Below are 72,089 nucleotides of genomic sequence, written 5' to 3' on the forward strand. Positions count from 1 at the left end.
GTCTAGTGTTGTGAGTGCACTGCCTTTGATTCTTCCAAGCTCTTGCTCTCTCAATATAGATGGTGTATTTCTTTTCTGATGAGAGAAAGCTTTGGGGACCAAAGACTATTTATAGGCTTGATTCTACCATCAAGAATTTAAAGCCATTAAAACTCATTACCACCTAATTAAATGGTCATATCAATTTACATTAAAACCAAAATAAATCATACCCTTTTCAGAACCAAAATCTCAAAACTATGGACCACATTAAAGTTGGTTTTTTATTATTAATAATTATTATAATAAAAAGTAAGAAACCGTTACAGATTTAGACTAAACAAAGACAAGTGGACAAATGAAGACTAGAAATTTATATTTGTTTTTTTTATGTAGAAAATGGATCGAAATTGGATGTATGATAGAGTAAATTCCAATAGATATGGTTTGAAAGATGAATTTGTTAGTGGAGTTGAAGATTTTTTCAATAAAACCATGAATCGACCGCAATTTTTAAACGAGGGAGTGATAAGGTGTCCTTGTGTAAAGTGTGTGGCTTGAATATGTCTAGTGTTGTGAGTGCACTGCCTCTGATTCTTCCAAGCTCTTGCTCTCAATATAGATGGTGTATTTCTTTTCTGATGAGAGAAAGCTTTAGGGACCAAAGACTATTTATAGGCTTGATTCTACCATCAAGAATTTAAAGCCATTAAAACTCATTACCACCCAATTAAATGGTCATATCAATTTACATTAAAACCAAAATTAATCATACCCTTTTCAGAACCAAAATCCCAAAACTATGGACCATATTAAAGTTGGTTTTTTATTATTAATAATTATTATAATAAAAAGTAAGAAACCGTTACAGCTTTCGACTAAACAAAGACAAGTGAACAAATGAAGACTAGAAATTAATATTTGTTTTTTTATGTAGAAAATGGATCGAAATTGGAGGTATGATAGAGTAAATTCCAATAGATATGGTTTGAAAGATGAATTTGTTAGTGGAGTTGAAGATTTTTTCAATAAAACCATGAATCGACCGCAAGTTTTAAACGAGGGAGTGATAAGGTGTCCTTGTGTAAAGTGTGTGGCTTGAATATGTCTAGTGTTATGAGTGCACTGCATTTGATTCTTGCAAGCTCTTGCTCTCTTAATATAGATGGTGTATTTCTTTTCTGATGAGAGAAAGCTTTGGGGACCAAAGACTATTTATAGGCTTGATTCTACCTATAAGAATTTAAAGTCATTAAAACTCATTACCACCCAATTAAATCGCCATATCAATTTACATTAAAACCAAAATAAATCATACCCTTTTCAAAACCAAAATCCCAAAACTATGGACCACATTAAAGTTGGTTTTTTATTATTAATAATTACTAGTAAAGGACCCGTGCGTTCGTACGGGTTGCGCAAGTGCAATAATTTATTTAAAAAAATTAAAATATAATATATTTTTTTGTTTATATATATATATATATATATATATATATATATATATATATATATATATATATATATATATATATATATATATATATATATATATATATATATATATATATATATATATATATATATATATATATGATGAACCCCCAACTATATTTTGGCAATAATTTATTCATTTCAACCCCAACTATATTTTGGCAAATAAATAATTTAAATATGTTGAGTTATAATACTATATATGATGACGTGAGATTGGTAAAAAGTATAGTTGCATGCTTAACTTAATCATTTCAAACAAGCAATATAGATTTTCCATTACCAATCAAAAGACAATTCACTGTATATGATAATTATACCTTGTTTTTTTTATAAATCCTTAATTCAGTTGAATGCAAGATTCAAACATTGCTCCAACATTTCTGAACTTCCTGCAATCTTAACATATGTATTAGACTTTGAAAAAAATTGTAAAAAAATGTGTTTCTATGTGTTTTCTATAATTAATTTTGAAGGATTTCATAATAAATTTTTATGTAATTGTTTTTTTTATTTCTAACACCATTAGGCATGCTGAAACCAAACATGACATGCAATAATCTATTTATAATTTAGTCGTATACACATATTTCATAAGATGACAACGTATTTTATTATCAATCTAAAATACTTATTAACATTTGAAGATATGATACTCATATAAATTTTGTAGTTGAAAGAACACACAAAACACAATGTTCAACATAACAACATAGGATTTTGAATAATTTCACACACATGAATTAAATACTCATTATCATCCTTTAAACCACACATGAAATATAAATGTCAATTGTAATCCCACAAAATAAACACTTCAAAAAAGTAAGAACACATCCTACAACCAAAACATATCATGTTCTTAACAACTTCATACTTAAACTCATTCTGGTGCTAAAAAGTTCATAAAATATATTTCAATATCAAATTTCCGAAAATTCTAATTAAGAAGATGGTTCTATCTTTAATTTCTTGGATGGTTTGGTGCCTGATAATTGCGTAGCGCCAGACGCTTCAAAATCAACTTCTTCACCCTTGTCAGCAATTACAATATCCTTAGCCAGAGTCATTAGAATGATTGATTCTGGATCATTTTCACCAGATGCAGATAATGTTTGCTTGCAATATAAAAAATTAATTGTCAGATATAAAATTAATTATAATAATACAATATTTATCATAGAAAATTATTATGTTAACAAATGAAGATACTTACTGCGGAAGTTTCCAAATTTTCTTGGTTAGGGACCAACTTTGCATATTCAGTTTTAGACTAATTTTGCACATTGAAACATCGAATATTTATTATACTTGTTAAATATTTAAATAATACATGAATTAAGTGAATATTATACGTCTTCTACTTTGTAGTCATTTTCAATCTCTTTAACATAGGCTTCATCATCACAAAGCTTCCAAACAGATGCTTGGGAAAACGTTGGCTGCACCTTAACTCTAAAAGCCATTTTCTTATTCAACAGCATTTCAAGCTCATCAGGATAAACCATTGGATCATCTTCTCCATTCTAATCGAAAAATAAAATATCAACCATGAGTGATAATCTGAACTTTACAACTCGATAAACTATTAACATTTTAACTTATGTATAACAATGTACCTCCACCATAGAGTTATGCATAAATTCAGCAGTCATTCCAAGTATAGCAGCACATTCGGAATCCCAGAATACAAATCGATATTTTGATTCACCATTGCTAACATATATCTCAATTTTGTACCTATAGTATTTTAAACGAAGAAAATAATATGATTAATAACAAATCCATTACCAAATTTATTTGCAATTCATCTAGATTATATGTACCTTGGTATAAGCTATTCGACTTTTTGCCCACATGAACATTCATAAGCTTTTTCAGGATTAGGTGCCTTCGAAGAACACCTTGTGCAGCCATAATAAAACCATCCATACTTTGAGACAGCAAATTTCAATGTGGTTGCTACAGTAACACATAAAGTTTCCTAAAAGCAAACAATATAATTGTAATAGTAAAGATAAATTCGGCTCTATAGTATTCAACGTACATGTTTGATTTTGCAGCACTGACTTAAGGACATACATTTCGCATTATGAACAAACCTTTCTACTGGCGAATACTGAGAACCACCAGACCAATTAGAAAGAGATTTTGCAGATTGAGAAGGCTTCTCCTTCTGTTCATTAGTAGGCAACCTATAGAAATAAGATTGTTTTTGAAATTAAAAATTATGTATAATAATCTGAATATAAATAAATAAATAAAATCCATACTTAGACATAAAATCTTGAATTTCAGGGATGTCTTCATTTATCAACAATTTGGAACCACTCCATGCATTTGACACTGTAAATTGTATAATTAATATAAAAATTATTGAACGTATAATGAAAAATACAAATCAGCTATGTATTTATAAAGTTTGATAGTGTAATACCTTGGCCATCTTTTACCATTGCATGAGTGAGCAGAATTACAATAGCTCCATTGTTTTTAGGATCATTGTAGTAAGTCAAAAATTTTGATCCATAGATTTCCCATAAATTGCAATTTATGCAATTACCCCTATTTTGCAATATAAATAAACAATATTATATGATGGGATTCAGTGATGCAAAATATATAAATTTATCAAACACATAAGTTATGAAAACAATGCGCATTACTTCAAATCTTTCAGCACAACAGAAACAACAACTTTCTTCCCCGGAGTGTTGGACTGGATATGGTTTATCTCACTAACAGCACCAATAATATCTACATTAAAGTAAGGTTCATTATTGAATGTGTTTGCAAATATATAAGTTATATAAGTTATAATAGAATTTAAATTACCTTCCAGTCTATCGGTTTTGCATTTGCCTTGAAGTATCTCACCCAAATCTTTAAAGAAATATCCTTTAGGTGGAATATTTTGAAGTTCGATTGCCTTCATTGTGGTACCACCAAGAAACACAATTTTTTTTGAATGATCACATACCTTCCACTGAAAATCATTGTTATAGACACTGCCATTGTTTATAATGCAGGTCATATTTTCCTTAATGACCTCTTTCCATTTCAGTAAATGGTCATGACGAATAAGGACCTGAATTTGATCACCCTAACAAAATGAAAATAATCTTCTTTTTATATGTTATACAAAAAAGCATTTTGTTGTAATTACTAACTATCATACAAAAATCTATACTTAAAAAAAGAAAAGCAATTTACCAAGGAATCCATAACAATCATCTCCAAATGTTCAATACCCTTATTATTCACAACACTCCAAACATCCATTATTCGAACAGCAAGACGCCAAGTTTCTTTTGAGTCATTAATGTCTTTCACAGAATCAACCTTTCTACTCATTTTCACTGAAAAAAAATTCAAAAATTAATGTAACTGCAACTTTAGATGACTATAAAATTACAAACCTAATAACCTGGAAAAAAAAGTGTATATAAATTTGATAGAGGTGTGTGGCAAAATGCTGAAAAGGATCCAACCTTTGATGTTACACATATATAACATCGTTTTGATTGTATAATTATATGTTATTAAATTATAACTTTAAATTAAAAATAACTATTTAATATAGTTGATTAATATTAATTGAGTAATTTAATATTATTATTAATTTACCTACCAATTAATTATTATTATTGTTATTATTATTATTGATATTTACCCGCCATATATGATAAGAATATTTTTAAAATTTAAATAGTATATTTATTATTTGATTTAATTTGATTTAATTGAGATCCAAACTCTATAAATTAAAATCGGTTACTTATTATGAACAATAATATAGGGTCATTCCAATGTCAATCTATTATTAATTGAATTTTACATAGATGTAATTTTGCAATAACACGCTGACATATTGAATCTTATACCGCTGTTATCTTTGCAGTAACATATTTTATCCTTTCAACAGAATAATTATAGTAAATACGTACATTCTGTATACCGAATTATAATAAAAATGTATTAAAATCAAAAGCAATAAAACTGTTTACAGTAAATAAAAATATAGTCGCGCAATATTATTATAAATAGTAAATAAATATCGTATAGTGATGGTTAAGAAATGTATATAAAAGATATATAAATTAAGTAGTCTTTCCCCGTCAGAAATGTATATTTTAATTTAAAAAATTAATGAAATGATTAAATAGTCATCTACACGTGGATTCCCATGGATCGTAAAAATATCTTTATAAATAGTAAATAAATATAATATAGTAATGGATAAGAAAATTCATAAAAGATATACAAATTAAGTAATCTCGGTCCGTAGGGCATGTCTATTTTAATAGAAAAAATAAATAAAATAATAGAAAATCAAGTAGTCTCGGTCCGTACAATCAATAAAAATGTAAGTACAATCAATAATAATGAGTTAATATTTTGTATTAAATTTTTTTTTTCTAATTTTAAGTATAATAATTATAATTTAGATTTGTTTGCGTTTACCACAATTGTGTTGGAATGTTGAATAATAGAAAAGCATATAAAAATAATAAAATAAAATCAATAATTAAATACAATTAGTATAATTATTTTAGTATGAATTAATTAGAATTGATCCCCTAATATTAAGAAGTTAAATAAATAATTTTAAATGATAATTATAATTTCCAAATAAATTATTTAAAATATTAATTATGGGCCATTTTTCTTTAAAATGTGTATATTATGATATTGGTCATTAATTATAATGATGTTATTAAACTTTCAACCTAAAACTAATAGGATAATAATTAAATAAAATGAAAATTAATTAAAGATAGAATTAGGTTGAATTGACCATCGAGGACATGAAATATTGTATTAGATTAGTTTTTCATTTGGGAAATTCATAATTTTGATGGGTATTGATTTTCTTATATTTAATTGCATAATTTTGATACGTATTTACTATAATTATTCTCTTGAAAGGATAAAATATGTTAGTGCAAAGATAACAGCGGTATAATTAATTTTGATGGGTATTCATTTTGTCATTTAAAGAAAATCAAGTAACGATAATATTTGGCAAAAAAACTACAATAATAATTAATTTGATTTCAAAATATTGATTTCATTTTGGAATGATAAGATTGCAACAACAATAAAATAACGGTAATATTTTTTAGTAGTATAAATAGAGTTTAGTACGAAATTACTTATAGGAACATGAAAGTAGCTGTATTATGGATTGTAATTAGGGTAATTAAGTAATTATGGTGGTAATTAACTTTTATATATTAAAAGTAGATTATAATAAAAAGTAAGAAACCGTTACAGCTTTCGACTAAACAAAGACAAGTGAACAAATGAAGACTAGAAATTAATATTTGTTTTTTTATGTAGAAAATGGATCGAAATTGGATGTATGATAGAGTAAATTCCAATAGATATGGTTTGAAAGATGAATTTGTTAGTGGAGTTGAAGATTTTTTCAATAAAACCATGAATCGACCGCAATTTTTAAACGAGGGAGTGATAAGGTGTCCTTGTGTAAAGTGTGTGGCTTGAATATGTCTAGTGTTATGAGTGCACTGCATTTGATTCTTGCAAGCTCTTGCTCTCTCAATATAGATGGTGTATTTCTTTTCTGATGAGAGAAAGCTTTGGGGACCAAAGACTATTTATAGTCTTGATTCTACCATTAAGAATTTAAAGTCATTAAAACTCATTACCACCCAATTAAATCGCCATATCAATTTACATTAAAACCAAAATAAATCATACCCTTTTCAAAACCAAAATCCCAAAACTATGGACCACATTAAAGTTGGTTTTTTATTATTAATAATTATTATAATAAAAAGTAAGAAACCGTTACAGCTTTCGACAAAACAAAGACCAGTGAACAAATGAAGACTAGAAATTTATATTTGTTTTTTATGTAGAAATGGATCGAAATTGGATGTATGATAGAGTAAATTCCAATAGATATGGTTTGAAAGATGAATTTGTTAGTGGAGTTGAAGATTTTTTCAATAAAACCATGAATCGACCGCAATTTTTAAACGAGGGAGTGATAAGGTGTCCTTGTGTAAAGTGTGTGGCTTGAATATGTCTAGTGAGGTAACACATCACTTGTGTAGACATGGTTTTTTTCCAAACTATTATACATGGACCGATCATGGAGAAGAGAATCAAAATATGGACCTTGATGATGATTCTAGTATTGGCGGGAATACTGATGGGGATAATTCGGGTGATGAAGAACAATTTGATGCAATGAATTTAATGGTCTATGATGTTATTAGATCATTTGTCAATGTCCTAAATGTGAATGCTAATATGGAAAACAAAACAATTAGTGAGGGCGAGGTACCAAATGAAAAAACTCAGCAGTGTTATGATGGATCGATCTCTGCAAACCAACCCATTTATGAGGGAGCTTTTGAATCTAGACTATCTATTTCAGTTAAGATTTTGGCTGCCATGTTTAATCGGCACGTTCCTCAAAAGGTCGTTATTTTTCTCAAATGATTATCGATGTTTGTACAACAAAACAATGCTTACCTAAAAGTCATTATCAAGTGAAGAAGTTAGTGTCTAAGTTAAGATTGGAGGTTGAGAAAATTGATTATTGTGTGAATGAATTCTTATTATATTTTAAATAAGATAACACTTTAACTTAGTATAGAGTTTGTGGAGCTGGTAGGTATGTTCCTCGAAAGAGTGGAGTGGGAAAATACAAAGATGCGACAGTGAAAATAATTTTTTTATTTTCTAATCATTTCTAGGCTACAACGACTTTATGCTTCAACGTAGTTTTCAGCTCAAATGAGATGGCATCATGAGAACACAAACAACCCAAATGCTTTATGTCACTTATCTGATGGAAAATCATGGAATTAGTTTGATGAAATTTATCCCGATTATGCTAGTTACCCAAGAAATATAAGATTGTGTTAATGTACTAATAGGTTTGCACCTTACATTTAAGTCTCTAGTTCTCCATTTTCATGTTGGCCAATAATAGTCACACTCTAGAATTTCCCTCCTAAAATGTGCATGACCAAACGATACATGTTTTTGACTTGTTTTGTACCTGGACCGTCCAACCAGAAATTTAAAATAGATGTTACTTGCAACATTTGATTGATGATTTGCAACGCTTACGGAGAGATGTGTTAGTTGTAAATTTACGTGTCGGGTTTTTGTTATCGTATCCACAGAGACTGTAAGATATCACCGCCGTTTGATGGTTGTATTAATTCTAGCTCAAGTAACAATAGGGTTTTGATTGGTTGTCACGTTATCTTGCATACAAAGGTATTAAATTGCGGTAAAAGTTATGGTTTGATTAAATGAGAAATATTGTCAAAGTTAGGGTTCAATGATTACTTTGCATGTATTTGTTCGGTCAACAATCTTATAAACTCCTTTAGATGATAAATCATTTCACAAAGTCCTCCCAATATGTTTCTCTCGAACACACATTGTGAGTTTTCCCATTTTGATCCATTGTTTCTCTCGAACACAATCTATCAAAATGACAACTTTTTGGTTCAACCTTATGGTGAACAAAATCATTCATTACTATCTCTAGCTAACAAACAAGTTTGGATGAAAACCTAGGTCAAGAGTTGGTAAACATCTCTCGATCATAAACCAACACAAAAAGTTTTAAATAGAAACAAAGTTTTCATCATATATTCACCATTAAAGAGTTTACATATGAAGATCCTTACATTTACACCCAAAGCTAGTAATCACCTACATCTAACCTTGACAAATGGATGACTTAGCTACTCATTTTCATGGTAGCTTGTTCGGCAAGTTTCGGAAGAAGGTTGATCAACATCCAAGTCGGATAATCGAGATTGGATGGGAATCCACCTTCTTTTTGTAGAAGATGGTTACAAGATGAAGAGAAATGAAATCTAGGTCAAAAATATCTCTAGAGCAAAAGCTGGAAAAATAAAGTAAAACTAAGGTATGGTGCTCAAAAGTGGCACTTGCTACTTATAGAGTAGTACTGGGCTGTCATGCTCGCTAGGCGAGCAGAAAGGCTCGCCTAGAGAGGGTCTAATTGTGGCACCAAAGGCACCTGCGCCCAGAGAAAACAGGGTCTGTTGAACTGTCATGTTCGCCTAGCGAACAAACCTTCGCCTAGCGAAGGACACACTCCAACCTTCGCCCCAGCGAGGTTGAGAGGTTTTGCTACTGGAATGCTCGCTGGGGACTCGCTAGAGCTTCGCCTAGCGAGTGAGTGCTGGCTGCGCTTTTCACCAAAACTGAATGAACTCGCTACCACCTTCGCTAGGAGCTCGCCTAGCGAATTTATTGACATTTTACTGGAGCTTTTCGCTAGCAGCTCGCCTAGCGAGCAGGTTGATGAATGCTTGTATTCATTGGTTCCTTTGCCAATTTTCTTGTGTCTTCATTTTCAATTAGTTCATGCCTTTTTCCTGCACAATAACACACAAATCAAAGGCACCAAGCTTGTTTATCAATGTAATGCATTTCATGTAAAACAAATGTGGTTTTGACAATTTTAGCAAGGAAATAGAGTGAAAGATACCCTTAATTGATGGCTCAAATAAGCACTTTTGGGTATCTAACAACTCTCCCCAACTAGATTATTGCTTGTCCTCAAGCAAAGTATGCCTCTTGAAGGACAAGAGGATTTGCTTTAAGAAAATGGTTTCTCCGAAGTTGGATAAACGGCTCAAACACAAGCGAAATCAGCATATACAAGTTTCCAACGGTTCGAATAAAATAATACACAAGAACTAAAACTTAAATAGCAATGAAAAATATTTATCTATCTACAACAATACTATTCTGAATGAATCATCCTATCTCTCCTCTTCGAATAAGGAATGAAGATTTTACGCGTTTGCAACCGCGGGAATAATCTCACTCTCTAACAAATAATGAAGAAATCAAATAGATTCATACAATGTCTAACAATTATAAATGGTACTGTGGAAGCATAAAGATCACTAAGGGCTTTTCGGTTGAAGCTTGGTTAGGTTAACAAACAAGGGTCATTTCTAAGGCCATTGAAACGAAAGTGCCGATGTAAAAGAGACATTCACAGTATTATTCACACATCTCGACTTTCTTTCATTTGTTTCTTATTTGAAACCTTCACAACACATATTCCACAACTCAATTTTTATTTTTCACTATTTTTCTTCCAAGAAAGCATTCATTTTCATTCTTTCTATTTTTGTTCTTTTCTTTCACATCAAATATACAAAACAGATGTTCCTTTTCTATATTTTCTATACATATATATTTTTATTTTTTATTTTTATGCTTGCTCGGTTTTTCTTTTCTTTTTCAAGAGTTGTGGTACTTACCGATTCTTTTTCGTTCTCCCCAACTTATTTCTTCCTCACCCTAAGTGAATGCTCTTAACTTTTTACGGCAAAAGAACAATAATCAAGATTTTCCGGGTTGTAAAAAAAAAGATTTTTGAGATCTCGCTTTATTTCAAGCCGAGATTCAACTGTTTAAGCTCAAAGGGGTTAACAAATACTCTCTCTGCTCACAGGTAAGTTGTTTTTGGATGTAGTTGTGCTCAAAAGAAAACAAGTGCCTTGATCATTTCTAATTGCTTCCACAATTTCACAATAATAAAAGACAAAGCATGAATCACATGAATCAACAAAACTTATTAGAATCCAGCATTTAAGTGTACAATGGAGGTTTCCTCACAATTTGTGGTTTTAAGTTCTAGATGAAACATTCATTCAATTATGTTGCAAAAAGACAATATTCAATTTACCAAAAAGAGTAAAGTTCCTAATGCATTCTAAAATTCTAGCCGGAGGTAACCATGTACCTTAGCTTCATTCACTTGTTTATTCTTATCATTGCCATCCAAGCTCGGATGCACCTTCATTGGGTACTTCTTGAGGAGCAACCAATCTAGAAGGTTTGCCACTTAATCACCCAAAAATTTATTAAACAAACAAAATTAAAAACATAAATAAATAACATTAACTGAAAATATAAATTTGTTCATGGGGGACAAAACACCCCAATAGTACAACACCAAAGTCAAGATACAAAATCCGAAAATACAAATAGAAATAAACATAAAAAACTGAAAAGTACAAAAACTTAACCCTCTAAGGGCTCAGGACTCCTCCTCGCTACCGGCATCAGAACCGGTAGCCTCATCATCAACATCATCATCATCATCATCATCGTCATCATCGTCATCAACGCCCACCCCCTCACTATACACTGGCGTGTCCACAGGCCAGTTGGCGTTAAGCAGAAACTGCTCACGCGTCATCAAAGCATGAGCACCACTTCCTTGCAGCTGCAACCGCTGCATAGAGTCGTGCATCTCTAACATAGCCCTCTGGGATGCCGCCATCCATTCCAAACTATAATTGCACACAACTTGGACGTATGGATCTAGTCTAGGAGTAGAAGTACCAGGACCATCAGAAGCCCGGGTACTTCCTGAGGCTGCACTGCCACCGGTAGTCTTTGCTCTACAATATTTGGCCACATACTGATCATCGATAGGTGACGAGATCCTTACCTGACCCTGAGACGGAAGTCTCACCCTTGCCTGAATGCACAAACTCATGATCAAACACGGGAAAGCTAGGGGACAATTAACACGAGCCCCCGACTTAAGCCCGCTCTCGACCACAGACTTCAGCTCATTTGCGATGATCCTCGCCACATCGATCTCGACATTGGTGAGGATAGAATGGACCAAATGTGCCACTGGGATCGGCACTGTAGATGTGTGGGATTTAGGCTGGATGTTGGTCAAAACCAAGAGCAGTATCAGTTGAGCCATGGGAGTCATGTCCTCCCGGTGATACCTCATTGGAACCCCAGATGGGTTCAGCTCAACAGATTTCCCTGGTAAAAGCAGGGCGGCAGTAATGGCAGGAACATCACGGTGAAGCCGTAGGTCTGTATGGTATGCGTCCTTCTCTTCAGCTCCCAGCTGGAGCGGTTCCCCAAGGATTCGGTTGATGGCATCCCGATCAAATGGAATTGGACGCCCGGCCACTTTAGATACCCAAGTAAAGGGCTCGTCATCGTCGGGCAGTGCGTTAGCATAAAATTCACGCACTGTAGCTATGTCGTAATGCTCCAACGGATTAATCAACCGATCCCATTTCTTCGCGTCAATCAACCCGGCAAAATTTCTGTAAGTGCCCTATGGGTTGATTAGAAATCGCTTCTCTGGAAGTATTTTCCGCTTCTCCAGAGCGATGTACCGTGCAGCCTGTTTTGGACCGACAAACTTGTTGTTATCGAATTGGATAGGCACAGTCCGGGACGTAGTTGCTCCCTTTCTTTTCTTAGCTGCTCCAGACCTTGACTCCATCTGCAAAATATGAGAGGAAACAACACACACCAAACAAACAGATTAGACATCAAAGCAATATTCAAAAGACTGACATGCTCGCTGCTGCTTCGCCTAGCGAAGTGGCAGCGAACGCTCGCCCCAGGTTCGCCTAGCGAGTGCTAGCGAACCTTACGGGTTTTGGGGTTTTTCAGCATGTTCAGAGATTCTCCCCCAAAACCCATACTCAAATGGTTCCAACATCAGAACCTAATGATATATCAAAGAAATAACTGTTCTATACTATTGGGGATTACATATTTTCATTCAAAACCTAAAATCCCCAATTCTAAAACCTAAAATCCCAATTTGCAAAACCTAAATTACCACATGCAAACCTAATGTTTCCCATACTCCACTCATCCTAATTGCAATTCAATTTCGAAATTTAGAGTTCAAACAAAAAGAGAAATGTAGTAGGGCAAACCTTAGTTACACGGATTTGGAAATGTGAAGTGAGTAGAGTTTGCAAATGACCGAATAGAGCAAGTGTTGGTGATAGAGATGCAAATGAGAGAGTGTGAAGAGCTTAGCAAAAATTCCTCAGCAGAGCCGCCTTCCAGAAAATTTTAGAGTTTGGGGCAAAATGGTTGCCCTGCTGAGTTTTAAATAAGAACTGTCATGCAGCGCTCGCTGCTGCCTCGCCTAGCGAGCAGCTAGCGAGTCTGCTCGCTGTCGCATTACGCGAAAAACCGGCGGGAAAACAAGAACAACAGAGCCGCCACCGTGCGTTATTTATCCCAAAAGAGGGAAAGGAAACGCTCAGAGTAAACCTGGAAAAGACGTGGTCTCGCGACCAAAGAGAATGGGATCGGGAGTCGGTTATGCGAAGGGAAGGTATTAGCACCCCTACGCATCCGTCGTACTCGACGGGATCCACGCACAATAGGAAGGAAAATGGTTGCTAAAACACTGCTCAAAATCATCTACACAGGCTGAAAGAGACACAATAAGACAGACAAGACTGACTCGGCAGGATATCACATCCTGGGCCTACTTAGTCTATCAAGCATAGACATCAGAGTCAAAGTAGTTCGGACCGGGGAAAACAACACATGCTCGCTAGGATGTCGCATCCTATGCATACGTATCTCCTTTGGACGAAGGAGAATCAGAGCATTCGTAGCTCGGCTAACACGCACACAAACAAACACAGGCAAAGGCAAACGTGGAGCCTGAATGCCAATCACTGGGCTTACATCAGCATCCGAACCAAAACGCACTCAAGAAGGCAAACGTGGAGCCTGAATGCCAATCACTGGACTTACATCAGCATCCGAACCAAAAACACGCACTAACATTGGAACCCGAATGCCACTCGATGGACTTACATCAGCTTCCAAGCACACAACAAGAAGAAGGGTCTCGATTGCAACCAGGGCAAGAGAAAGGGAAGGTCTCAATCGCAACGAGGGCGAGAGAAAAGAATTAGTGTTAGTTGTTAGTCAAACTCGACAAGACATCGCATCTCGTGCCTACGTATCTCATCTGAACATGAGAATCAGAGTTGCCGTAGTTCGGCTAAACTATTCCTGTTGGTTTGTGTTTTTTAAGTGGACGACGTCACTACGCAATCTACCTGATGCTCGACCTTTGGAGACTTACTCACCTGTAGTAGAAGGAGTTGACGTATCCTTAAGAGGGGATAATGTTTGTTTGTGTTTTAGGAAAGCTCAAGCAAGAAAGGAAGTCCTATACGAAGGAACCGTGCTACCTTAATTGTCATGCAAACGAGACTACGCGGAGTCTAGCAAACCTAGGGGATACAATCACACCACACAAACATATACAGCATGAAATAAACACACCAACAAGGGGCTCAAACATCAAGGCTAGGCTTTAGTCGAGGGGTCATATCAACCTCAACAAACAAGCCTCTGTATCGGGGTCAAGTTAGCTCTTAACCTTGCCATTGAGGGGCTAAGGTGAAGCTAGATGAAAGGTGATGAGGGGTGTGCCTCATTGCTTCTATCTCAAGTCAGAGAGAGCATCAGACAAGGGAGCGTGGGTCCAGAATGGGGGGACCCTTCTACGCTCAGGACATAGACTCGACTGTACAATGTACAAGATCTTGGGCTTGGATCTCAATGCTACAACCATGTAATGGGAGCAAGGAGAAGACTCACAGAATAGTGGGGGATAGATTGCTTATCCCTACCTTCCACCAATTGCCTCAAATGAGGACTTTTCCTGCTTGGGACAAATATAAACATACACAAGCATTGCCTCTTAAGGAGGACTTCAGACAGTTTTGCCCGGCCAAATAACAGCTGGGTCTCCAGACTACATGAAGAAGAAAGTTCTATACCTCAATGCCAATTGCTTATAAGCAAAGCAATGCAAGTTCTTAAGAGAACTGAGCAACTAAAGGGTACCTGTACAAAAGTCAAACAGAATCAGCATCCCATTCATAATCAGACAACAATACAAGAATCAACAATGTACAATCATAATCAAACAATAATGTGCATAGCACAAAGCTCAATGCGAACCAACATCCTACAACACAGCCACATTAGTTTACAAGTCAAGTAAGATAATCCCAAATGTGAAACAATTCCTTTAATCATTAACTTCTTAACCTGAAAAGCCAAAAACAAGTTCAAATGTAAGTGACAAGACCACTAGGACTAGCCTAGGGTCCAAAAGAAGGAAAAATCCTAAAACAGCAACCAATTAATGATCAAAGTCAAGCTATTTCAATAACAAAGGGATCCCAATTGGTCCCATATCCAAACTATACACCTATTTCAATTTATACAACATGTAAGGCAAAGTGAGCAATGTTAAACCACATATGAGCAATCAGCAAGATCACATCACAAAAAATACCAAAACAGCATGGAAAATTCCACAAAAATTATATCCTAAACAGAGGACATTCAACAAGCTACATGTCAATTTTCATACAATTTGGCCTAGTGGAACTATGGGAATTAATTCAACATGACAAGGCATGCAAAAACACAATCAAATGAGGCCCAATAATATGCATCAACTTCAATCTAATGGTAAACAGTGATGGTATATGGGAAATACATGGGACCAAAGCTAAATGATAGCTATACATGTTAAGGACTACCCTATCAAATTTCGTGGTCACTGGATTAAGTATGTGGATATGGCAACATATATACAAAAGGTTACGCAATTGAATCTCTAAAATGCTAGGCAGCAAGGAAAAAATCTTAATCAAATTGAAAATGGATTATTAAAATCCACAAAAATTCACAGTGAATGTTAACATGTTAATGGTGCTACATGCAAAAAATTAAGGCCATAGGCCAAGGGGAAGCATGGCAAAAAATTTGGGGAATTCAGCATATCACAAGGTGTCACCTTTTATTACTCACAAGTTCAATAAATCACATATCAAAAACCAGAAGGCTAAAAATTACAAAACCTATGTCAAAAATTCCAGAAATGTGTCAAGATTCTACACCTAAAATTTCAAGTCATTTGGATTATGCATGGAGGTTTTATAATTAAAATGGTAAATCATGTGAATTTGGCATACATCATGGATATCTCTATGGCAATTTATTTTTCTACCAAGCACAATCTTATTTTTGATTTTTATAAAATAATAGAGAAAAAAAGATGATTAACAAAAAAATCCTGAGATTATTTGGATCATTATTGGTCATGTTGTGAATTTTTGAAGTTTGTAAATAATTATTGCAATATTTATTTAAGAGTTATTTGAATTATTAATTATATTATGAACTAAATGGCAGTAATGTAATAAGTGAAGCTGGACCAAAAACGATGCCGTGCCATTAAATGACGTGTCAGCTTGTAATTCGCTCTGGCAATCTAAAAACATGAAACTGGAAGGCAAACGCGTGAAGCAAGATCAAACTGCAGATTTTCCAGAAAAATATGAACATTCATAGTGTTCTTCAACTTCTTCATCTGCGAATTTAGGTCACGAACAAATTGCAATGGAAACGCACAATCCACACACCGTTGGAATCGGCGCGAGCTCAGGAGCAAGAATATACAATCGAATTTGCCTATCAATTAACATACAGCGTGAATCGATGGAAAGAAAGAACGGGGACGAAACTCAAATCGCGGATTTCTCAATCATCTCTCAACGAATTTACAATCCAAAAGCTTCTACATGATCTATGAGCTACAATCTACAATATCCACAATACAATTTATCAAATGGCGATAATCGAAACTTGACCTTCTTGATAGCAGTAGCGATGCCGTTGCGCGAATCGACTCGAAATGCAGAAACAGATGTTGGAGATTGATTCAGGAGGTGCGTGGAGTGATTCGCTTGGCTCAACAATGCTTGAAGGAGTGAAATCGTGCAGCTGCCATGGATGAACGAGGATTGGGACAGTTGCGTTTGTGAGCTTTTTGATCCAAGAACCTGCAAACAGAAACTCAATAACAAGTATAATTGACGAATCCACCAAGAATTCGCACCAAGCTTCAAGGATCGTCGATGAATTGGTGAAAAAAGGTTCTTGATGAAAAAATGGAAAAAATGTGAGAGAACTTGAGAGCTTTTTGCTTTTTGATTTTTTCTGTTAGATCGAAATTGTGACTGCAGAAAAATGTGATTGTGAAGTTGTGATTAGCCTCCAAATTCTGTTATGGATTATCATTATATACTGAGCACTAATCCAAGTATAATTAGGATTAAGCAAAAAAATAGTGATTAACCAATATGAGTTTATGGTGTATTTTGCTCCTTTTTGCCTTTGGAGCTTAGAAGCATGACAGCAGAATTTTCCCAATTGGAACCAGTCACAAATAGCATTTGGAAGCTGGTTGCATAGGCATTATTTCCCAATTCCTCATATTTCTCATTTCGGACCATTTTGCCCCTCCCTCTAATTGATTCACTTCAAAAATGAGCTTTTGCATTGAGCCTTTTCAAAGAAATCCAATTATGCACCCTTGAAGTACACATTAAATGGAGTTTGTGCATATAAAGAACTTGCAATTTGGACCAAGCATGTGGTAGTTATAGCCTCCTGATTACGGGTCTTTTCTGAAATTCACTGAGCCATATCTTGTCAACCATAAATTGGATTTTTGAGTTCTTGGACTTTTTGGAAAGGTGAGATCAAGATCTTCAACTTTCATGTTGGACAAAATTCCATTTGAAGCTTGTATGATGAAGTTATTTTGAGGAGAAAAAGTTTCCATTTTGGGCAGCTGAGATTACAGGTCATCTGCTATTTTTGGAAATTTTCTGTCTGACCTCCAAATCTTCAACCTTGGTCTTTGGTATGTCAAATGAGACACATATGGACATGAATGAAGCCTTTCAAACCATTTCCCACCTTCCAATCCATAAAATCAGGCACCGTTGACCACAGTTGACCACAGTTGACTTTCTAGGGTTTCTGGTTGACTGAACAATGACTGGTGACTTCTGAGCATCCAATCTTTGGCCAAACCACTTCAAAATGATCCTTGGACCATATGAGCTTGAAAAATCAACCCTAGGGCTTTGTCTCAATGAAAATGGCACTTGCTTGCTTGACTGACTGATTCTCCTGATCAGTTCGACCTGATTCATCAACTGAGCTTGCACTTGGGCACATGGACAATGCAATGTTATGCAGTGGACATTGTTAATGCTATGACCTAATATGAAATGAATGTACACAATGGTAGGGTGCAAATTTGAGGTGCTACAGCTGCCCCTATTCAATCAACTGGGAACCCGAATGGATGAGAGCAACGGCTGTCAGACTTTCAGGGTAAACAGGGATTGAATACCAAGAACCGTAGAAATTTGCACACTGCTGGGATTTTATTTGTTTTTGCTTTCTTCTGCTTCAGAGGTACAACCACATCCAGACATCGACACACGATGCATGGGGTCAGAAATCATCTCAACTAGATGCCAACGGACAACTAGGAAAAACTCAACGTTTACCAAGACCAACGGAGAGGTAAATCAACCCTACTGGGGATAACCAGGAAAGGATACAACCATACCTCAGCGGACGCAATGGGAAAAACTCAACGTTTACCGAAACCAACGGAGAGGTAGCCAGACATCATAGGATGAATGGGAAGAGAGATACAACCATACGTCAGCGGACGAAATGGGGAAAAACTCAACGTTTACCAAGACCAACGGAGAGGTAAATCAACCCTACTGGGGATAACTAGGAAAGGATACAACCATACGTCAGCGGACGCAATGGGAAAAACTCAACGTTTACCGAAACCAACGGAGAGGTAGCCAGACATCATAGGATGAATGGGAAGAGAGATACAACCATACGTCAGCGGACGAAATGGGGAAAAACTCAACGTTTACCAAGACCAACGGAGAGGTAGCCAATCATCATCGAATGAATGGAAAGAGATACAACCATACGTCAGCGGACGAAATGGGGAAAAACTCCACGTTTACCAAGACCAACGGAGAGGTAGCCAATCATCATCGAATGAATGGAAAGAGATACAACCATACGTCAGCGGACGAAATGGGGAAAAACTCCACGTTTACCAAGACCAACGGAGAGGAGGAAACTCAGCCAGACGTCATAGGACGAAAGGGAGACTCAACGTTTATCGACACCAACGGAGAAGGAGAAAACTCAGCCAGACGTCATAGGACGAAAGGGAGACTCAACGTTTATCGACACCAACGGAGAAGGAGAAAACTCAGCCAGACGTCATAGGACGAAAGGGAGACTCAACCAGACGTCATCGGACGAAAGGGAGAAGGAGAAAACTCAGCCAGACGTCATAGGACGAAAGGGAGACTCAACCAGACGTCATCGGACGAAAGGGAGAAGGAGAAAGCTCAGCCAGACGTCATAGGACGAAAGGGAGAAGGAGAAAACTCAGCCAGACGTCATAGGACGAAAGGGAGACTCAACCAGACGTCATCGGACGAAAGGGAGAAGGAGAAAGCTCAGCCAGACGTCATAGGACGAAAGGGAGAAGGAGAAAACTCAGCCAGACGTCATAGGACGAAAGGGAGACTCAACCAGACGTCATCGGACGAAAGGGAGAAGGAGAAAACTCAGCCAGACGTCATAGGACGAAAGGGAGAAGGAGAAAACTCAGCCAGACGTCATAGGACGAAAGGGAGACTCAACCAGACGTCATCGGACGAAAGGGAGAAGGAGAAAACTCAGCCAGACGTCATAGGACGAAAGGGAGACTCAACCAGACGTCATCGGACGAAAGGGAGAAGGAGAAAGCCACTTCACGAGGGAAAGGCACCACAACCGGAAACCGAATAGGACGTCTACTGGGAATTCTGGTTGGGAATCAACCAGACATTAATGAATGAATGGGAATAGGGTACACAATCAAACGTTCGCGGACGAATGAGAAAAACACAACGTTTATCAAAACCAACGGGGAGGTAAATCCACTTGGGGAAGGGTACAACTATACGCCATAGGACGAATAGGAAAAACTCGACGTTTATCGACACCAACAGAGAGGAGAAGACTCTGAGGGGAATCATCTGGCATTACCAAATGACCTGCGGGGAATAAGCAACCATACGTCATAGGACGAATAGGAAAAACTCGACGTTTATCGACACCAACGGAGAGGAGGTTTCTTCTGGGGACGACCCTGTGGGGAAAGATATCAACTATACGCCAACGGACGCATAGGAAAAACTCGACGTTTATCGACACCAACGGAGAGGAGGAATCTTCACTAGGGAAGGGCGAACACAACCAAATCATCAATGGATGATGGGGAAAAACTCGACGTTTATCGACACCAACGGAAAGGAGGATCTTCACTAGGGAAGGGCGAACACAACCAAATCATCAATGGATGATGGGGAAAAACTCGACGTTTATCGACACCAACGGAGAGGAGGATTCTCCTGGGGAGAGTGAACACAACCAAATCATCAATGGATGATGGGGAAAAACTCGACGTTTATCGACACCAACGGAGAGGAGGATTCTCCTGGGGAGAGTGAACACAACCAAATCATCAACGGATGATCGGGAAAAACTCGACGTTTATCGACACCAACGGAGAGGAGGAAACATCACTAGGGAAGAGGAGGACGCAACCAAATCATCAACGGATGATAGGGAAAAACTCGACGTTTATCGACACCAACGGAGAGGAGGAAACTTCACTAGGGAAGAGGAGGACGCAACCAAATCATCAACGGATGATAGGGAAAAACTCGACGTTTATCGACACCAACGGAGAGGAGGAACCTTCTAGGGAAGGGACGACGTTACGAACATCGAAAGATGATGTTTACTGACATCAAAGAAGACCAGACACTACGCATGACTGGGAAAGCACCGAAAGATGGTGTTTACCGACACCAAAGAAACAACACACGCGGGTGCTGACAGGACGACATCTACACATGTCAAGGCAAGGCTACACACTTGCAGGGGATCTCACTGGGGATCAAGGTCACGACAGCGAGCCAACAGGAAGGAACACCAAGGATACCGGGTTGTAGGTATGAAACAGGTGACCGACCAAACGTGAATTGGTTTGTGTTCCAAAACACTCAACATCCTGAAGAGGGCTAGAAAAGCAGTCTTGTTAGAGGATGGACATTCGATTCCATAGGGAATACGAATCTTACTCGACTGGGGAGGACGACTTCGACCCAAGAGCGCATGAGACGTATTATCTATAGCCGTCAAAACGTAGATAATAGACTCGCAGGGAAGATTATCCATAACCGGGTTGGTTGTTAAATGGATAAATCAACCGACATCATCCTGAAGAGAGCAAAGGCAAACTTGTTAAAGGATGGACATTCGATTCCGAACAAAGGAATACGAACCTTACTCTGCTGGAGAAAACAATCAAAAGACTGACCAGAGAGTGCATGAGATATATTATCTAGCCGTCAAAACGTAGATAATAACCTCGCATGGAAGATTATCCATAACCGGGTTGTAGGTTGTTAAATGGATAAACGACCGAAAAGAAAGGCATCAGGGTACCAGGAATAGGTATGCAAAAGATGACCAATCAAAAGAGGATAAAGTTGCTAACTCGGAGCAAATATCCTAAAGGAAGGAGAGACCAACTGGGGACAATACTGCTTGATCAAGGCGAGTATCCAGAGGGGAAAAGAATATCAATACCGCAAACTGGGTACTGATAACTGCAAAGAGGGGATTACATCTACCGGTTAGTAGGCAGAAAACCAAGGAAAAGTAACCAGTCATCGATAAGATGAGCACACAGGGTTAACTCCACCAATGGGAGAACGTGGGATTTTACAACTACCAGCCAGTAGGTAGAAAACCACAAAGATAGGACTTACAACTACCGGTTTGCAGGTAGAGGCCAACAAACAGAATGAACCACAAAGGTTACCTCTGCTAGGGGGTGAAAGTGGGATTTTACAACTACCGGCTTGTAGGTAGAAAACCACGACGATAGGACTTACAGCTACCGGTTTGTAGGTAGAAGCCATCCGACAGAATGAACCACAAAGGTTACCTCTGCTAGGGGATGAAAGTGGGATTTTATAACTACCGGTTGGGTAGAAAACCACAAAGATAGGACTTACAACTACCGGTTTGTAGGTAGAAGCCCACAAATTCCGCTGAGGATAAGATGAATGAGTACCGGTTAGTGAGCCACTATTCATTCATGCCCCAGGGCAACACAAGAGACAGTCAACAAGAAGCCAATTTAGGATCGATCCAAAAAGGCAAACTGAATCAAGACTCATCCTAATGAGGAAAGAACTCAATAGGGAAAACCCATCCCATTAGGGAGGGAACGGAAGCAACCGTCATCCACGAGGATGTATCTCAGTGGGGAAATGGCAGGAAAGGATGGACACTTTCTGCTTAAGGGGTAGACTCTACATGGAGAGATCAGACACACCCACATCTACTAAGAGGCTACTGGGTAGAGCCAGGTTTGCAAGATGCTGCTAGCTTCGGGGAGTGGCACTGCTGGGTATACCCACTCGACTAAGGAGTCGCTTGCTGAGAAAACACCAACCTCTCAACCATGCTGGGGAACCCAGCTCTGAAGCCGATCCAATGGCGCGATGCTAAACTTTTTCCAACAACCCTGTCATACCCCAAAATTTGCCCATTGGTGTTACAAAGCATTTTCCAAGACCCTCTGACTTGTTCCGCAAGGCACTGATGCCAAACGGACAAAAGCCCAGCTCACTACAGGCCCAATCCACAGGCGGTCCAAAGTAGCTTGCTCGCTAGGCGAGCAGCTCCTTCGCCTAGCGAGTATCTCAGCATGCCACTCGCCCAGCGAAGCGTCAGGTCCAGAAAAAGCCCAAACCTAATTTGCTCGCTAGGCGAGTAATTCCTTCGCCTAGCGAAGCTTGCGAAAATTGGAAATTTTGGACCTCATTTCAAGCCCATTAGGTCACCATTGCCACTACTATAAATACATGCTCTTCTGCCACGAAAAAGACAACCGGGAGGCGGACGAAAAACGGAGAACCAACACGGAAAAGCAGAGAAAGACGGACGGAAACCCTAGCACGGGAACTTTGACGGCCACGTATCCGCACCGGAGTTACCACTGCCCAACGCAACCCGACACCAGCAAGGATCCGTCAATTCAGCATCATCCCTAGGTTGCTAACAGGTTTGTGTATCATTACCGTTTTATGTCTTCATTCCATAAGCTCTAAATGCATAACACCGCATGATATATTGAATTTTTGGATACGAGTTCATACTTTGCATGCAAGCTTAAATGTGTCTGAACATCATGAATATTGGACCCTGTTATTGCTGTAATTGAATGTGATAAGATATGTAATATGCTGGAGTCATGCTGTTCTGAAATTCCAAACCCGTGGTCGCTCGCTAGCTCATCGCTAGGCGAGTCTGCAGCGAGCCTTCGCTGAGCCTTCGCTAGGCGAGGCAGCAGCGAACGGGACAGTGGCTGCTTTGTCCCTTTGCTGTTCCATTTTATGTGTATTTCATTATTGTTGCATCATTTGGCCTGAACTCTAACTGTTATTTTATGGCATTTTATGGTATTAATTAAATCATATTTTATCCTTATGCTCTAACCCGTGCGTTGAATGATGTAAAAGCTTCCATATCCCCAATGAAGTGGCCGGCTAGGTACCCTTACGTGCGAGAGACTTTCGTGGAGATGGAGTCCAAATTACTTCACTTTAATGTGAAGATTCATATTGATTACCAATTAATTTTAATGTGTCGATTTTTAATGTATTGATTGATTTTAATGTGTTGGTTTTAATTGGTTTTAATGTGGAAATTCACCATAATTACCTAATGAACTTAAAACATGGACTTTAAATTAATGATATCGGACCTCTCTCTATTACCCCACGATTACAATATTACGGTCATGTCCCGCGAATAGGGGGATATCCTTAGCAAAGACCCTTCGGTAAAATCATCATAGTCCCTCGGATGTTGCCTTCAAAAATACGATGTTGTCCCTCGATGACCCTTCGGTGTAGCCTACGGTTAAATGATGATAGTCCCTTCGAATGCTAAGGTATCCTCACAACTGTTGCCTTCAATGACCTATCGATGACCCTTCTACATCCCAAGGGAAAACTACTTACTTCTCAATAGTAAGGACAGTTTTACCCTCATAAGGATAGGAAACGCCCGGAAAGACCTCGGACAGGTATAACCTTAATTGCTCATTCATAACAAAAATGCTTTTCACACCTCACACCTTTCAAACATCTTTTAGAAAATCACCACTTAGCATACATCCGTACTAGGATCATTGCCAAGTTATATTTTTCTAAACTATTTTCGAAAAACTAAACGAGATAACCACTTTGTATACATTCATGCAAGAATCATTACAAAGTTAAATTCTCATTTTCAAAACATTTTTCACACATTTCTCAACCACCTTTTTCAAACTAGAAAACATAAATGATTGAGCAATTAAGAGCCCATGGATAACCATGGATACAAAGGGTGCTAATACCTTCCCTTTGTATAAAGTACCTCCCGAACCTAAGAATTCAAAATTTAGGTCTTTCCTGTTCTTTTCCGCCTTTCCTTATGGGATAAAAGAAAAGTCGGTGGCGACTCTTGCTAACCGCGACATTGCGATTACAAATCCAATAAAGTCCAGTTCACCGTATGACAGAACTGGCGACTCTGCTGGGGACTCACTAAAGAGAGGTCCACCTTAAAAAAATCAAAATCATTTATGTTTGAATTTGTGCTTTCGTTTTAAGGGATTGTCTGAGTGAAAGATCCTACACCCGGATCTAGTGTACCTTAGGTAAGTAGCAATAGATCATCGCGACTATCCGGCGTATACTGGAATGGTCAAAATGATGGCTACGGTTAATGTGACACTTTGGTTGTCCTGATGTTCCTCATGTTACTTGAGGAAAAATTTGGCTTCCGCGTGGTGTCATCAGAGCATTAACCAGACCTTTAGAACCCTAATTGACTCATCCTAGCCATTAGAAAGTAGTGAGATAACTGGCTTCGGTTCCGACTGAGGTTGGTTGATACTCGATACTACACTCTTTGAGATTGGACTTTAGGGAAGCTCCGGTCAACCACTTGGTGTTGCACTGAAGTGGACTTAAAGAAAGGTTGATGATTTGAGATCCTTCTAGAACCCGGTTACTATTCTAGGACAGGTTGAACCAACCAAACTTCAGTGGGGAGGGTACTTACCTATGGAACTCATGCAAGCCTTAAAACCTAGGAATGATTGTTGTGTGACATGTCTGTGCTTGCATAACAGCATAACATCATAACATCATAACATCATAGCATCATGGCATTATCATACTAACCATTTCAAGGACTTAGGAATTTAGCTTTGCTCTTTGAACAGGTTATGGCTTCCAGGAAGACTATCCGGATCAATCTTGTAGCAATCTCTCCTCAACTCAAGGATTTGGTGCTAGAACTTCCCGATCATGCTCAGTTCAACAAGAAACATGGTCATCTTCTCAACTTAGTTACCACTGGTTTCAAAGAAGATATGATGAGAGTTCTATTCCAGTTCTTCGATCCTAAACATCATTGCTTCACTTTCCCAGATTATCAGCTGGTACCCACATTAGAAGAATTCTCCCAGCTACTTGGGATACCTATCCTGGATCAAATACCCTTCAGTGGTTTAGAAAAGATGCCAAAGTCTGAAGAAGTTGCCGCAGCTTTACACATGACAAAGTCTGACATTGAGACCAATTGGGTAACAAGGAGTGGAACAAAAGGTTTACTTGCCAAATTTCTGACAAGTAAGGCCCGAGAATTCTTAAAAGTTATGAATGTCCGTGCTTTTGAAGATGTTCTAGCATTGCTAATCTATGGTTTGGTGCTATTCCCTAATCCAGACCAATTCATAGATGTGAATGCTATTAAGATATTCCTCACTCATAACCCTGTGCCTACCTTGCTTGGAGATGTCTTGCATTCCCTTCACACTCGTACTATGAAGAAGCAAGGGACTCTCATGTGTTGCGTACCTTTATTGTCTAGGTGGTTTATTTCGCACCTTCCTCAATCAGTTTTAAGGAATGATCAAAATCTGAAGTGGTCTCAAAGGATAATGGCACTCTCCCATTCGGACATCCGTTGGTGTTCTAACCCCAGAGAAAATGTTATCATCATCGACCGTTGTGGAGAATTCCCTAATGTACCACTCCTGGGGATAAGGGGAGGTATTACTTATAATCCTGCCTTAGCCCTACGTCAGTTTGGGCATGCCCGAAGAGATGGTCCACATGAAATGATTATCCAAGGCATAGTGTTTGACTATGACAATGACTCTCAAGATCTCCGCCAAAAGTTTGTACGAGCTTGGGGCGTGGTGAAAAGAAGCAATTTAGGCAAGAAAAATTCTATTCCTATGGAGCCTTATCTCAGATGGGTACGCGCCAGAGCTCGTGAACTTGTCATGCCATATCTTGCAGTCGGACCATTCATTGTTGAATCAGAGGTCGAAGGAGTTATTTCCCAGATCATTTCTTACCCAGATATGCCTACTGATGCTGAGGAATTGAAAAGATCCTGGACCCAGTTGAGAGAGGAGAGAGATACTTTCGAAGCTCAGTTCAATGCAGAAAGGAAGAAAGTATTAGAGCTCACCAGTCAGCTTAATGAGGAACGAAGACTCAATGCATATCTTCGCCCGAAAAGAAGTCGCCCCTGGGAGACTTGAGCTTTCATTGTATTTTTACTATTATTCCTTTTGTAATGAACAATGATCGAAAATATTAGTAATAAGCATTTCTCTCTTGTTGGTGATTTATGCAAAGTTAAATTCCAAAAGTCCTTGAAAACATTTCATACATTGCATCGCATAACATAACATTGCATAACAGGTGTTCTAAAAGACCATATTCTCACGGTCTGCCTCTTAAACAGAAAAATGGATCTCGAACAGACTGTCAAAGATCTCCAGACTCAAAATGCTCAGTTCAAGGAGATGATGTTAAGCTTATCCAAGGGACAGGAGGAGCTGAAGGCTCTTTTGGTTGAAAAGAAGAAGGACAAGAAAACTGTGAGCTTCATTAACCCGGGCAGAAGGCGTAAAGGACAGGCTACGGGAATCAAATTTGGAATCCCGAATGGCCTAGAAGAGGGAGAGGAAAATGATTCAGAGGAGGAGAATGTCGATTTCTCTAACCCTGAGGATGTTGATGAAGAGTATGAAAATGAACAGTACTCTCCAAGGGATGATAAATACAAACTGCTGGAAGAACGCATGCTAGCCATGGAGGGTCAGCAGACACCTGGTCTGGATTTCGAAAGTTTGGGTCTGGTCTCCGATGTGACCATTCCTCGCAAATTCAAAATCCCCACTTTCAATAAGTACGATGGTGCGTCTTGTCCTCAGATGCATCTAAGGGCTTATGTGAGAAAGATTCAGCCGCATACCACTGATAAGAAACTATGGATCCATTTCTTCCAAGAAAGTCTGTCTGGCACTCAATTGGAATGGTATTATCAGCTCGAGAGTTCTGACATCCGCACCTGGACTGATTTAGCAACAGCTTTCTATAAGCAGTACCAGTACAATTCAGAATTAGCACCTACTCGGCTACAGTTGCAGAATATGGCCATGGGATCTAAAGAAAGCTTCAAAGAGTATGCTCAGAAATGGAGAGATTTGGCCGGCAGGGTCAAACCCCCTATGACTGACCGAGAATTAGTAGACCTGTTCATGGGTACCCTGACTGGCCCATTCTACAGCCACCTACTGGGGAGTTCTTCATCAGGTTTCACTGAACTTATATTGACAGGTGAACGGGTGGAGAGCGGCATTCGAAGTGGAAAGTTACAGGCAACTACCTCTACAAGCAGTAAAAGGTCCTACCATGGGAAGAATGAATCCAATGCTGTGTATGGTCAAAGGAGTCATAATAAGAAAATCGGTGACCATGCCATTGGAGCAGTGACGATCGCAGCCCCGCCAGCGCAAGACTTCCAGCACAGACAAGACAGACCAAGAAGGCAGTTCACCAAGCTCAATATGACTTTAGCACAAGCACTGCAAAGTATGCTGAAGGTAAACCTAATCACTCTCAGAGGTCCTCCTGCAAATGCCAACACTGCTTCGCCTCGTTATAATCCCAACGCCAGGTGTGCATATCACTCCGATAGCCCCGGGCATGATACAAATGATTGTTGGCTGTTGAAGAATAAGATTCAGGACATGATCGATGCTGGGGAAATTGAGTTCGAGCCTCCGGAGACTCCTAATGTCATCAATGCACCTATGCCTAATCATGACAAGGCTGTTAATGCTCTCGATGACGATTCTCTCATCACTACTGTAGCGGACTTAACATCTCCTCTCCCGATCATAAAGCGGAATTTATTGCAAGTTGGTTTATTTCCAGGTTGTACTGAAGATTGCAATCTCTGCACACTTTGGCCCGAGGACTGTTTGAAATTGAAAAAGGGCATTCAACGGCTGATGGACGACCGTACAATTCTCTTTGAAAGGGTTTCTAAAACGGAAAACCCTATTGAAGAAATATCTGTGATTGCAAGGTCCAAAGTTCCAGTAAAGATTACCGCTCCCAGGGTACCTGTGAAGATCATTGCTGAGCCTAGAGCAGCTCCCCTGATCATTACTGCACCTGGCCCAATACCGTACTCCTCAAGCAAGGCCATTCCGTGGAATTATGGAGGCGAGGTGTACATCCATGGCGTAAAGCAAGTTGGTGATTCTGCTAATCCTAAAGACATCGTGGGGACTAGTAAAATTACTCGAAGCGGAAGGATCTTCTCTCCAGAGATCTCACCCCCAGCTCCTGAGACTCGAGGAAAGGAACCAGTCAATCCTTCCCAGTCAGAGACACCGGTCGAAGCTACTACTGAAGACGTTGCCAAACGAGAAATGGAAGAAGTGTTGAAAATCATCCGCAAGAGTGATTTTGATGTGGTAGAGCAGTTGGGGCACACTCCTTCCAAAATCTCGATGTTGTCCTTGTTGTTGTCTTCTGAATCTCATGCCAATGCCTTGATAAAATTCCTGAAGACTGCCCATGTACCTCAGGAGACCTCCGTTGATCAGTTCGAAAACTATGTTGCTAATCTGACTGTCGACGGTGGCCTAGGTTTTTCCAATGCTGACCTGACACCAGCGGGAAAGAACCATAATAAGGCTCTGCATATCTCTATTGAGTGTAAAGGAATCACCCTGTCTCATGTGTTGATCGATAATGGCTCTTCTTTGAATGTGTTACCGAAAGCCGTGCTCGAGAAACTTGACTGCAAGAGCATTGAGCTGAAGCCTAGTGACATTGTGGTGCGGGCTTACGATGGTGCAAAGAGTGTTGTCCACGGTGAAGTTGTTCTCCCTATCAAGATAGGACCTCAAGTCTTCAACACTACTTTTTATGTAATGAACATTCGCCCTGCCTACTCCTGCTTACTGGGACGCCCTTGGATTCATGAGGCAGGCGCTGTAGCTTCGTCTCTCCATCAAAAGCTGAGGTATCCAATAGAGGGTAAGATCGTCACTGTGTGTGGGGAAGAAGAATACATTGTCAGTAGTGTGCATACCTTCAGATACGTTGAAATGGATGGTGAATTCTTCGAGACTCCGACTCAGTCATTTGAAGTGGTTTCTCCGCCCGATCCTGTCCTTAAGCCAACTCCCTGTGTGCCCAAGATTATTCGTGCTCCTCCTGCTATGATTTCTCTGAAAGATGCTCAAGCTGTAGTGGAAGATGGTGGCTGTACTGGCTGGGGTCAACTGATCAACGTACCGTACAAGTCTGACAAAGCTGGTCTGGGATTCAACTCTGAAAAGATGGTCAAAGATCAAATCAATGTTGTAGAAGATGCTGACAGTGATTGCGACCTGGATAGCTGGATCTACCCAACAATTGGCAACGGACTCAATAATTGGAAGGCTGAAGACATCATCCCGATCTCCTTTAGTCAGGAGTAATTGTTATTGTCTATTTAGCATTGCAAATTTTAATTGAACTTCGTAAAGCATTGTGTCTATACCCGGGGCACAATAGCTAATTTGTTAAGGGTTTTGTCATTTCATAAGCATATTTTCATATTCAATAAATCAATGGACATTTCGCATTCAAATATTGCGCTCTTTATTTTTCCTGTCGTCTTTCAAACAAGCTATGCATTCTTACACACACTCACGTAACAAATTGCAGATCCGTACTCACTCTGGATCCTATTGATAATAATTCCGCTACTGTTCATTATGACTTTGAAAATCCAATCTACCAAGCCGAAGATGGAAGTGAGGAAGATTGTGAAGTCCCTGGAGAGCTTGCCAGACTATTACTGCAAGAGGAAAGGACTATACAGCCGCATCAAGAATCCCTCGAAATTGTAAATCTGGGTACTGAGGTAGACAGAAAAGAAGTCAAAATAGGAGCAGGATTGGAAAGCAGTGTCAAGGAAAGATTGATTCGGATGTTACATGACTATGTAGAGGTTTTCGCTTGGTCTTATGAAGACATGCCTGGGTTGGATACTGATATAGTGGTGCATCGGCTGCCTACGAAGGAAGATTGCCGTCCTGTCAAGCAAAAGGTTCGCCGCATGCGTCCTGAAATGTCTGAGAAAATCAAAGCCGAGGTTATGAAGCAATTCAATGCCGGTTTCCTAGCTGTTACTTCTTATCCTCAATGGGTTGCTAATGTGGTGCCTGTGCCAAAGAAGGATGGTAAGGTGCGAATGTGCGTAGATTACCGAGACCTGAATAAAGCAAGTCCCAAAGACGACTTTCCACTCCCACACATTGATGTTCTGGTAGATAACACCGCTCAACACAAAGTATTCTCATTCATGGATGGATTCTCGGGTTATAACCAGATTAAGATGGCACCTGAGGACATGGAGAAAACTACGTTTGTGACGCAATGGGGCACCTTCTGTTACAAAGTAATGCCATTCGGTCTAAAGAACGCCGGGGCAACATACCAGCGTGCTATGGTGGTTTTGTTCCATGATATGATTCATCATGAGATAGAAGTATATGTGGATGACATGATAGCCAGATCTCATACTGAAGAAGAGCATCTCGATCATTTATACAAACTGTTCGAGAGGTTGAAGAAGTACAAGTTGAGATTGAATCCGAACAAATGCACTTTTGGAGTAAGATCCGGTAAACTCTTGGGCTTCATTGTCAGTGGTAAAGGAATTGAGGTTGACCCGGCTAAAGTGAGAGCTATTCAGGAAATGCCAGTTCCCCGTACGGAGAAAGAAGTCAGAGGTTTCTTGGGACGCTTGAACTACATTGCTCGATTTATCTCCCACTTGACCGCTACCTGCAAACCCATCTTCAAATTACTGAGGAAAAATCAAGAGATGATGTGGAATGACGAATGCCAAGAAGCTTTCGACAAAATCAAGAACTACCTCCAGGAACCTCCGATTCTGATACCCCCAGTGGAAGGAAGACCTCTAATCATGTATTTGACCGTGTTAGAAAATTCAATGGGGTGCGTATTGGGGCAGCATGACGAGTCTGGTCGAAAAGAGCATGCCATATACTACCTGAGCAAAAAGTTTACCGACTGTGAAACAAGATACTCACTGCTCGAGAGAACTTGCTGTGCTTTGGCCTGGGCTGCTCGCCGACTAAGACAGTATATGTTGAATCATACCACTTTGTTGATTTCTAGGATGGATCCCATCAAATACATGTTCGAGAAGCCTGCCCTCTCCGGAAGAATAGCAAGGTGGCAGATGATCTTAACAGAGTACGATATCCAGTATACTACCCAGAAAGCAATCAAAGGAAGCGTGTTGGCTGATCATTTGGCTCATCAAGCGGTGGATGATTACCAATCTATGAACTTTGAGTTCCCAGATGAGGATGTCATGTTTGTTACTGATAATGAAAAACCTAAACCAGATGAAGGACCCGAATGGGGATCCCGATGGACTATGGTCTTTGATGGATCTTCTAATGCATTGGGCCATGGTGTTGGGGTCGTACTCATTTCTCCTGGAGGTTACCATACGCCTCTCACTGCTAGACTATGTTTTCATTGTACCAATAATATGGCTGAGTATGAAGCATGTATCTTTGGACTCAAAGCTGCTATAGATTGGCGAATCAAGTTTTTGAGTGTGTATGGAGATTCGGCCTTGGTAATCAGTCAGACCAACGGAGAATGGGAGACTAAACATCCAAATCTCATCCCTTATCGAGAGCGGGTGATGACATTGGTCCCATACTTTGAGGAGATTACATTTGAACATATTCCACGAGAGGAGAATCAGTTGGCGGACGCATTAGCTACCATGTCATCTATGTTCAGAGTCAGATGGGGCAGTGAGGCTCCCATGATTACCATTGGACGATTAGATGAACCAGCATACTGTTATGGACTTAACACTGAAGAGGTACAGGAGAAACCTTGGTTCCACGACATAAGAAGATATTTAGAAGCCCAGGAATACCCTGAAGAGGCATCCATCAAGGACAGAAAATTCTTGAGGAAGTTCTCCGCTAAATTCTTTCTGAGTAATGGAGTGTTATACAAACGTAATCATGACTCGACTCTGCTTCGCTGTGTGGATAAAAAGGAAGCAGAAAAGATTATGGGAGACATGCATGACGGCATTTTTGGGACTCATTCTAATGGACATACAATGGCCAAGAAGATTCTGAGATCAGGGTATTATTGGTCTACCATGGAAGCTGATTGCCACCATCACTCCAGAACCTGCCACAAGTGTCAGATCTATGCGGATAAAGTACATGCGCCTCCTGCTCCATTGAACGTGTTGACAGCTCCTTGGCCCTTTGCAATGTGGGGCATCGATATGATCGGAGAGATTAAACCTACGGCTTCAAATGGACATCGCTTAATTCTCGTCGCTATTGATTACTTCACGAAGTGGGTAGAGGCAGCCTCCTTCGCTTCTGTCACCAAGAATGTGGTGGCACGGTTCATCAAAAATAGTCTTATTTGTCGGTATGGCATCCCTGAAAGAATTATCACGGACAATGGTACTAATTTGAATAACAAGATGATTACGGAACTCTGCACGCAGTTCAAAATAAAGCATCATAATTCTTCTCCGTACCGGCCAAAGATGAATGGCGCCGTAGAAGCTGCTAATAAGAACATCAAGAAGATCATACAAAAGATGACGGTAACATACAAAGACTGGCATGAGATGTTACCATTTGCTCTTCATGGTTATCGTACCTCCGTGCGAACTTCGACAGGGGCAACTCCTTTCTCTTTAGTCTACGGAATGGAAGCCGTTTTACCGGTGGAAGTCCAGATTCCCTCTCTAAGAATCATGAAAGAGGCGGGCTTAGACGAAGATGAATGGATTCAGACTCGACTCGATCAAATAAACTTGATGGACGAGAAGAGACTTGCGGCTGTTTGTCACGGGCAGATATATCAGAAGCGCATGACCCAAGCATTCAACAAAAGAGTCAAGAGACAGGTATATCAGGTAGGCGACTTGGTGATCAAGCGTATCGTTCTACCACAAGGTGACCCCAGAGGCAAGTGGACTCCCACATACGAAGGGCCATTTGTGGTTAAGAAGGTATTCTCGGGTGGAGCCATGATACTTGCTACAATGGATGGCGAAGATTTCCCGCATCCTGTGAACGCGGACATAGTTAAAAAATACTACGCATAAAAGAGACCCGCTAGGTCGACGTACCTAGGCAAAAGTAAGGGCATCCCGGCGAACCAAAAGGGTTCGGGCAAAAATTAGGGATAAATATATAAAGACGTATACCCGGCAAGTCGAAAACCTGAAAAGGCGGCTTGGGCAAAAAAGGGGTATCCCGGTGGACTGAAAACCTGAAAAGGCGGTCCAGGCAAAAATTAGGGATTAAAGCGTATGACTATGTCCCGTTCTCTGCCCCTTCAACCCAGTTCCAGGGACTGAACAAGCCAATCACTTCTATCTGACAGCAGGGGATGAGATACTTAAAGACATAATGACAATAGTGGAATCAAAATCAATAGGACTTTTTCTGCATAGCTTTCTCTTTTTCTTGACAATTTCCTCTTACTAGGATTTCCGTCTCCTTGTACATAAATTGCCTGTTTATAGGCCCTCTTTCAACATCAATACAATTTCATTTCCAAAAAGATGCTTTTGTTTCACGTTCTCTGTTTTGTTTGCGTAAACGTCCATTGGTTTCATTTGAATTGACTTATGCACTTGAATATGATCGATGTTTACCAAAAATGCATGCCTAAAATAGCGATAGCAATTACTACACGACTTCAGGATCGTGGAGAAGGTCTAACCACGCTTCCCCAAGGAGTCAGTTGCTAATCCGATTCCCCGGCAACGCCAGTTATTCCCCAGAAGAGGTCGGCAACACCAGACAGACAAGTCATCTCTTCCATCCCCAGCCAGGCCCGTTGGACAGAACCCAAATCCCCAGCTAAGGAAGGGCCATCAACACCAATGCCTCTGACCAGCAGACTGAGATCTATCTCCCCAGTAGTGTCCCCTGGAAGAATGCTTCAGACGCCTAGTGCATTCATTACATCATTTCATACTACATACCTGCATACAACGCCCACATTTATTTCATTCCGCATCATACACTTTACATCATTTCATATACAGGCATATACATGCATACCAGGTTCGCAGGCATAAAACATCTCATGCATCATGACATTGCATGAGGCTAATGTTGTTTTTCAGGTTAATTATCCTCTTGATACAATCAACACAAAGGTCCATCCAGACGGACATCTGTATCAATTACATTCAGGATTCAACTACACCTCCCAGATATACTCCCGGACATTTATCGCCAATGCAACAAATATTATCAGATACAGCCTAACGTACGGTTCATTCTGATTCAGTCCAACATATGACTCTTTCAACTCAGATACGGTCTAACGTACGATCCATTCTGACTCTCAGCAACTCCAATACGGTCTAACGTACGACCCATTTGGACCTCTAGCTCAGATACGATCTAACGTACGATCCATTCTGATCTTCAACAACTCAAGTATGGTTTAATGTACGACCAAGTTAAACCTTCATCTTCTCAGGTGCTACCTTCGGACAGGTACATTCCTGAATGGTAGTCTAGTATACGGCTACTCCCTTTCTCAGATGCTACCTTCGGACAGGTACATTCCTGAATGTAGTCTAGTATACGGCTACTCCCTTTCTCAGGTGCTACCTTCGGACAGGTACATTCCTGAATGTAGTCTAGTATACGGCTACTCCCTTTCTCAGGTGCTACCTTCGGACAGGTACATTCCTGAATGGTAGTCTAGTATACGGCTACTCCCTTTCTCAGGTGCTACCTTCGGACAGGTACATTCCTGAATGTAGTCTAGTATACGGCTACTCCCTTTCTCAGGTGCTACCTTCGGACAGGTACATTCCTGAATGGTAGTCTAGTATATGGCTACTCCCTTTCTCAGGTGCTACCTTCGGACAGGTACATTCCTGAATGGTAGTCTAGTATACGGCTACTCCCTTTCTCAGATGCTACCTTCGGACAGGTACATTTCTGAATGGTAGTCTGGTATATGGCTACTCCCTTTCTCAGGTGCTACCTTCGGACAGGTACATTCCTGAATGATAGTCTGGTATATGGCTACTCCCTTACTCAGGTGATACCTTCGGACAGGTACATTTCTGAATGGTGGTCTGGTACACGACTACTCCCTTTTCAGCAGATTCAGCCTAACGTACGGCCCATTCTGCAACTCAGATACGATCTAGCATACGATCCATTCTGATCTTTCATCCCCAGCAAAGTCATCCGCCTAATGAACAGCTCACTTTGGTATTCAGACGCGGTCTAACATACGACCCATGCTGATCCCATATCCCCAGCAGCATATAGCATACTCTGACTCCCCAGCGAAGTCGACAGCATAATGGATGGCTCACCATACGGTCTAGCGTATGACCCGGTATGACATCCATATCTTCAGACATCGTCTAACGTACGACGCAATCTGGAAATCTCCTCAGCAAGTTTCTTGGATGGCATCTCTAAGCCCATCTCCGGCAAGACCGAAAGACAAGCGCAAATTTTCGGGGCATTCTAGTGTTCAATAATCTTTCACCTCCAGACCACGAACGGCACGTGCCATTCTACTCTCTCGGTTCGAGAATATTGAACAGGGGCAGCTGTCATACCCCAAAATTTGCCCATTGGTGTTACAAAGCATTTTCCAAGACCCTCTGACTTGTTCCGCAAGGCACTGATGCCAAACGGACAAAAGCCCAGCTCACTACAGGCCCAATCCACAGGCGGTCCAAAGTAGCTTGCTCGCTAGGCGAGCAGCTCCTTCGCCTAGCGAGTATCTCAGCATGCCACTCGCCCAGCGAAGCGTCAGGTCCAGAAAAAGCCCAAACCTAATTTGCTCGCTAGGCGAGTAATTCCTTCGCCTAGCGAAGCTTGCGAAAATTGGAAATTTTGGACCTCATTTCAAGCCCATTAGGTCACCATTGCCACTACTATAAATACATGCTCTTCTGCCACGAAAAAGACAACCGGGAGGCGGACGAAAAACGGAGAACCAACACGGAAAAGCAGAGAAAGACGGACGGAAACCCTAGCACGGGAACTTTGACGGCCACGTATCCGCACCGGAGTTACCACTGCCCAACGCAACCCGACACCAGCAAGGATCCGTCAATTCAGCATCATCCCTAGGTTGCTAACAGGTTTGTGTATCATTACCGTTTTATGTCTTCATTCCATAAGCTCTAAATGCATAACACCGCATGATATATTGAATTTTGGATACGAGTTCATACTTTGCATGCAAGCTTAAATGTTTCTGAACATCATGAATATTGGACCCTGTTATTGCTGTAATTGAATGTGATAAGATATGTAATATGCTGGAGTCATGCTGTTCTGAAATTCCAAACCCGTGGTCGCTCGCTAGCTCATCGCTAGGCGAGTCTGCAGCGAGCCTTCGCTGAGCCTTCGCTAGGCGAGGCAGCAGCGAACGGGACAGTGGCTGCTTTGTCCCTTTGCTGTTCCATTTTATGTGTATTTCATTATTGTTGCATCATTTGGCCTGAACTCTAACTGTTATTTTATGGCATTTTATGGTATTAATTAAATCATATTTTATCCTTATGCTCTAACCCGTGCGTTGAATGATGTAAAAGCTTCCATATCCCCAATGAAGTGGCCGGCTAGGTACCCTTACGTGCGAGAGACTTTCGTGGAGATGGAGTCCAAATTACTTCACTTTAATGTGAAGATTCATATTGATTACCAATTAATTTTAATGTGTCGATTTTTAATGTATTGATTGATTTTAATGTGTTGGTTTTAATTGGTTTTAATGTGGAAATTCACCATAATTACCTAATGAACTTAAAACATGGACTTTAAATTAATGATATCGGACCTCTCTCTATTACCCCACGATTACAATATTACGGTCATGTCCCGCGAATAGGGGGATATCCTTAGCAAAGACCCTTCGGTAAAATCATCATAGTCCCTCGGATGTTGCCTTCAAAAATACGATGTTGTCCCTCGATGACCCTTCGGTGTAGCCTACGGTTAAATGATGATAGTCCCTTCGAATGCTAAGGTATCCTCACAACTGTTGCCTTCAATGACCTATCGATGACCCTTCTACATCCCAAGGGAAAACTACTTACTTCTCAATAGTAAGGACAGTTTTACCCTCATAAGGATAGGAAACGCCCGGAAAGACCTCGGACAGGTATAACCTTAATTGCTCATTCATAACAAAAATGCTTTTCACACCTCACACCTTTCAAACATCTTTTAGAAAATCACCACTTAGCATACATCCGTACTAGGATCATTGCCAAGTTATATTTTTCTAAACTATTTTCGAAAAACTAAACGAGATAACCACTTTGTATACATTCATGCAAGAATCATTACAAAGTTAAATTCTCATTTTCAAAACATTTTTCACACATTTCTCAACCACCTTTTTCAAACTAGAAAACATAAATGATTGAGCAATTAAGAGCCCATGGATAACCATGGATACAAAGGGTGCTAATACCTTCCCTTTGTATAAAGTACCTCCCGAACCTAAGAATTCAAAATTTAGGTCTTTCCTGTTCTTTTCCGCCTTTCCTTATGGGATAAAAGAAAAGTCGGTGGCGACTCTTGCTAACCGCGACATTGCGATTACAAATCCAATAAAGTCCAGTTCACCGTATGACAAACCCAATCTTGGCTGGTCACCACGGCCTAGGGCTAATGGACATGTTTGCAATGTTGATGCATGAGTTTTTTTTTTTGTTTTACACAATGCCCCATGATCACGGAAATGCTATGCACTAATGATGCAATATGCCATGCTTATCTAAATGATGGATGCATAAACACACGTCTCCTCTAGAGACGACACCGGGGAGCTCCAGGAACTATGCTGAGGATTTCAATACTACGTCAATTTCCACCCTGCTGGGGAAAGACAACCCTTGCCGGGGATGACCTCCATCGAACCCGAACTGCTTGGCGATTACCCTGCTAGGGGAGGCAACCCATGCTTGTCTCTACTGGGGATGGTTTCACCGGACTCGATCCACTTGGGGACCTTGCTGGGGGAGAACCATCAACACAAACTCTGCTGGGAAGACAGCTTCAGACTTGGGAAACAGTCACAACTCCGCTGAGGGTATGGTAACCTTCAGGCTTGCTGAGGAGGCACTGATCTCGAATCTGCTAGGGAGATGACACTCTCAAACCCATTGGGGAAATACGGCCTATTGGACATGGAACACCTGTCGAGTCGCCGAACACTGGTGTTCATCATTCTACCACAATGTTGACTTTCCACTTTTGAGAACTCCCAGACTCGCCTGGACTCTTCTGATTCATCCCACGAGGATCGAATTCCTGGGATTCATACAAACTTCCCGGTCCTCAGACTTTGAAGAGTCTTCTTGATTAACCCTCCCAGGATCGTCGTCCTTCTTTCGTCGTCCTTTCACTGTTCTTCTATCCCTTGCCCCTGGTTGGACTCTGTGGGGATCTTTTTTTTTCAAAAGGCTTCATATCACCACCTGTCAGCGAATGAAGATATTTAATAGCACCTGCACAAGAGATTGTTAGATAAAAGCGTGCCCCAGGCGTGCCAACACTTCAACATCTAGGTCACTCAAACTTCCGAATAAGATTTCCAGATTTCAATCTTATAAGCATGCATCGGAAGGGACCCCTATGTTTCAAAATGCAAATATTCTTATCAAAACGAACGGATGTTTTCGTAATCAAAGCGGTAATGAAAACAAAAACAAAACTATTTGACTGAACACGCATTTATTGACTAAACAAAGATAGCTCAAAACCGATCAACACACAGGAAGCAATCCCTAGAAAGAGGTGATCGCGCACAAAGGAAAAAATCTATCCTATTGGCAATGCGGAACCGTGATCTCATCGGGTTCCAACTCGGTTATACCCCATATGTCCTCAAGACTTTCCGCACTTTCGGCCTTCTGAACCAGACGCTTCCGATCGATCTCTGTCAGAGATTAGCTGAGATGTCTTAACCAAAGCACAAACGATCATGCTAGACGCAGTTGTTCGTTTTAATCCCTCTTTTGTCTGGACCGCTCTTTCGGGTTTCAGTCCACCGGGATACCCATTTTTGCGCAGGTCGCCCTTGTGGGGTTTTCGACTTGCCGGGTGTACAGTTTTTTTCTTTTATTATCCCTAACTTTTGCCCGAACCTTTTCTCTTTTTTTCTTGGTTCGCCGGGATGCCCCTTTTTTGCCTGGACTCTTTTATTCTTTTTGTCCAGCGGGTCTCTCCTTTTTTTTCACGAAGTATCTTCTAACTGCGTCCGCATTCACAGGGAATGGAAAATCTTCATCATTCGTGGTCATCAATCACAAGGCTCTGTCAGAGGAGACTTTTTTTGACCACGAACGAACCTTAATAATTTTGTTTATCCACTTTCCCCACGATCGTCTTGAGGAGGAAGGATCCTTTTCAACACCACATCTCTTCCATGCTACCCACGAGGTCGCACTTCTCGGTTAACAACACGCTTCATTCATTGGGTACAACTGCCCCATGACAAGTAACTATCAAACTCTTTTCTCAATCAGGCTCAACGCGTCATACCGAGTCCTCATCCACTCGCCCTTTTCTAACTTCTCATCCATCTGGACTCTCCACAATGAGATCTAGCCTCCAGCAGGCAATATCACTTCCATCCCATACTGAATGAGGAAGGTGTTGCCCCAGTAGATGCACGTATCGAAGTACGACACTCAGGATACCAACTTCGTACTCAGCCACCATCGTTGGTGCTTTCAACTGTTATCGGGGAAGCACTAGCTCATTCACTTTAAACTCTCCCCATCGGACATCAGAACCCGTTCGGATTCAGGGTCAGGCCCCTCCTCCGGGATCGGTCACTCTCAATCTTTCGATTTGAGTACCTCGAGATGTCCTCATCAGGGACTTCAAACTTCCTTGGTTGAGAATCATCGATGGGTTGTTGGGCGAGATAACCATACAATACCCTCTTCTTGATTGCTTTCTGGGAGGTATACCGAATATCGTATTCAGTCGACACCATTTGCCCTCTCGCAACCCGTCCGTTCAACGCTATCTCCTCAAGCACATACTTGATCAGATCCATTTTGGACATCCACAAGGTGGTATGAACCAGCATACTGTCTCAGTCGGCGAACAACCTATGCCAAAGTACATCAAGTTTTCTCGAGCAGTGAGTGTATTGTTTCACAGTCGATAAACTTTTTGCTTAGGTAAATTGCATGCTCTTTTCGACAAGACTAGTCATGCTGACCCACCACACACCTCCTAGACCCCTTGAGGGCTGTCAAGTACCAAATCAACATTTATTCCTTCCACGGGAGGCATTAGAATCAGAGGTTCCTGCAACTTATTCTTTTTTCATTTTTCCATGCCCCTTGGCAGTCATCATTCCACCTGACCATTTGATCTCTTTTCGTTTTCGGTTCAAGCGATTTTTTTTTATTTTTTTTTTTTTTTTTCAGGATCGACCTCGATTCCTCTTTCCTTCGCACAATAAGCCTCGGCAGCTTACCGGACAGCACTCCATAAGTGCATTGATTCGAACTCAACAGTATGAGTTATCTCAAACCGGTCAAACAACTTGATTAAGTCCCCCGGATGTCCCTCTCTGCTTGGGACTTTGCCATCATGTCATCAACATGGCATTCGCTTTCACGATGAATCATATCATGAAACAAAGTCGCCCTAGACCTGTGATACTTGGCACCGGCGTTCTGCTTCACTAGAGGACGGTCTTCTCTCCATGGTAGCTTGTGCCTCACAACATGGGTACTCCCCCATGGTGTATCTTGATACAGACAGGCGAAGATAACAACACGCTCTTTCGACGGAGCTACCATTCTGCTCTCGACTCGCCTCTGAAGCAGCCTCAACTTTCATCTCCCTTCTGGCCTCGGCGGTACTCGGGATTACCATCTTGATTCGCTCCTCGTGCGGTTGAATCACCTTCTCCTCTTGTTTCAACAACCTAGCTAATTCCAGCAGATCACAATCTTCTTCGCCTTTTTCTTCGGCATGATAGATTGGATTGTCGAAGTCATATAGAGGGGTAACCAAATTGTTATCGATGAGATCAGGAGGGTAATCACTTTTGTGGTTGGAACAAGACAAGTTCAAAAGAAAAACGAAAAACATTGCCATTTTTATTTTTTAAAACTGCAAAAAATGAAAAACAGGGAACACCGCTTTTGATCACAAAAACATCCATTTATTACTGATGCAAAATGTTGCAAAATGAAACACATGAGGTGGCCCTTACAATGGACCAGTACGTTTCGGGCAAAACGTATGGCTTTCATGCAAACAAATCTAAAACAGAAATGCTACACTTCCGGATGAGCGACAGTGGTGATTTTGGAGGCTTTCCAATTGCCTGGTACGCACGACTTTATCCACAGCTCTAGCTCGCGGTCGCGGTCGATCTCTTCACTCACTGAACAAGCCTGATCAGAATTCAGCATTCCCGCACTGACAAAGATGTACGGTGGACGACGTCCTCTGTTTGGTCTAGACGACTCTTGATCCGGATAACCAATCCCGAACATGTCTGCCTTTACCGGTGTTGAGTGGATCCATCAGTTTGGATTTGTTGTCCCTAGCAGGAAATTTGAACAGACGGGCTATGCGCACCGGATGACACCTACAAAACAGCAAATGGGTTAGTATGACTCACACATGCAATGTCTACCCGTATCAGGAATATTCTGTCCTTTGATTCCAGCATCACTGAGACAAATAATTTTTCATCAACAACATTCTGACATCTGGATATCTCTCAACCAGAATCTTAATCAAAAATGGACCCTGAATACGGACAGACATGGGTTGAATGCAGATGAATGCGAAATGAGACCGATGCAAATGCATGAATGCAGGTCACTGTGCCACCAAGTCATCTGAGGACCCATCAAATCTCTGGACCAGTCACAGTCATCGGGACTAAGTCACCATAAATCCGACTTGGGGAGTTCCGAAATAAACGGAACCGGAGACTACATCACTATCACAGGAACATCCACTGAACGGATGACAGCCAGATTCTCTGAACAAGTACTCTCAAATTCAACCCGGGGATCCGAAATAAACGGAACCCGCTGATAAACCACGGACAGAACTCCGGCGTCCCAGAAATAAATGTCCATAATTCACAGTCATCATTAGTGCCAAGAGTCACCAACAAGTCACCAACAAGTCAGCAACAGTACCTGTAATGAGCATCCCCTCCCACTCACGGGTGTCATCTAGGCCAGGGTAAGGTCAAAAGAAACGCAGGATAAACAACCCTTTCAAGAATATCATCCTGTGCACACCAGATGTATGCACCGATGATACCCCATCAGAATCTGAACTGCTCGTGATGTCAATGTTCCGCTAAGTGGCGCATACCACCCGCTTCCCATGAATCACTCTATTCCTAGGTTTCCTAGATTGCACTCATAGCCTGGGTATTGGGCCTTTTACCTCATAGAACTCCCACCCCAAACAGAGAAACACAGCCAGCACAGCAGATGAATATGAATGAATGCAAACATTAATGCAAACAATAAATGCAAACAATAAACAATGAATGCAATAAATAACAGCACAAAGCAACCAAAGCCCTAACCTAGAGAGCGCTAGGAGAGACTCGCTTAGGGAAGAAGGACCAGCACAGGTCAACTTCTCTAGAGGTCCCCAGCAGAGTCGCCAGCTGTCGCATTACGCGAAAAACCGGCGGGAAAACAAGAACAACAGAGCCGCCACCGTGCGTTATTTATCCCAAAAGAGGGAAAGGAAACGCTCAGAGTAAACCTGGAAAAGACGTGGTCTCGCGACCAAAGAGAATGGGATCGGGAGTCGGTTATGCGAAGGGAAGGTATTAGCACCCCTACGCATCCGTCGTACTCGACGGGATCCACGCACAATAGGAAGGAAAATGGTTGCTAAAACACTGCTCAAAATCATCTACACAGGCTGAAAGAGACACAATAAGACAGACAAGACTGACTCGGCAGGATATCGCATCCTGGGCCTACTTAGTCTATCAAGCATAGACATCAGAGTCAAAGTAGTTCGGACCGGGGAAAACAACACATGCTCGCTAGGATGTCGCATCCTATGCATACGTATCTCCTTTGGACGAAGGAGAATCAGAGCATTCGTAGCTCGGCTAACACGCACACAAATAAACACAGGCAAAGGCAAACGTGGAGCCTGAATGCCAATCACTGGGCTTACATCAGCATCCGAACCAAAACGCACTCAAGAAGGCAAACGTGGAGCCTGAATGCCAATCACTGGACTTACATCAGCATCCGAACCAAAAACACGCACTAACATTGGAACCCGAATGCCACTCGATGGACTTACATCAGCTTCCAAGCACACAACAAGAAGAAGGGTCTCGATTGCAACCAGGGCAAGAGAAAGGGAAGGTCTCAATCGCAACGAGGGCGAGAGAAAAGAATTAGTGTTAGTTGTTAGTCAAACTCGACAAGACATCGCATCTCGTGCCTACGTATCTCATCTGAACATGAGAATCAGAGTTGCCGTAGTTCGGCTAAACTATTCCTGTTGGTTTGTGTTTTTTAAGTGGACGACGTCACTACGCAATCTACCTGATGCTCGACCTTTGGAGACTTACTCACCTGTAGTAGAAGGAGTTGACGTATCCTTAAGAGGGGATAATGTTTGTTTGTGTTTTAGGAAAGCTCAAGCAAGAAAGGAAGTCCTATACGAAGGAACCGTGCTACCTTAATTGTCATGCAAACGAGACTACGCGGAGTCTAGCAAACCTAGGGGATACAATCACACCACACAAACATATACAGCATGAAATAAACACACCAACAAGGGGCTCAAACATCAAGGCTAGGCTTTAGTCGAGGGGTCATATCAACCTCAACAAACAAGCCTCTGTATCGGGGTCAAGTTAGCTCTTAACCTTGCCATTGAGGGGCTAAGGTGAAGCTAGATGAAAGGTGATGAGGGGTGTGCCTCATTGCTTCTATCTCAAGTCAGAGAGAGCATCAGACAAGGGAGCGTGGGTCCAGAATGGGGGGACCCTTCTACGCTCAGGACATAGACTCGACTGTACAATGTACAAGATCTTGGGCTTGGATCTCAATGCTACAACCATGTAATGGGAGCAAGGAGAAGACTCACAGAATAGTGGGGGATAGATTGCTTATCCCTACCTTCCACCAATTGCCTCAAATGAGGACTTTTCCTGCTTGGGACAAATATAAACATACACAAGCATTGCCTCTTAAGGAGGACTTCAGACAGTTTTGCCCGGCCAAATAACAGCTGGGTCTCCAGACTACATGAAGAAGAAAGTTCTATACCTCAATGCCAATTGCTTATAAGCAAAGCAATGCAAGTTCTTAAGAGAACTGAGCAACTAAAGGGTACCTGTACAAAAGTCAAACAGAATCAGCATCCCATTCATAATCAGACAACAATACAAGAATCAACAATGTACAATCATAATCAAACAATAATGTGCATAGCACAAAGCTCAATGCGAACCAACATCCTACAACACAGCCACATTAGTTTACAAGTCAAGTAAGATAATCCCAAATGTGAAACAATTCCTTTAATCATTAACTTCTTAACCTGAAAAGCCAAAAACAAGTTCAAATGTAAGTGACAAGACCACTAGGACTAGCCTAGGGTCCAAAAGAAGGAAAAATCCTAAAACAGCAACCAATTAATGATCAAAGTCAAGCTATTTCAATAACAAAGGGATCCCAATTGGTCCCATATCCAAACTATACACCTATTTCAATTTATACAACATGTAAGGCAAAGTGAGCAATGTTAAACCACATATGAGCAATCAGCAAGATCACATCACAAAAAATACCAAAACAGCATGGAAAATTCCACAAAAATTATATCCTAAACAGAGGACATTCAACAAGCTACATGTCAATTTTCATACAATTTGGCCTAGTGGAACTATGGGAATTAATTCAACATGACAAGGCATGCAAAAACACAATCAAATGAGGCCCAATAATATGCATCAACTTCAATCTAATGGTAAACAGTGATGGTATATGGGAAATACATGGGACCAAAGCTAAATGATAGCTATACATGTTAAGGACTACCCTATCAAATTTCGTGGTCACTGGATTAAGTATGTGGATATGGCAACATATATACAAAAGGTTACGCAATTGAAGCTCTAAAATGCTAGGCAGCAAGGAAAAAATCTTAATCAAATTGAAAATGGATTATTAAAATCCACAAAAATTCACAGTGAATGTTAACATGTTAATGGTGCTACATGCAAAAAATTAAGGCCATAGGCCAAGGGGAAGCATGGCAAAAAATTTGGGGAATTCAGCATATCACAAGGTGTCACCTTTTATTACTCACAAGTTCAATAAATCACATATCAAAAACCAGAAGGCTAAAAATTACAAAACCTATGTCAAAAATTCCAGAAATGTGTCAAGATTCTACACCTAAAATTTCAAGTCATTTGGATTATGCATGGAGGTTTTATAATTAAAATGGTAAATCATGTGAATTTGGCATACATCATGGATATCTCTATGGCAATTTATTTTTCTACCAAGCACAATCTTATTTTTGATTTTTATAAAATAATAGAGAAAAAAAGATGATTAACAAAAAAATCCTGAGATTATTTGGATCATTATTGGTCATGTTGTGAATTTTTGAAGTTTGTAAATAATTATTGCAATATTTATTTAAGAGTTATTTGAATTATTAATTATATTATGAACTAAATGGCAGTAATGTAATAAGTGAAGCTGGACCAAAAACGATGCCGTGCCATTAAATGACGTGTCAGCTTGTAATTCGCTCTAGCAATCTAAAAACATGAAACTGGAAGGCAAACGCGTGAAGCAAGATCAAACTGCAGATTTTCCAGAAAAATATGAACATTCATAGTGTTCTTCAACTTCTTCATCTGCGAATTTAGGTCACGAACAAATTGCAATGGAAACGCACAATCCACACACCGTTGGAATCGGCGCGAGCTCAGGAGCAAGAATATACAATCGAATTTGCCTATCAATTAACATACAGCGTGAATCGATGGAAAGAAAGAACGGGGACGAAACTCAAATCGCGGATTTCTCAATCATCTCTCAACGAATTTACAATCCAAAAGCTTCTACATGATCTATGAGCTACAATCTACAATATCCACAATACAATTTATCAAATGGCGATAATCGAAACTTGACCTTCTTGATAGCAGTAGCGATGCCGTTGCGCGAATCGACTCGAAATGCAGAAACAGATGTTGGAGATTGATTCAGGAGGTGCGTGGAGTGATTCGCTTGGCTCAACAATGCTTGAAGGAGTGAAATCGTGCAGCTGCCATGGATGAACGAGGATTGGGACAGTTGCGTTTGTGAGCTTTTTGATCCAAGAACCTGCAAACAGAAACTCAATAACAAGTATAATTGACGAATCCACCAAGAATTCGCACCAAGCTTCAAGGATCGTCGATGAATTGGTGAAAAAAGGTTCTTGATGAAAAAATGGAAAAAATGTGAGAGAACTTGAGAGCTTTTTGCTTTTTGATTTTTTCTGTTAGATCGAAATTGTGACTGCAGAAAAATGTGATTGTGAAGTTGTGATTAGCCTCCAAATTCTGTTTTGGATTATCATTATATACTGAGCACTAATCCAAGTATAATTAGGATTAAGCAAAAAAATAGTGATTAACCAATATGAGTTTATGGTGTATTTTGCTCCTTTTTGCCTTTGGAGCTTAGAAGCATGACAGCAGAATTTTCCCAATTGGAACCAGTCACAAATAGCATTTGGAAGCTGGTTGCATAGGCATTATTTCCCAATTCCTCATATTTCTCATTTCGGACCATTTTGCCCCTCCCTCTAATTGATTCACTTCAAAAATGAGCTTTTGCATTGAGCCTTTTCAAAGAAATCCAATTATGCACCCTTGAAGTACACATTAAATGGAGTTTGTGCATATAAAGAACTTGCAATTTGGACCAAGCATGTGGTAGTTATAGCCTCCTGATTACGGGTCTTTTCTGAAATTCACTGAGCCATATCTTGTCAACCATAAATTGGATTTTTGAGTTCTTGGACTTTTTGGAAAGGTGAGATCAAGATCTTCAACTTTCATGTTGGACAAAATTCCATTTGAAGCTTGTATGATGAAGTTATTTTGAGGAGAAAAAGTTTCCATTTTGGGCAGCTGAGATTACAGGTCATCTGCTATTTTTGGAAATTTTCTGTCTGACCTCCAAATCTTCAACCTTGGTCTTTGGTATGTCAAATGAGACACATATGGACATGAATGAAGCCTTTCAAACCATTTCCCACCTTCCAATCCATAAAATCAGGCACCGTTGACCACAGTTGACCACAGTTGACTTTCTAGGGTTTCTGGTTGACTGAACAATGACTGGTGACTTCTGAGCATCCAATCTTTGGCCAAACCACTTCAAAATGATCCTTGGACCATATGAGCTTGAAAAATCAACCCTAGGGCTTTGTCTCAATGAAAATGGCACTTGCTTGCTTGACTGACTGATTCTCCTGATCAGTTCGACCTGATTCATCAACTGAGCTTGCACTTGGGCACATGGACAATGCAATGTTATGCAGTGGACATTGTTAATGCTATGACCTAATATGAAATGAATGTACACAATGGTAGGGTGCAAATTTGAGGTGCTACACTCGCTACTGCCTCGCCTAGCGAGCAGATAGCGAGCATGACAACAAGTGCTTTTTTTTCAAATGCAGCACTTGCAAGTTCATCCAGAATAGTTTTATCACAAGGTAACCCAATATAACACAACACAAAAACAGTTAATACTTACAATGTTGGGGTGCCTCCCAACAAGCGCTTGTTTAACGTCGGCTAAGCTCGACGGTGTGATGCTCACTGAGGAGCATCACGCGGTAGAGCACATCTCTCGCGATCCACATGACCGCCGAGATAAACTTTCAACCGTTGGCCGTTCACGGTCCAACTATCTTTCTTGTCTATGTCTTCAATGACAATAGCCCCGTACTCCTTCACCTCTTTCACCCGAAATGGCCCGGACCATTTTGATTTCAACTTCCCGGGAAACAATTTCAACCGGGAGTTGAACAATAGGACCAATTGTCCGGGCACAAATTCTTTGTTACGGAGCTTCTTGTCGTGATACTTTTTTGCCTTTTCCTTGTACAACCAACTTGAGTGGTATGCGGCATTGTGCATCTCCTCCAACTCAAGTAGTTGCACTTTCCTTTTGTCACCGGCCAACTCATTCTCAAAATTTAAAAATTTTAGGGCCCACAAGGCTTTGTGCTCCAATTCAACCGGCAAATGGCAAGTTTTACCAAATACCAATTGAAAGGGAGTTAGGCCAATTGGAGCTTTAAAGGCCGTACGGTAGGCCCATAATGCTTCGTCCAATTTTTTGGGACCACTCCTTTTTTGAATTAGACACGGTTTTTTCGAGGATTCTCTTAATCTCTCGATTCGAGACCTCGGCTTGCCCGTTAGCCTGAGGGTGATACGGAGTTGTCACCCTATGCGATACATCGTAATGTTTTAAAATAGTTTCCAAATGTGCATTACAAAAGTGTGACCCTCCGTCACTTATCAACACTCGGGGGGTTCCGAAACGGGAAAATATGTTTTTCTTCAAAAAAATTATCACCGTTTTGGCATCCGCCCGAGGTGAGGCAATCGCCTCAACCCACTTAGAGACATAATTGACAGCAACAAGCATGTACTCGTTCCCATAAGAGGGTGGGAAAGGTCCTACGAAATCTATGCCCCAACAATCAAATACTTCCACTTCTTGGACATTTTGGAGAGGCATTTCATCTCTCTTACCTATCCCACCGCTTCTTTGGCAACTGTCACAACTTTGCGCATGGGTATGTGCGTCTTTGAAAATAGTGGGCCAATAAAATCCCGATTGAAGAATTTTAGTGGCCGTTCTAACCCCATTATAATGTCCGCTGTAAGGCAAGTTGTGACAATGCCAAAGGATGCTCTGGGCTTCATCTCCAGTTACGCATCTCCTTAATAGGTTATCACTACCCAACTTAAACAAGTATGAGTCATCCCAAACATAATACTTCGCATCCGAAAGGAACTTCCTTTTTTGGTTCGAAGTTAGGTCGGAAGGCACAAAACCACTAGCCTTGTGGTTTGCAAAGTCTGCAAACCACGGCCTAACTTGAACCTTAAACAGTTTTTCATTAGGAAATTCTTCCCGGATTTCCTTTTCAGATGCGGTAACCTCCACATTCACTAAGCGGGATAAATGATCCGCTACCAAGTTTTACGACCCCTTCTTGTCTTTGATTTCTACATCGAATTCTTGTAACAAGAGGATCCAACGGATGAGCCTTTGCTTCGAATCCGGTTTGGTTAGCAGATATTTAATCGCCGCGTGGTCGGTGTACACAACGACTTTAGACCCTATAAGATAAGACCTAAACTTTTCTAGCGCATACACTATTGCAAGTAGTTCTTTTTCCGTTGTGGCATAATTTATTTGAGCCTCGTTAAGAACCTTACTCGCATAATGTATCGCATGAAAAGTTTTGTCTTTTCTTTGGCCAAGTACCGCTCCAACAGCATAGTCACTCGCATCACACATTAGTTCAAAATTTTCATTCCAATCGGGAGCGACTATTAGTGGAGCGGTAACCAATTTTTCTTTTAAAGCCTCAAAAGCTTGCAAACAATCTTCGGTGAAGAGAAATACCTGGTCCTTGGCGAGCAAATTGCTCAAAGGCTTAGCCACCTTTGAGAAGTCCTTGATAAAACGCCGGTAGAACCCCGCGTGACCCGAAAAGCTACGGATGCCCTTCACATTCACCGGAGGGGGTAATTTTTCTATCACTTCAACCTTAGCTCTATCCACTTCAAGCCCCCTTCTAGAGACTTTGTGGCCTAGCACGATCCCCTCGGTCACCATGAAGTGACACTTCTCCCAATTAAGCACCAAATTGGTCTTCACACATCTTTCCAACACCGTCTTCAAATTTGCCAAGCATAGACTAAACGTCCCACCAAATACCGAGAAGTCATCCATGAAGACTTCCATTGTTTTCTCTATTAGATCGGCAAAAATGGCTTGCACACATCGTTGGAAGGTCGCCGGTGCATTGCACAGTCCAAAGGGCATTTTGCGGTATGCGAACACTCCAAACGGACACGTGAAAGCCGTCTTCTCATGATCGGCCGGGTCAACCGCAATTTGGTTGTACCCGGAGTAGTCGTCCAAAAAACAATAGTATTGTTGGCCCGATAGTCTTTCGAGCATTTGATCCATAAATGGGAGTGGAAAATGGTCCTTTCGAGTCGCGGTATTCAACCGTCTATAATCTATACACATTCTCCACCCCGTTGCAACTTTAGTGGGGATCAATTTATCCTTTTCATTCCGGATTACGGTAATTCCACCCTTCTTCGGAACCACGTGCACGGGACTAACCCATGGACTATCCGAGATCGGGTAAATCATTCCCGCATCCAATAGCTTCACCACTTCCTTTCTTACAACCTCCTTCATCGTAGGATTTAAGCGGCGTTGTGGTTGAGCCACCGGCTTAAAATCTTCCTCCATCAAAATCTTGTGCATACAATAGGATGGACTAATTCCTTTTAGATCGGAAAGAGTCCAACCCATGGCGTCTTGATTTGTTTTTAGCACAACGATTAGACGGGCTTCTTCTTCGTTTGTAAAAAGGTTGCTTATGATGACCGGCTTTGCCTCGGTCTCATCTAGGAACACATATTTCAAAGTAGAGGGTAGCACTTTCAATTCAATTGGCGCTTTTTCGTCAATAACCTCCTTTTTCAAATTTTCCTCCTCTACTTCCCATGGTTGTAGGTCATCTAAACTATCAAGTTCCTTTAAGCATTCCTCAAGAGCTAGCTCTTCTTCAACAGTGAAAACCTCCAATGAGTCGTCAAGAGCTAATTCCATAGGAGATATCTCATGAATATGCTTTGAAACCTCCATAATAGCGTCTTCGATCACATCGATGCGGAAGCTATCATTTCTATCTTTTGAATGCTTCATTGCCTCGAATAGATCGAATGTCACTTCCTCATTTTGAACTCTCACCTTCATTAAACCGTCATCAACATCTATCATCATTCGCGCGGTCTTCATGAACGGTCGGCCCAAGATGAGCGGAGCATCATCATCTTCCTCCATATCAATAACAATAAAATCAACCGGGAAAAAGAATTTGTCGACCTTCACCAAAACATCTTGGGCTACGCCATGAGGATGGGTCGTCGACTTATCCGCCAATTGCAACGTCATTCGGATGGACTTAATCTCAATGTTGCCAAGTCTCTTGATAATTAACAAAGGTATAAGATTAATACTTGACCCCAAGTCAATAAGTCCTTTCCCGACATAAACGTCACCAATTTTAACAGGCAATGTAACTCTTCCCGGATCAACCTCTTTTTTAGGAAGTGTCCTTTGAATAATCGCACTACAACTCGCATCAAGGACGATGGTCTCCGGTTTCGTATACCTCCGCTTTTTTGTTAGTATGTCCTTCATGAACTTGGCATACTTGGGCATTTGCTCCAAGGCTTCGGCAAATGGAATGTTGATTTGCAACTGTTTAAAAATATCCATGAACCGGGCGTAATGCCGTTCATTCTCCCTTTTGGACGGAGCATGAGGATAAGGAAGATTTTGGATTGGAGTAGCGCTCACTACCTCCTTTCCCTTTGCAACTATAGCACTCTTTCATCTAGGCTTTTTCACTACCTCCCTTATTACCTCATCACTTGTATTTTTCCCCATCTCCACACCTTTTTCTTTTTCAACTTCACCATTATTTTTATTCTTTTCAACTTCTTCTCCCTCACTCCACTCTCCTACTTCACCATCAACATTTTCCTCCAATATTCCCTCCTCAATTTCTTTCTCTTTCTCTCTTTGTTCACTCTCAACTCTTTTTTCATTCTCACTACCCAACTCCCTCCCACTTCTCGTCATGATCGCCTTACAATGTGCATTAGGATTTGTTTGCGTGTTTGCCGAAAAGGAAGGACCGGTTTGTTGTTCCGCGAGTTGCTTGGCAAGTTGCCCAACTTGAGTCTCAAGATTTTTTATGGCCGCGTCATTGCTCTTTTGGTTAGCCATTGACATTTGCATGAATTGCGTCAATGTCTCTTCCAATTTAGAAGTTACGACCGGCGGTTGTTGAGGTTGAGGTTGATAAGGATTTTGGGGAGGGTTTTGACGGCTAGAAGAACCACCTCCATAACCTTGGTTATGGTAATAGTTACTCCTAGGTTGGAACCCTTGGTTCCCTTGGAATTGTTGTTGTTGATTTTGAGGGTGCGGTTGATAAGGTTGTTGTTGTTGTTGTTGTCTCGGTTGATAGTCCCTTTGATTGGCCATGTAGTTTACTTCGTCAAAACCGGGAGGTGGACAAAATCCGGTGTCATGTTCACCTTTACAAAGTTCACAACAAGCTATTTCTTTAGCTTTTGACGGTTCTCCTAACTCTTTAATTTGTTGCGTTAAGAGTTCCACTTGTTGTGAGATGAGCTTGTTTTGGGCAAGGATGGCATCGTTCGTCCCTAGCTCAAGCACTCCCGCCTTCTTCAAAGAATTTCCTCGACTTTGAATCTGAAGATCATTCAAAGCCATTCGATTTATAATGTTCGTGGCTTCTTCGGCACTTTTTGACAATAAAGAGCCACCCGAGGTAGCATCCAACAACGTTTTGCAGTTTGGTTGAAGTCCATTTCTGAAGATATGGATTTGAGTCATTTCATCAAATCCATGCCCTTTACATTTCCGAAGCATGGACTTGAATCTTTCCCACGCTTCATTCAAAGATTCACTGGTTCCTTGTGAAAACACCGAGATGGCCGTCTTGGATTCCATGAATCGGTTATGGGAGAAGAATCTTTCTATGAATTTCTCTTCTAACACGTTCCAGTCTGTCATTACGGCTGGTGTTTGATCTAGGTACCAATCCTTTGCTTTACCGAGCAAAGCGTGGGGAAATAATCGTCTGAACAACGGAAGCTCCTGAGCCTAATCCACTCCGGCAGCCAATGCTATCTCATAAAATTTTGTGAGAAAAGCAAATGGGTCTTCATGGTCCATTCCGGTGAATGGACTTCCATATAATAGATTTAGAGTTCCCGTTTTCATCTCAGCTTGCCTTCCGGTGTGGTTGGCAAACTGAGCGGTGTTCCTTGGACTATTGATGCATGGAGTAGAAATAGGTGGTGGTGGTTGTGGCTCCATGTTTGGTATGAATGGTGGTGGATTTGTGGTTGAAGAACTTTCTCCTTGCTCTTGGCGTTGTCTAGCCTGTTGCCTCCTACGTCTCATTTTGCTATTGAGCCTCCTTGCGGTTCTCTCGATCTCAGGATCAAAAAGAAGTTCGTCCACAGGGATTTGCCCTCGCATAAAACGTAAGCTGCACACTAAACCAAACAAATTACAAGCACAAGTCAAAAATTCACAAGCTAAAACTTAAACAACCATTGCGATGCTCGCAATATCAATTTACAATCCCCGGCAACGGCGCCATTTTGTTAGTTGTAAATTTACGTGTCGGATTTTTGTTATCGTATCCACAGAGATTGTAAGATATCACCGCCGTTCGATGGTTGTATTAATTCTAGCTCAAGTAACAATAGGGTTTTGATTGGTTGTCACGTTATCTTGCATACAAAGGTATTAAATTGCGGTAAAAGTTATGGTTTGATTAAATGAGAAATATTGTCAAAGTTAGGGTTCAATGATTACTTTGCATGTATTTGTTCGGTCAACAATCTTATAAACTCCTTTAGATGATAAATCATTTCACAAAGTCCTCCCAATATGTTTCTCTCGAACACACATTGTGAGTTTTCCCATTTTGATCCATTGTTTCTCTCGAACACAATCTATCAAAATGACAACTTTTTGGTTCAACCTTATGGTGAACAAAATCATTCATTACTATCTCTAGCTAACAAACAAGTTTGGATGAAAACCTAGGTCAAGAGTTGGTAAACATCTCTCGATCATAAACCAACACAAAGAGTTTTAAATAGAAACAAAGTTTTCATCATATATTCACCATTAAAGAGTTTACATATGAAGATCCTTACATTTACACCCAAAGCTAGTAATCACCTACATCTAACCTTGACAAATGGATGACTTAGCTACTCATTTTCATGGTAGCTTGGTCGGCAAGTTTCGGAAGAAGGTTGATCAACATCCAAGTCGGATAATCGAGATTGGATGGGAATCCACCTTCTTTTTGTAGAAGATGGTTACAAGATGAAGAGAAATGAAATCTAGGTCAAAAATATCTCTAGAGCAAAAGCTGGAAAAATAAAGTAAAACTAAGGTATGGTGCTCAAAAGTGGCACTTGCTACTTATAGAGTAGTACTGGGTTGTCATGCTCGCTAGGCGAGCAGAAAGGCTCGCCTAGCGAGGGTCTAATTGTGGCACCAAAGGCACCTGCGCCCAGAGAAAACAGGGTCTGTTGAACTGTCATGTTCGCCTAGCGAACAAACCTTCGCCTAGCGAAGGACACGCTCCAACCTTCGCCCCAGCGAGGTTGAGAGGTTTTGCTACTGGAATGCTCGCTGGGGACTCGCTAGAGCTTCGCCTAGCGAGTGAGTGCTGGCTGCGCTTTTCACCAAAACTGAATGAACTCGCTACCACCTTCGCTAGGAGCTCGCCTAGCGAATTTATTGACATTTTACTGGAGCTTTTCGCTAGCAGCTCGCCTAGCGAGCAGGTTGATGAATGCTTGTATTCATTGGTTCCTTTGCCAATTTTCTTGTGTCTTCATTTTCAATTAGTTCATGCCTTTTTCCTGCACAATAACACACAAATCAAAGGCACCAAGCTTGTTTATCAATGTAATGCATTTCATGTAAAACAAATGTGGTTTTGACAATTTTAGCAAGGAAATAGAGTGAAAGATACCCTTAATTGATGGCTCAAATAAGCACTTTTGGGTATCTAACAAGATGACATTGTGAAGTATGTTATCCATGTGAAACAAAAATTTGTAATGAGAGCACATTTAATGTGGACAATCAATTATTTTCTAGCATATGATATGTTTTCTAGACGGGGGACGCAAGGTAAATTAGCATGCCCTTATTGCATGGATAATACAGATGCTTTCATCATACGATATGGTGGAAAAAATTATTGGTTTAATTGTCATAGTCAATTTTTACCAATAAATCATCCATTTAGAAGATGTAAAACGAGTTTTACAAAAACAAGATTAAGAAAAAAGGCCACCTTGCATGTTTACTGACCATGATGTCTAGGAAGTTGTTCGTTAATTTCCAAAATTCATAGACAGTGCCTAGGCCACCAAATTTTCAGAGTATGAAAAGCAACATAATTGAACCCAAATAAATATATTTTGGGATCTCCCACACTGGAAGGACAAATTGTTAAGGTACATCGTTCATGTGATGTTCATAGAGAATAATTTATTTGAAAATGTGTTAAACATTGTCATGAATGTTGCTGGAAAAACAAAGGACAATGAAAAGGCAAGAACAAAATTACCTCTTATCTATTTACGTCGGATTTAGAGATGCATCCTCTACCTTATGGAAAGATGGCTAAGCCAAAGGAAAAAAATTATTTGACATCCGAAGAGGAAAAGTTAGTCTGTAAATAGATTAATGAACTAATAATGCCTAATGGATATGCCTCAAATATTTCCAGGTGAGATGATGTCACCAATGGTAAGATGAAAGGAGATGAAAAGCCATGACTATCATGTATTCAGAAAGTGTTTACTTATAATTTATTTCCATTCCTTTCCTCGTGAGATGTTATGATACGGTGAACTGACTTTGTGTTTTTGCTTTGAAAAGCTATGTTGCGGATAACAAGAGTCGCCACCGACTTTTCTTTTATCCAATAAGGAAAGGCGAAAAAAAACAGGAAAGACCTTGATTAGATTTTGAGTTCGGGAGGTACATTATACAAAGGGAAGGTGTTAGCACCCTTTGTATCCATGGTTATCCATGGGCTCTTAATTGCTTAACTCACTTATGTTTTCCTTGTTTGAGAAAGTGTTTGAGAAATGTGGTGTGTTTAGAAAATATTTTGAAAGGAGAGTTTAACTTTGTAATGATTCTTGTACGAATGTATACAAAGTGTTTATCTCGTTTGACTTTGAAAGATGTTTAGAAAAATATAACTCGGCGATGATTCTGGTGCGAATGTATACCAAGTGGTGATTTTCTAAAAGATGTTTTGAAAGATGTGAGGTGTGAAAAGTATTTTAAGCTGTGAGCAAGCATTTAAGAGTTATACCTAACCAAGGTCTTTATAGGTATTTCCTATCCTTAGGAGGGTAAAACTGTCCTTACTATTGAGAAGTAAGTAGTCTTATCCTTTGGATGTAAAGGGACATCGTGGGGTCGTCGATTGGTCATTGAAGGCAACATTTGTAAGGATACCTTAGCATTCGAAGAGACGATCATAATTTAATCGTAGGCTACAACGAAGGGTCATCGAGGGACAAAGTCATATATTCGAAGGCAACGTTCGAGGGACAAGGTCATATATTCGAAGGCAACGTTCGAGGGACTATGATTTATCTTGTAGGGACATTGACCTTTTGATCGAAGGGACTATGACTTATCTGTTTAGGGATGATAATGATTTAATCGAAAGGGTCTTTGCTAAGGGTATCCCCACATTCGCGGGACATGACCGTAATATCGTAAGGCAACAAAGAGAGGGTTACCCTAGAGGTGCAAGTGTGAAAATGATTGGATTCGGATATATTATCTTGAATTAATTTATCTAAGTTCGATTATTTATCTTTCCATGCAATCCTATTAGCATACATGTAGACAATTATATTCACAGTATGGAAAAATTAAAGTGCGAAAAATAAGACTACGCTATTACATGGTTTCGGGATGGGGTACATAATTTAAAAGGGATATAAAATATCTAAATCTTAATTAACGAGTACAAAATTAAAAGGGCATAGAAAGTTCATGACAAATGAAATAAATAAACTAAATTTAAGAATGAATTAAGAATATTTTTAGTCTATAATAATCGAAACTTTTTTTTTTATGAATTTATGGAAAAACTTAGACTAAATTGATAAAATTTTTAAAAGAAAAGAGAAAAAAAATATAATTAGATTTTTATTATTCAAAATAGCCCATTTTAATTAATTAAGTGATATATGAAAATTTAATTAATCAAACCCAGGACCTCTAAATTGCAGTGAGGGGAGAGCTACCAACGAGCCATGTTGGTTCATTCGTTATTTATTCGTCTTCATTAAAATATATATTAATTTTACATGGATTTTTCCATTTTGACACAACACCACCATGCATGTTACATCTCTCTCTCTTACGGCAAGCTACTTTATTTTTTCTCATGCTGTTTCTTTCATGTGAATATAACAAACTTGTAACTTCATCTTATATCAAACCACGCACATAAAATAAGATCATATGTAATCATCATGCAATAATAAAAATAGCCATGCACAAATCAAGAAGCTTATATTATTTTACTCATGTATTAGTTCTCTTTACTGCAAGTGATAATGATAAAACAAACTTCACACATACATGTTAAAGACAACCAATGATTTATATTATCACCATTATATCATCATCATTATTATGTAATAACAACATGTGAAATAAACATAATCATGCTAGAAACAACACTCATATAATAATAATTAAATGGCAGATATAATTTTTTAATCATGCAAACAGAATTTCTCCAACATGCTATGACATATCAAGAACAGATGCATACTTGAATAAAGCAATATCAACATCCACCAAACCATGAATACATCATCTCAATATATATATTAAACAAATATTTTTCATGCATGAATTAAGGAGTATTGCAAGGTAATCATGCTGGATGCAAATTCCCTAATGAACACTTACTGGAGATTTGATTCTTCTAGCTTGCTCACTGTATGTGTGTTGTTCTTATTCAGGCTATGAGTGTTTTATGGTTGCTTCTCTTTTCCCTGCACGTGAACCTTCTTGTTTCTGATTTGCCTTGTGTATCTTCTTCTGCTGTATCTCTCCTCCTTTTTTCCTCTTTTTCTTTCTCGCTGCAGCTGTATGAAGTATTTATAATGGTGTGGATTAGAGTTTAACCTTGCTAAATATTTGGATCCCTTCCTATACTTTAGGATCCCACCATATAATTTAGGAGAGTTAGCTCTAACATTTTGCACAATTAAAATTTAAATTTTTGTTATTAAATTAGAGCCAAAATTATTCTTCAAAAACAAAACCATCATATGATAAATAATACTATGATTATTTATATATTTTTGGTTTGGATTTGATCTTAAATATCTATTATTATAAATAAATATTTATACAAATATTATTATAAATAATGAATAATTTAAATGACTTTTAACAAATAAAAATTAATTTAAATTTTAGTTACATAATTGAATTAAAATTTAAACCTATTTCTATTTTTACTTTCATCATTTAAAAAAAATCAAAATTATTCTTACTTATATCAACCAAAATTATTTTATAATTTATGGGCTTTTAGAAAAATGTTACTCTTATAAATAAATTTTATTAAGTAAAAAACGTGAATTACTAAATAAATACTATTTATAAATAATGAACAAATGGAACATGAGTCACTAAATTATAAAAAATAGTTATTATAATTTAATGAGCTTTAACAAATAAAATTAATTTAAAATTTTAATTATACAATTAAAATTCAAATCTATTTTTATTTATCATTAAATTAAAACTATTTTATTTATATATATAAAATTTATTTATATAATACATATAACCAAAATCATTATTATTTTTTATATCTGTATCACATAATAAATTTATAATTTATATGAGAATGTATGCTAATGAATGAATGCAAATGTGAAATGAATGACATGCATGAATCAATTTATCATAAAAATTAACAGGCAAATTTTGGGGTATGACAGATGTGGAAGCCACTAACTGAGTTAACTCATTTTTAAAGACTTGTGTTGTAATACATTGAAGTTAGAACACCTTGTTAGGTTCGAAAAGAACATTCCCAAGATCATATGCAAGCTAGAAAATAATTTCCACCAGGTTTCTTTGACTAGATGGAAGATCTCTCGAATCACTTACCTAGTGAAGCAATCGTTGGTGGTCCTTCATAATATCGTTCGATATATCCATTTGAAAGGTAGATGTTGTGCAATTTTTGTAGATTATTTTAATGAAAAAAACACCTTTTAATCGTTTCACGTGTAGATTGATGGGTGACTTCAAGCGTTTGGTGAAAATTAAATCCAAGGTTGAAGGTTCAATATGCACTAGCTACTTGCACTGTGAAACTAATTATTTTAGTCTAACTATTTCAAGACTTTTAGTTTGTTGTAAAGTATAAGTTTAAGAAATGATCCTCGATCAGATCATGAGAATGTCCAACCAACACTTTCAATTTTTAGAAAATATGGTCATCATAGTGGAAAGCCTCGAGACTACTGGGTGCTTGATAATGAATGGAAATCTTCTCATGTGCACATCCTAATCAATTGTGATGAGGTTAAACTGTATCTCAAGTAAGTACATTTTGTAAAACAACTACTTTGTTCCCAATCCATTTTGTGTGTGTGTGTGTGTGTCTATATATATATATATATACTCATCAATTTTACGGCCAATGTCAGATCATTCATGCAGTATCATTGTACTAATGAGGAAGATGCTTATGGTCTTATTCATGAGCAATTTCCTTCATGGCTAAAGGAATATGTAAGTGTGGTTCTCACGATTGATGAAGTTTTCCAATATACAATCTTTAATGTTAGATGTATATTTTTTAGGTGAATGATAATAGAAATGGAACAACTAGTCCATACGTGAAGGCATTAGCTCTCGGTCCTAATTCTATGACAACATCATGGAACATGTACTTTGTAAATGAATACAAGTTTCACACTCAAGAATGGAGTCATGGTAGAAATACTACTAATTGTCTGGTACATGTTAAAGGTCTTACAAATGGAGGAGAAAATGATTTTTACGGCATCATCCAATGTATCCATCAATTGAAATACCAAGGCTTTAGCATAAGATTTCCCTCATTTATTGTGATTGGTTGGATCCAACAAATAATAGTGGCACAGGAGTTAATAATGAGTACAATATTGTTGACATTAAAATGAATAAATGATATTGCCAATATCACACATTCATTCTTGCACACGAAGCAAAACAATTGTATTATGTCCCTTATTCAGAAATGTGTAGAAACATGAGTGGATGGTGTGCACCAATCACCACAAAACCAAGGGGTTATGTGGAGATAGAAAACATCGGGGATGAAATTCCTTATCAATATGATGAAATGTCACCAATTGTGCCTATTACATAAGTTGAACAAATACATTGTTTAGTCGATGAGGGAATAATTTATGAGGTCAAGCCAATAATAATGACAAATGATCCAATGACTTAAGATTGAGAGAACAATGATGTAAATTAGCTGAAGTTTTAGTTTAACAATTACTATGATGTTATTTTCGTTTATAAACAATCATAAATTGTATGACGCTTCTAAAGTTTATGCACTTGCTCTATATTTAAATGGTTATGTGTTTCTAGGTATAAAAATTATATATTTTGTTGTGATGGTAGCCACTTCTATTTAGCCATTTCTTATATAAAACTTTTCTCAAATTTTTAATTTTTTTTAGAATGTTTATTATTAAAGGTGATGAATGATGATGATGTGTATGTTAATTGTATCACTACTACAAATAACACTTATAACATGTTGGTTCTAAGTGTTGGCAGCAATTTTGATAAAACAAAGAGTGTTCACAAGATGTTATGTGTGATGTCTTAAACATAAGATATCCTATGTACCTGCTGGAGTTCAAGAACATGATAATGCAGGATTGTTTCAGAACGTCATACACAAGGTCATGGCATCTGATATATGTGTACCTACTAGAGTTTAAATGAAAGACATGTTCATGCAGGATTGTTTCAAGATGTCATACACAAGGTCATGGCATCTGATATGGTTGTACCTGCTGGAAGTTATAAAAGGAATTATGGAATTATGCAGGATTTTTCCAGGATGTCAGACCCGATGTCATGACATCCTGTACACAGAACATTCAGTATGAATGTCTGGTGTTGTGTGATTGCACAATTAATGGCAATCTATGTATGATTGAAGATCTGATTTGCAGGCGCATTCAATCATGGATTACAACCTGATTTACTTATTTTCCAAAGAGATCTAACCAGCTGTCATAAGAAGATTTGATTGGAAAATAGATTTAGGGTTTTCAAGATGTCCAAGCCCAACTGTAAGCTTCTATAAAAAGGGACTTAGAAAACCTGTTTTACGACACAACCAATACTGAGCGAAATATAGAGAGAGAGCTAGGGTTTGTGTCTGTTTAGTCGTGAGACTTGTAAGCCATTCAAGTCATCTTTTGATGGTTGAATTGGACTGATTTGTGATTGTAATTTGTCACTCTAAAGCTGTTAAGCAAGAGTGTGTGTCTACTTGATCAAAGCTGTGAAGCAAGATCAAGTGTGTGTCTTCTTGATCAAAGCTGTGAAGCAAGATCAAGAGTGTGTCTTCTTGATTGAAACTGTGAAGTAAAATCAAGAGTGTGTTATTGAAAAGTGTTTTCTTTTCTCAAGGGATTGTTGTTTATGATCACAGGTGTGACTGTAGGGAAGTGAGTGGGTTCTCATATCTAAGAGTGCTTAGGTAGAAATTGCACGGGTAGAGATTAGGTGAGAAAGACTGTAACTTGTTGAAGTGTACGGAGAGTCTTTGAACTGATTCTATTTTAGTGAATTTCCTTCCTGGCTTGGTAGCCCCCAGATGTAGGTGAGTTGGACCGAACTGGGTTAACAATTGCTTGTGTATCTTGCATTACTATTCTCTATCTTTATCTTGTTTGCATTACTCAGATATTAGTGTCGTGACATTACCTTCGACATCTCATATATGATACCGGAATTTCAATTGGTATCAGAGCAGGCATCCTGCTCTGGTTCTGGGTGAGATCTAGGGACAATACTTTCTGGTACTATGGAGAGAGATGAAGGATCAGTTCACAGGCCACCAATTTTGGATGGATCTAACTATGACTATTGGAAACCTCGAATGATAGTGTTCCTAAAATCTCTTGAAAATAAGGCTTGGAAGGCTGTGTTAACAGGCTAGGAACATCCTGTAATTACTAAGGAAGGAGAAGCCATTACTGATAAGAAGCCTGAAGAACAATGGTCCAAGGAGGAGGATAGTCTAGCCCTTGGAAATTCTAAAGCATTGAATGCCATCTTCAATGGAGTAGACAAGAATATCTTCAGATTGATAAACAACTGTGAGATGGCTAAAGAAGCTTGGGACATTCTCAAGACCACTCATGAAGGCACCTCTAGAGTGAAGATGTCTAGACTACAGCTGCTCACCACCAAGTTTGAAAATTTAAGGATGAAAGAAGATGAAAATATTCATGAATTTCATATGAATATCCTTGAAATTGCTAATGCCTCAGGAGCCCTGGGAGAAAAGATGTCAGATGAAAAGTTAGTAAGAAAAATACTCAGGTCACTCCCTAAGAAATTTGCTATGAAGGTGACAGCCATAGAAGAGTCTCAAGACATCTCCAATATGAGAGTTGATGAGCTAATTGGATCCCTCCAAACATTTGAGATGGGAATGTGTGATGGATCTGAAAAGAAATCCAAAAGCATATCCTTCATGTCAAACACTGAGGAGGAAGAGGAGGAAGGTGGTCAAGATATTGATGAAGATCTGGAAAATGATGTTGCAATGCTGGGAAGACAGGTCAATAGACTTATGAAAAAGATGGATGTAAGATCTAGGGCTAATGTCAAGAACATTGCATCTGACATCAGTAAATCCAACAATGCTGAAAGAAGAACAAGGTTAGATGAAAAGCCCAAAGAAGGAAAAGGAGTTCAGTGCCATGAATGTGATGGGTATGGACACATTAGAACTGAATGTGGGACCTACCTCAAGAAACAGAAGAGGAGTCTTGCTTCTACTTGGTCTGATGAAAGTGAAACAGAAGAATCTGCAAATCTTATGATTGCCTTGACTGGAAGATGGGATTCTGATGAAGACTCAAGTGATGGTGAAGTAACCTTTGAAGAGTTGGCCACTACCTACAGAAAGTTGTGTCTCAGAAGTGTAGAAGTGTGTAAACAGGTTGAAAGCCAGAAGAAGGTGATAACTCAACTGGAGAATGAGAAGGTAGAACACTTGGAAACCATCTCTAAATTAAAAAGCAGAAGCAGTGGTTCTGAATGCCAAACTGGATGAGAGTCAACAAGTTGAAAGCCAGAAGAAGGTAATAACTCAACTGGAGAATGAGAAGGCAGAACATGTGGAAATCATCTCCAAGTTAAAAATTGAAGTTGTGTTCTTGAATTCTAAATTGGAAGAGATGACCAAGTATGTAAGAATGTTAAACAATGGATCTGACTCCTTAGACAAGATTCTCCAGACTGGACAAATAACAGGAGACAAATTAGGCATTGGGTTCAATGAATATAAGGCTGAGTGCAGTTACACTGGTGGCAAACCTAAATCCAAACCTAAGTGCAGCCATATTGATAGCAGACCTGCGATGTCACATCTCATGTCACAATATCACAAAGGAAGACAACAGAAAGGGAAACACCTAAAATGGAGATGTCACTACTGTGAAAAGTTTGGCTACATAAAACCTTTCTGCTATAAGTTGTATGGTTATCCTAGACCTGTTCATCATCAGACTCAATATCAACCAAAACCCAAACATCACAGGCATGTCAACAAGAAGCAATGGGTTCCTAAGACTAATGTTACAAGTCTAATAGCTCACACTTCCTTCAGAGTTTCAACCAAAGAAGATTGGTATTTTGACAGTGGGTGCTCCAGACACATGACTGGAAACAAAGACCTGCTAACTGGCCTTCATCCTCATGCCATGAGTTATGTAACCTTTGGTGATGGAGCAAAGGGTGAAATCAAGGGGATTGGTAAGCTTGATTGCTCTGGAGTTCCTGACCTTGACAATGTCCTACTTGTTAAGGGCTTGACTGCAAATCTAATAAGCATCAGTCAACTATGTGACCAAGGTCTAAATGTTAACTTCACTAAAACTGAATGTCTGATTACTAACAAAGAAAGTGAAGTGATCATGAAAGGAGTCAGGACCAAAGACAACTGTTACATGTGGAGTTCTCAAATTGGTTGTTCTTCAAAGGGTACCTTAGTCAAAGAAGAAGGAGTGAAGACATGGCATCAAATATTGAGCCATCTGCATCTTAAAGGTATGAAGATGATTATATCTGTTGAAGCTGTTAGAGGAATTCCCAACTTGAAGATTGATGAAAGAAAAGTCTGTGGGAAATGTCAGACAAGGATGTCACACCAGAAACTCAGACATGACACCACTTTCAAAGGTTTGGAACTCCTCCATATGGAGTTGATGGGACCCATGCAGGTGGAAAGCCTTGGTGGGAAGAAGTTTGCATATGTAGTGGTGGATGACTTCTCCAGATACACCTGGATCAACTTTATAAGAAACAAATCTGATGTGTTTGAAGTCTTCAAAGATCTTTGTCTAAAACTTCAAGGAGAAAAGGAAAGTCAAGTTATCAAAATTAGAAGTGAACAAAGAAGGAAGATGGATCCCAAAAGATTATTTCTGGGCTACAGAAGAGCATATAGAGTCCTTAATTCCAGAATCAAAATAATGATGGAATCTATTAATGGTATGGTTGATGACCAACAGACTGATGTCTCAGACGATGTTAAGACATCTCTGAATGATCCCCCACCTGATTTCTCAGACAGGGTGAATGAACCTTCTCAAGCTGAACCTGACAAAGTCAACAAGGTAACCTCCATCAGAGTTCAGAAGAATCATCCCAAAGATCTCATTCGAAGAGATCCAAGCAAAAGGGTCACAACTAGATCAAGGGAAGTGATCTCAAATGACTACTTGAAAGAGGAAGTATATGTTGAACAGTCTAAAAGGCATGTGTACAGATTGAAGAAAACCCTATATAGTTTGAAGCAAGCTCCTAAGGCTTGGTATGAGAGACTCATAGTGTTCCTCACTAACAATGGTTACAAGAGGGGAGGTATTGACAAGAGCCTATCTGTGAAAAATAAAAGAGAAAAGCTCACGGTGGCTCAAATAGATGTGGATAATATTGGGTATGATGGGAGGTCAGATCAAATGGTAGAACATATTGTTAGACAAATGCAGTCTAAGGTTAAGATGAACCTTGTGGACTTGGGCTACAAGTCAAGCAGATAGAAGAGTCTATTTTTGTATCTCAAAGCAAATGTGCCAAGAACAATGTTAAGAAGATTGGCATGAAGAGTGCAAGGACTCCTGCTCCTACACATTCGAAAGTATTCAAAGATGAAAATGGTGTTTGTGTTATATATCAAGCTGATTACATAGCAGCTGGAAGTAGCTGTTCTCAAAAAGGTTGGTTGAAACTAATGGTGACTGAACACAATGTCACATAAGATGTCAGAACAGTGTACTGTAACAACCTGAGTGCTACAACAATTTCCAAAAATCCTGTTCAGCACAGCAGGACAAAGCACATTGATATTTGTCATCACTTTATTAGAAAACTTGTGGAAGAGAAAATCATAGCACTGGAGCATGTTTCTACTGAAAAGAAATTAGCTGACATATTCACAAAAGCTTTGGATGCTAATCAATTTGAATGTTTAAGAGAGAAATTGGGGATTTGTATTCATGAGAATCTATAGCAATCAAAGGAGTTTGTGGTTAATATCCCAAAGGATATTTCTGACAAAAATAACAAGGTGTTTATAAGAAGAAGATGCTACTTCCTCAGACTGAGGTGTAAAGGTTCCCCTGTTATGAAGACTGTGTGTTGTGAGGAAGACTGGGTTGATTTGGCTGTTCTGTGTGTTGTTCTGGATGTTGTTATGACTGTTTTGGAAGCTTGGATGTTTTGTTTCTGTTGAAATGTGTAATTTGTGGCAATCCTTATTGATGCCTTGATGTAATATTTGGGCTCTTAATAAGTTTCATGGATTTCTAATTATCTCAGCTATTACCGCTATGTATAATTATGGTTTGTATCTCCTATCATTTATGTTTTAACATTTTATATGTTATAACATCTCTTGTGACATTCTCTGCTAGGCTGATTGACATTTATTTTGTCTAATTGGTCACCTTTGGTCAATTTTGACTAAAAAGGGAGAGAAGTGATTATGTGGAGAGCTGCAGTTAAATATGTGGAGCTGGAGCTGTGAGGAGATGTATGTGGCTGGACAGCTATTATTGGAGGAAGTGCACAGGTATTAAAACAGAATGTGGGATGACTGATATGGTGCACAGGTGTTGATGTTGAAGCAGATGTCAGAATGACATTCTGATTGTTACAGGTGCTGTGGTTACAGGTGCTGTTATTTTCATGGAGATGAATGCACAGATTTAGGGGGAGAAGTAGTACCCTTGTGTGTTTGTGTGTCTTACTAGTTGCATCCATAACTAGTAATTCTGTTTTTGGTGCACAGATTTAGGGGGAGGAGAAGTACCCTTGTGCATGTGTGTATTACTAGTATCTATTTCTAGTAATTGTGTTTGCTTCTGCTGCTGTTTAAACTGTTGTTTAACTGCTGATAGTTTTCTTGTGAACAAAAAGGACAAACATATGTTTTAGCCAAAATTTTCCAAAGGGGGAGTTTGTTGGTTCTAAGTGTTGGCAGCATTTTTGGTAAAACAAAGAGTGTTCACAAGATGTTATGTGTGATGTCTTAAACATAAGATATCCTATGTACCTGCTGGAGTTCAAGAACATGATAATGCAGGATTGTTTCAGAACGTCATACACAAGGTCATGGCATCTGATATATGTGTACCTGCTGGAGTTTAAATGAAAGACATGTTCATGCAGGATTGTTTCAAGATGTCATACACAAGGTCATGGCATCTGATATGGTTGTACCTGCTGGAAGTTATAAAAGGAATTATGGAATTATGCAGGATTTTTCCAGGATGTCAGACCCGATGTCATGACATCCTGTACACAGAACATTCAGTATGAATGTCTGGTATTGTGTGATTGCACAATTAATGGCAATCTATGTATGATTGAAGATCTGATTTGCAGGCGCATTCAATCATGGATTACAACCTGATTTACTTATTTTCCAAAGAGATCTAACCAGCTGTCATAAGAAGATTTGATTGGAAAATAGATTTAGGGTTTTCAAGATGTCCAAGCCCAGCTGTAAGCTTCTATAAAAAGGGACTTAGAAAACTTGTTTTACAACACAACCAATACTGAGCAAAATATAGAGAGAGAGCTAGGGTTTGTGTCTATTTAGTCGTGAGACTTGTAAGTCATTCAAGTCATTTTTTGATGGTTGAATTGGACTGATTTGTGGTTGTAATTTGTCACTCTAAAGCTGTTAAGCAAGAGTGTGTGTCTACTTGATCAAAGCTGTGAAGCAAGATCAAGTGTGTGTCTTCTTGATCAAAGCTGTGAAGCAAGATCAAGAGTGTGTCTTCTTGATTGAAACTGTGAAGTAAAAGCAAGAGTGTGTTATTGAAAAGTGTTTTGTTTTCTCAAGGGATTGTTGTTTAAGATCACAGGTGTGATTGTAGGGAAGTGAATGGGTTCTCATATCTAAGAGTGCTTAGGTAGAAATTGCACGGGTAGAGATTAGGTGAGAAAGACTGTAACTTATTGAAGTGTACGGAGAGTCTTTGAACTGATTCTATTTTAATGAATTTCCTTCTTGGCTTGGTAGCCCCCAGATGCAAGTGAGTTGGACCGAATTGGGTTAACAATTGCTTGTGTCTCTTGCATTACTATTCTCTATCTTTATCCTGTTTGCATTACTCAGATATTAGTGTCGTGACATTACCTTCGACATCTCATATCTGATACCAGAATTTCACATCGCACACGAAAGAGAGGTAACATCGACTACCAAAGCGACGTAACAAATGGTGACATGAAAAGATGCCACTTAATACCTTGGTTAAAGAAAAACCGAGGGGTAAAGTTATATGATCATGGATTCAAACTCCAACATTTGCATTTTTATTATTTACAAAAACAACGTCTCATACCTCTCAATTTATCCACAAACTGAGGGGTAAGATAATTTTTTTTTTATAAATAAAACTCGTTACATTGTTTACACATAATATTAATAAAATAATTTGTTTACAAACTACAATGTTTACCCAAAATATTAAAATAAAAATTAATTAGTCCATGAAGATCAAATGTTGGGTGCAAATATATTCTCAATGGTTTAACCTCACATGGATTTGTTTCTTATATAAAAAAAAATTGATAAAAAAATGTTAGATAAATAAATGATTTTTGCTCAAATAAATAGTTAACAACACAAACCTTAAACTCAAATAGTTTCTTGTTCTTGCATCCATATTAGCGATCTTTTCATGGAAAATGATCCTGCAAACCCAAAGAGGTGGATGTAGATATGCTTTAAGCGTTCTTCATATTCAGAAATATGCTTTTATAATGGAAGTTTTTTATGTTTCACACGAATCACTATTGGTAGTGTCTTGAGCGTTGATATCTCATGAAATGAATGACATATATTTGATCAACAAAATCACTAATGGTTTTTTATCTTTAATTTAGATAAAATACTTTAACCCTCGATTTAATTGAAAACTGTGGTAAATAACCTTTGAGTTTTTTGTTTTACATTTTATTGGTTATGAAGACTATAAAAAATATAATAAATAAAATGTTTCTGGATTGTTGGTTCCTGGTTTTTCCCCTTGGTTATATGAAAAAACCGAGATAAAATGTTGTTTGTATATTTAAAAAAGAAAATAGTAATGATCATCGCGCCTTAGAATCATATAACTAGAATAGTAATGATCATCCATATTTAAAATGTAACATATCTTCTGGATTTGTAAGGAGATGTTTGAGCTTCTCTGATTATTTCACTTACTCTTTTCCAATTTATTTATACACTATTCAGGTCTCATTGCATTTCCATCTCTTTGTCTCTTCAAATCTAGGTTAAAAGTATTTTCTTTTTATTCAACAAATGTCTACAAAAACTTCAACGGAGATGAAAATCTTTTGTTTGTTAACAATGAAAAATTTGTTGATTTCGAAGAGTTGAAAGACCAATGTTTTGGTCCAATGAAAACTATTTCCAAACATAAGTTGAAAAGTTCCTCTGACATGCTTCATGGATCCATCTACACTAATCTCGTAACAAAATTTTGGTTGAATGCATCTGTTAGGCAATGTGGTAAGGATGTTAAGTCAATATAGTCCAATGTATATGGTTTTCCTTTCACCATTACTCAATCACTTATTGCTCAGATTATAAAGTATAAAGAGAAAGGTGGTTTGTGTTGGACAAAATAGATTCAATAATGTCTTCTCAAACAACATTGTCCTAATTTATGTCAACTGCAATAACCTCACCAGTCTTGCTACTCTCATCCCAATTGTAAAAGTTTGACATCATCTTCTAGTGTCAAATCTTGGTCAAAGAGAGAAACAATTAGAAACACTTATTTCAGATGTCAAGCATCTTTTGTATTTCCTTATCCAGAACATCAAAACTAATCTTCCTCTTACTATTTTTAACTTCTTAATGGAAATGGTTGTGACATCTCGCAAGGAAATAACTTTCCTCATACCATATGGAAGAGTTCTTTATGAACTTTTCTCTTATTTTGGAATAGTAAAATGGTAAAAAGAGAAGGATTAAAAGTTGAAGTTGGGTTGAGTCAGAAATTTGAATACGTTGAATAGTTATCTGTTCTGTTTCTTTTGTCATCTGTTGTCCCTCTTCTCTGATTATCAATTAAAATTTTCCTTTTCTTTTCAAATGTATTATTGCGTAATTTTTTTATTGATAACAAAAAATTTGTGTTTTACAAATTAACTTAGAGAAAAATATAACAAAGAAAAAAATGAAATCTGGAAAGACGCAAAGTGAGAAATACTAATTAAACAATTGAAAAAAATATAAAAATGTAGTAACCGGGATTCGAAGTGTCCCTAATATTTATGTTCCCTCGATTTTTTCAAACGACCGCGGTAATAGGTTATACTAAAAATACAATAACACTCCTTATAGATATATTCCCTCAATTTTATGGATAACCGAGATAAATGGTTGTTAACATGACGCTCTCAGAAACTATACTCTCGATTTTTAGTATTTTGAGATGAAAATTTTGTCATAAAAAATATTATTTATGATAGTGTATCATGGGCAGTCCTACTCACCGAAAGATGATGTGTATGTTTTTTTCTTACTATGTGAATCTATTATAACAATTATGTATTTTTTTCTAACTTTCAAATGAAAGGAGCAAGAGTAGGTAAGATGGCTAAAACTTTCACTATTTGGTTTCTTTTCAATTTAATATCTTTTTAATGCATTCTTGATTATCATATTGATAACGTCAATTATGTAAAGAATAGTTGTTTACTGGTTATGCCATCCCTGATGTTTGCCACCAGGGACTCTTGATTTAAACAGGTCTGGCATGGCCAAGGAAAACTTGTTTCAAGGAACTCATGCATTAGTATTGGCATGCGCCAAAGAATCCGAGCACCGTCGGTTCAGGTTGTACACCGGATGCACCAAAACCTACTCAGCCAACCCCAATGTCACCACCGACTCAGACAACCCTAACACCACCACCTACTCAGCCTCCATCATTGATCCCGACTTTTGAGGAAATCACATTTATTCCTACTCCGGGATTGACTCATCATGTTTTGGAAGGTCCTCTCCATCACACCACACATGAGGACGAGCAAGAGGAGGAGGACTAAGAACTTTTTGACGAGGAACAACAACAAGAACAAGATGGTGAACAAAACCATGGTGGGCAAAGGCCGATGATTCGTATTGTTGGTAATGGGTAAGAAAATTAGTAGTTTACGCACACTTTATGATTCATTGAATAACTATGTTTTTTTGTATTTGATTCGCTTTGATTACATCTTGTATTCAACATCACATAAGTATGAAACCAAACACACACAAAATATAATGCATCAATATGAATGACTTGATAAAATATTTTATTGACATAGAAATAATACACATGCTTGATTTGTCTGATTTCAAAGGGATTTTTGTCTTAATTAAGGGTGTTGCATAATGTGAACTAGTAGCTTGCTTACACATATGTTTTTTCTAGGATAGGTAAATGTTAAAGATTTTGATCAATTGACTTGATAAGTTACCGTGTTTAGAGAGATTTGTGTTGTTGAAATGCATTGTGAACTGA

This window comes from Lathyrus oleraceus, chromosome 7 (genome assembly GCF_024323335.1).
Source record: "Lathyrus oleraceus cultivar Zhongwan6 chromosome 7, CAAS_Psat_ZW6_1.0, whole genome shotgun sequence".
Taxonomy (NCBI): domain Eukaryota; kingdom Viridiplantae; phylum Streptophyta; class Magnoliopsida; order Fabales; family Fabaceae; genus Lathyrus; species Lathyrus oleraceus.